This window comes from Malaclemys terrapin, chromosome 4 (assembly GCF_027887155.1).
Source record: "Malaclemys terrapin pileata isolate rMalTer1 chromosome 4, rMalTer1.hap1, whole genome shotgun sequence".
Taxonomy (NCBI): domain Eukaryota; kingdom Metazoa; phylum Chordata; order Testudines; family Emydidae; genus Malaclemys; species Malaclemys terrapin.
Genome location: NC_071508.1, coordinates 31,901,612 through 31,972,143, shown reverse-complemented (window position 1 = coordinate 31,972,143; position 70,532 = coordinate 31,901,612). Strand labels below are relative to the sequence as shown.

At 56.4% G+C, this 70,532-nt stretch overlaps 1 protein-coding gene and 2 pseudogenes across 1 annotated transcript; all 3 read right to left on the bottom strand.

Annotated features, from left to right (window-relative positions):
- Positions 1-19,172: 19,172 nt before the first annotated feature.
- Positions 19,173-23,920, bottom strand: LOC128836086 (glycine N-acyltransferase-like protein 3; annotated as a pseudogene).
- Positions 23,921-27,765: 3,845 nt separating this feature from the next.
- LOC128836085 (glycine N-acyltransferase-like protein 3) lies at positions 27,766-51,349 on the bottom strand (annotated as a pseudogene).
- Positions 51,350-52,111: 762 nt separating this feature from the next.
- Positions 52,112-53,784, bottom strand: LOC128836084 (glycine N-acyltransferase-like protein Keg1). The gene is given in 5 exon segments (XM_054026109.1): positions 52,112-52,507; positions 52,509-52,569; positions 52,875-53,113; positions 53,450-53,562; positions 53,727-53,784. Coding segments are annotated over 5 exon segments (867 nt in total).
- Between the last annotated feature and the right edge of the window lie 16,748 nt (positions 53,785-70,532).

Genomic DNA, 70,532 nt, shown 5'->3' with positions numbered 1-70,532 from the left:
AGCTCTGCCTAGCCTGCTTGATGGCCCATTAAAGACCATCAGCTATATAATGGACCCATTGAGAGAAGGCAAATATGCGTTGAGACTCAGCAAAGTATGCAGGAACTTGCCCATGTGACTCCAGACTCCATTTTGCTGTAATTTTCCACAGTAAGAACAAAGAGGTGTTCTTACACCTGGAAAAGACTATATAAGGCTGATGCCTCATCTCCATCTGGTCTTCAATCCTGCTTCATACCTCTGGAGGGACTTTGCTACAAGCTGAAGCTTTGAACAAAGGACTGAGGACCCATCCCAGCAGGGGGTGTATTCCAGAGACTTGATTTGAACCTGCAGTTTATTCTATCGCTGCTGCAAGCCTGAACCAAGAACTTTGCCATTACTGTATGTAATTGATTCCATTTAACCAATTCTAACTCTCATCTCTATCTTTTTCCTTTTATGAATAAACCTTTAGATTTTAGATTCTAAAGGATTGGCAACAGCGTGATTTGTGGGTAAGATCTGATTTGTATATTGACCTGGGTCTGGGGCTTGGTCCTTTGGGATCAGGAGAACCTTTTTCTTTTATTTGGGTTTTGGTTTTCATAACCATTTGTCCCCATAACAAGTGGCACTGGTGGGGATACTGGGAAACTGGAGTGTCTAAGGAGATTGCTTGCGAGACTTGCGGTTAGCCAGTGGGGTGAGACCGAAGTCCTCCTAGTGTGGCTGGTTTGGTTTGCCTTAGAGGTGGAAAAAACCCCAGCCTTGGGCTGTAACTGCCCTGTTTGAGCAATTTCTTTTTGTTGCAAGCACACGTGGGTGCACGTAACCCCCCCCTTTTGACTGACCCCCTCCCCCCTGCAACAAGCCCCCAGCTTTGCCCCTCCCCCTTGCCCCAGCCCCTCGCTAGCTCCAGTTTGTTTGTCTGCCCCGCCCTTTTCCTCTGCAGCCTTTGTTTGACCCGCCCCAGCCTCCGAAGCTAGCCCCATGGTTCCTCTGCCCCATTTCCCACCTGGTTGCTCCCTTCCCCCTGCAGTCCCCTTGCCCTGATTAGCCCCTCCCCTCGTGCGCCCATGTCCCCTCCTATGCGTTTGTGCCCCTCCCCGTTTTAGTTTGATTCTATCTCACTGCACCCCCGCAATGCTGTTATATCCTCCCTTCCTTGGTGCAACAAGAGGAGCCGGAAACCTTCCCTGAGTCAGTGACTGACCCCTAGTCCTTGATAGCGCCCCCATCTACCCCCCGCTTTTTTTTTTTTTTTGGCACCCTCCTCCCCTACAGCCTAGCGGGGAGGAGTGGTCGACTTGCTTCCCTCTTCCCTATCCCCCCTCCAGTGTTTGCTCTCCCCCCGTCCTCATTATGGCAGGGGACGAGGAGAGTGAGACCCCTCAGGCAGACCCTGCTGCCCCTCCTCCACCCGCCCCACCATCGTCCCCCCTAGCCTCTACCTCAACCGCCGCTGCTGAGCCACCTACTGTCACCCCTGCTGGAGCGCCGGCAGCGGTGGGTAACGAGGTGACCTCCGCTGCTGCCACGTCCCTCGCCCCCTCTGACTCTGGGGGAGTCCCCCCAGCCAGCAGGAAGGGCCAGGGCACAAAGAAGGGTAAAGGCCCCGCTAAAAAAGCCAGGCCCTCCATGGCAGGGGGTGCCCCCACTGCCGCGGACCCGCAACAAGCCGCAGCGTCCCTCCTGCTGTTCCCTCCACCAGCTCTGTGGGTGTCCCACCCCCAGCTCCCAGGGCATACGCCCAGGTGGCGGCGGCCCCCCCCCGCCTGCCGCTACGTCATCTTCCCCATCCACCACCTCTGCTACCATCTATAGCGGCCGGGGCCCCTTCCCCACCTTGACCAGGAAGCACGGCGTCCGTTGCCTCCTGGTACCCGCCTCGCCCCACGTGGAGACCTACGTGCGGGCGTTGGCGAGGGTGGTGGGGCCCACGGCCATTGTGGCAGCCTCCAAGATGTACGGAAAGGTCGTCTCCTTCCTAGCATCGGAGGCCGCAGCCCAAGGGGCAGTGGAGAAGGGCCTGGTGGTGGGGGGCGTATATGTCCCCTTGGAACCGCTAGAAGACCTGGGCGCCCGATTGGTCCTGACTTCCGTCCCTCCCTTCCTTCCAAATGCCGCCCTGTTACCCGCCCTCTCTACCCTGGGGAGGCCGAGCTCTGTGGTCAGCCCTCTCCCATTGGGCTGCAAAGACCTCGCCCTCCGTCATCTCCTCTCGTTCTGCGGGCAGGTACAGTTACAACTACCGCCGGCGGCATGTGACGGTGAGGCGCTCGAGGGGTCCTTCTTGGTCCCCTACCAGGGAGCCCGCTACCGGGGGCATTATTCAACGGGGGAAGCCCGGAGCTACCTCTGCTGGGCGATAGGACATGTCCGGAGGGACTGCCCTTTGGCCCAGCATGGAGGGACATCAGGGACCCCCGAGCCCCGGCAGGGCACCAGCCCCGTCTTCGCCGGCGCCCCTAGCTGCCCGGCGCCCGAAGCCGCCCCTCCTCCTTTCCGGCCCACCAATTCTCCCGCTCGGGCCCAAGGGGTATCTCCCCCAGTGTGCCTAGACGAGCGAGAGGGCCCCGCCTCTGCCGCCTGCGATCTGGCGGGGCCTGTGGAGGAGGGTGAGGTAGGGATATCGCCGGGCATAGAAGAGGGCTTGCCCCAGGGAGAATCCTCCCTCCTACATGCTGCCCCACCATTGCCTCCCCGAGTCCCTAAGCCTTCGCTTTTGCTCCCTGACCCGACTCCTGTTAGCCAGCCCCCAGATGATGCCATGGAGGGCTGGCCCTTAGTACAGGGGAAGCGCGGCAAGCGGAAGGCTCGAGCTCCGCTCCTTCCATCTGATGCGGTAGCCCCCCGTAAGACCAGGAAGGGGGGAACCGATGCTGAGCCTTCCGCTTTACCCCCGGGTTGGTTTTGTCCACCATTACCGGCTAGGGAAGAGGTGGCAGCATCGGAGGATAGCACTACCCCTCCTCCGGTGTCCCTTCCTATGGAAGCCCCTGATGGAGCCCCTGTCGCCCCCTTACACTCTGAAGCCCCTGCACGCACCAAGGCGAGCGTCACTTTGGGTGCAGGCGGGGAGAACCCTGGGGTGATGGATGGCAATCTCCCCTCCATTTCTGAGGAGATCGAGGCCCTGGGTCTGACCCCGGTTACCCAGGGGGAGGACGACCCTCTGCCAGCGGGCCTCGATCTGAGCGACCTCGCCTCAGCCCCCCTTTCCCCATCTTCCGTCCCCTTACCCACTGCTTCTGCTCCCGCCTCTGGTCCCACTCTTCCACCAACCCGGCTGCAGATGGCACCCTGCTAGTGGCCACCGAGCCTCTTGAGGCGACGGCCACTGCTATGCAACCGGGACCCGAGTCGCCAGGGGACTCCCTCATGGCTGAGGGACAGCCGACCTCCTTTCCGGGTGGGGGCCCCATCGTTGATTCTCTACCTACAGATGCCGTGGCCTTACCATCTGCCTGGGAGCACGAGTCTGGCATCGCCAAGGGCCCATCTCCCTCCCCGCAAATCCCTGAGCCCATTTGCGGGGTGTTACCCCCCCACCCAGTGGCCTGGCTGCTGGGACCCCCGATGCCAATATTGCCCCTTCCCCTGTCCCTATTCCTGATTCCAGCCCTACCCCTGACACCGACCCCGTCCCTGTCCCCTCCACTTCCCGTGATGCCTTTGCCACCCCTGGGACTGTCTCCTTCTATATCCCAGAGGATGACCCCCGAGGAGCGGCCTTTGTTTTTCCCTGTCCCGACCCACCAGGGGCTGCTATTTTCCCTCCGCCGCCCCCCATTAAGCCAGGATCTGAGGCGGGCCACGTGGCGTCGGCCCATCGTACGCCACGTCGAGGGTCTGTCCCCTGCTTGCCCGTCTTGGTGGGCCATGGGGCTGTGACAGGACCCCACTGGGGGAAAGCCATAGATCAGTGACCCCACCCCCCCATACGCTGAGAGAGGAGCTACGGGACTTCCTTGAGGACGTCCATGGCTCCCACAACAAGGTATAGCTTGCACTCCAGCACTGGGGGGGATTTCCATCAGATCCTCCTGGCCGCGAGGGCCCTCATGTGGGAGGGTAAGAGGACCGGGAGGCAGGCCGCTGCGGCCTCCCAACGGGTCCGCCTCTTCCGTGACTCCTTAATCGCTTATGGGGTAGGTCACGGATTGTTGCATGGCCCGACGGAGGCCGTGGGTGTCTCTGCTAGCGAGGATCCCTCCCAGCCCTCCTCATGGCACCGATCATCTTCGCAACATTAAACACCCGAGGTTGTAGGATGGGTCTCCGCAGGAGCCAGGTGCTCTCCTTCCTTCGGGAGGGGGGGTACTCTCTGATTTTCTTGCAGGAAACCCATACGGATCCGGCCGCTGAAGCTAGCTGGCGGCTGGAGTGTGGGGACAGGGTCTATTTTAGCCACCTCACAGTTCGTACGGCTGGAGTGGCGACCCCGTTCTCCCCCGACCTAATGCCAGAGGTGCTGGGGGTCGCCGAGGCTGTGACAGGCCGCCTGCTGCACCTCCGAGTCTGCATGGAAGGGCTTGTGGTTAATCTCGTCAACGTTTACGCCCCGACATTGGGCCCAGAGAGGTTGTTTTTTTTATCAGCAGGCGTCCGCCTTCCTCGGCACCTTGGATCCTCGCGAGTGCCTGGTCCTGGGTGGGGACTTTAATGCCACCCTTCAGGAAGGGGACCACTCGGGGACCGAGCAGCACCCGGCCGCCGCGGATGTCCTCCGGGAGATCGTCGAACATCACTCCCTGGTGGACGTCTGGCGTGACCACCACCCGGATGACGTTTCGACATTCACTTTTGTCCGGGTGGAGGTCCAGCAGTCGTACCACTCCCGGTTGGACCGCATCTATATGTCACGCTTCCATCTTTCCCGGGCCCACTCTTCCAGCGGCCGGACGGCCCCTTTTTCAGATCACCATCTAGCCACCGTGACAGCCTCTCTCTGCGCGGAGAGGCCGGGGCCGGCCTATGGGCACTTTAATAATAGCTTGTTGGAGGATGTGGGCTTTGTGGAGTCCTTCCGGGAGTTCTGGCTGGCCTGGCGAGGGCAGCGGCGTGCCTTTCCCTCGGCGCGGCGGTGGTGGGACCTGGGGAAGGTGCGCGCCCAGCTCTTCTGCCGTGACTACACCCGGGGCGCCAGCCGACGGAGGGATACGGCGATAGGGCAGTTGGAACGGGAGGTCTTAGAGCTGGAGAGGCGTCTGGCCACCAGCCCCGGTGATCCATCCCTCTGCGGAGCGTGCCGGGAGAAGCGGGAAGAGCTGCGGACCCTCGAGGACCATCGGGCCCGAGGTGCCTTTGTTCGATCCCGCATCCGCCTCCTTCGGGAGATGGATCGCGGTTCCCACTTCTTCTACGCCCTGGAGAAAAAGAGGGGGGCTAAGAAGCACGTCACCTGCCTTCTAGCAGAGGACGGCACCCCCCTCACGGATCCGGCGGAAATGTGCGGGAGGGCCAGGGCCTTCTACGCAGGCCTTTTCTCCCCGGATCCGACCGATCCTAACGCTTGCAGAATGCTCTGGGATGAACTCCCGACGGTCAGTGCGGGCGACCGAGACCGGCTGGAGCTGCCTCTCACTCTGGCCGAGTTCTCGGAAGCCCTCCGCCGCATGCCCACCAATAAATCTCCGGGCATGGACAGGCTGACCGTGGAGTTCTACCACGTGTTTTGGGATGTCCTCGGCCCGGACCTTGTCACCATCTGGGCCGAGTCCTTGCAGGGCGGGGTCCTCCCTCTTTCGTGCAGGCGAGCTGTGCTTGCCTTATTGCCGAAGAAGGGGGACCTCCGCGATTTACGGAATTGGCGTCCCATCTCGCTCCTCAGCACGGACTATGAAATCATAGCGAAGGCCATCTCGCTGTGGCTAGGGTCCGTGCTGGTGGACGTGATCCACCCAGACCAGACCTAAACCGTCCCGGGCCGCACCATCTTAGACAACTTGTATCTGGTCCGGGACCTCTTGGAACTCGGGTGTAGGGATGGTCTGTTGTTCACCCTCCTGTCCCTGGATCAGGAGAAGGCGTTCGACAGGGTGGACCACGGGTATCTCCTGGGCACTCCACGAGTGTTTGGCTTCTGGCCCCAGTTTGTGGGTTTTCTCCAGGTGCTGTATGCCTCCGCAGAGTGTTTGGTCAGGCTCACCTGGACCCTGACCGAACCGGTCAGCTTCGGGCGAGGAGTACGTCAAGGGTGCCCCCTCTCGGGCCAGCTGTGTGCTCTGGCGATCGAGCCCTTCCTCTGTCTCCTCCGTAGGAGGTTGGCAGGGTTGGTGCTGCGGGAGCCGGAGCTGCGGCTGGTCCTGTCGGCGTACGCCGACGATGTGCTCCTCGTGGTCCAGGACCCGGGTGACTTGGTGTGGGTGGAGGCTTGCCAGACCATCTATTCGGCAGCCTCCTCCACCTGGGTCAACTGGGTCAAGAGCTCTGGCCTGGTGGTAGGGGACGGGTGGCAGGTGAGCTCCCTCCCACCCACGCTTCAGGCCGTCCGGTGGAGCGCGGTCCGCTGTTCCATCTCAGCGTTTACCTTTCTGCCACGCATCCGTCTCCGCCGGAGAACTGGCTAGGTTTAGAGGGCAGAGTGTCGGAGCAGTTCCGGAAATGGACAGGACTGCTCCGGTGTCTCTCCCTTTGAGGGAGAGCACTAGTGCTCAATCAACTGGTCCTGTTCATGCTCTGGTACCGGCTTAACACCCTGGTCCCGGCCCCGGGTTTCCTGGCCAACCTCCGGATGTCGATTCTGGAGTTCTTTTGGCCAGGACTGCACTGGGTCTCTGCGGGGGTTCTCCATCTACCCCTGGAGGAGGGAGGGCAGGGCCTGAAGTGTTTGCACGCTCAGGTCCACGTCTTCCACCTCCAGGCCCTGCAGAGGCTCCTTTATGGTGCAGGTAGTCCGGCGTGGAGCGTATTGGCGCACGCCTTCCTGCGCCGCTTCCGAGGGCTCAGATATGACCGGCAGCTCTTTTGTCTCCATCCGAGAGGTCTTCCGCGAGACCTCTCCAGGCTGCCAGTCTTCTACCAGGACCTCCTCCAGACCTGGAAACTGTTCTCAGTGACCAGGTCCGTGGCGGCCACCGTGGGGGCAGATCTCCTCGCGGAGCCCCTGCTACACAACCCCCAGCTCCGTGTGCAGGTAGTGGAGTCCCCCATGGTGTGCCAGAGGTTGGTCCTGGCAGAAGTCACCAAAGTCGGAGACCTCCTGGACTACGACCGGGGAGACTGGCTGGATCCCCTGACGCTCGCTCAGCGCATGGGGCTCTCCAGATCTCGTACTCCCCAGCGCGTGCTTCAGGAGGTGAGGGCCGTTTTACCGCCCGCTCCTCGGGACTATCTCGACCGGGTCCTGCGAGAGGGCACATCCTGCGAGAGGGCACGCCCTGCCCACCCTCCACTCCGAGCCCTCCATACCTTTTCAGCGGGCCCCTGCCCCGTAGACCCAATCAGGCCCCTTCCCCCCCCACGTCCCTTCGCCTTGAGCCAGCTACACGATCTGCAGCCGGTTCTGTTCCGGACCGCGCCAAGGAAACGTCTATACACACTCGTGCTCCATGTTCTTCATGTCCTCACCCTCGCGTCCCGCCCCAATACGAAGTGGCGGGACCTCCTGCCACCTCTGGAGGGTGAGGAGCCCCGGTGGGCCAGCCTTTATTCTACTCTGATCCCGAAGCCCACCGGGAACATAAGTTGGCGGCTCCTTCACGGAGCCGTGAGCACGGGCATATACTTGGCGCGGTTTACCCCTATCCCAGACACCTGCCCTTTCTGCGGCGTGAGGGAAACGCTGGCGCATGTTTACCTGGAGTGCGCCAGGCTGCAGCCCCTATTCCGGCTCCTCAAGGATATTTTGTTATGATTTTGGTTGCACTTTTCCCCTCACCTTTTTATTTATGCACTCCCTGTCCATCGCCCCACAAAGCCACGGGACCTCCTGGTCAACCTCCTCCTGGCCCTAGCAAAACTGGCCATCTATAAAACCAGGGAGAGGAGGTTGGCCAATGGAGTCTCCTGTGACTGTGGGGCCTATTTCCGGTCCTCCGTTTGTTTACGTTTCCGGGCAGAGTTCCTCTGGGCGGCGTCCACCGGCTCCCTTGACACCTTAGAGGAGCAGTGGGCACTGTCCAGGGTTCTCTGCTCGGTGTCCCCGTCTGGTTTCCTTCTTTTGACCCTTTGACCTCACTCCTGTTCCTGTTCTTTTATTAGTTGTCCCCCGTAATATTTTGGTCTCCAGGCCTTGTGGACCTCCCCTTAGGCTGGGGGGGATCCTTTAGCAGTGGGCGGGCTTTGCCCACCCACATCCTGGATCCCAATAGGACCAGACTCCTGTACCCCACTGGTCTGGGTCTGTCACACTACACAAGAAGAGCCTAAACCAAAATAACAGGTTACATTATTAAAGGATAATACCTGAGGTAGAAAAGAAAACAGAGAGATAGAGAAGAGAGAGGGATCTCACCCATTCCATGGATCTTGAACTGGTCAGGGTTCCCAGGTGATGGTGGTAGCTCAGGGTCCTGAGTGCTGGAGACAGGCAGAGCCCCCAGCATGATCAGTCAGGAGATAGAGTCCCAGTGGAACTGATGCAGAGATTGGATCCATGCATCAGAACCCTTACTTGAACATAGGTAGGGGTTTTTGTAGAGAAACAACAATGGTTCAAGGGAGAACACTAGATTTGTTTATGAGTAAACTGATGACTCAAGGGTTTTCTTTAGGCTAAACCAGTAGTTCCCAAACTGGGGTTCATGAACCCCTGGGGGTTTGCGAAAGGTTACAGAGGCTTCCCGGGAAAAAATTCCCTAATGGCAGACGGAGCTGTCCCTAGGGATCCCGGGCAGCACAGGGCCAGCAGCCTGGAGCCCCTGGACTTCCAAGAGCTAAGCAGATCAAAGCAAACATATCTATCATACTGAGGAGATTTAAACTTCAAGACTCCTTATAAGAAAGGAAAGGGAGGTGGATATCTTTTGCTGTTTTTAAAATTAAATAGGCAGCTAGTATTGTTTTTAAAAATATTATGAAGAACAAGTTTAAGCTTTGTTGTAACATGCATTGTTTGCCTGGACTGTTCAAGACCTGAATGCTTGTGTAGGAGGAACGCTTTGAGTTGGCTTCTTAAATACCTTCATGCTCTTTCACATCTGATACTCCTTGATGAAACATAGAAGCCTGGTCTTAAAACAGGCTTATTCAAAATGACACAAGCTATGAAAGTGGGATCTTGGAAGACTTTTGCCATTTTCATAATGTAATAAAAATAGTGTAATGATAAATAATAATTAATAATAAATTGTGTGTAATAAGCATGTCATAAAAACAAATTTAATATTTCCAAGATAACTGCTTTTATAATTTATATTCAGGTAAAGGAGAAAATCCTTGGAAATATTCATTTTCAGGAGGGGGTTCGTGAGACTTGACATTTTAGTGAAAGGAGTTCACAGGTTGTTAAAGTTTGGGAACCACCGGGCTAGACAATAGGAGCTGATCACTCTTGGCTAGGGGTGGTGTTTTCTTCCAGGGAGCTCATAATGCAACTAGGCTGCTTCAATATTTTGGATATCAATCAAGGATTCATTACTTGAATTGGTCTGATAACTGCTGAGCTGGGTGTGTGCAGGTTTAGGTTCATTAACATCTGGAGCAGAGTTCCTCCATGATGCAGTGCTTCCCTGCTTTTCTGGTCCCAGAGTTCAGTGCGGTTCTCTGTTCTCCATTCTGTGTGCAAATGAGATGGATCCCTGCCCCATCTTTCATGCAGATCAAAGAATCATAGAATAAAATATCAGGGTTGGAAGGGACCTCAGGAGGAGATCTAGTCCAATACCCTGCTCAAAGCAGGACCAATCCCCAGACAGATTTTTACACCAGATCCCTAAATGGCCCCCTTGAGGATTGAACTTACAACCCTGGGTTTAGCAGGCCAATGCTGAGGCTAGGGGAGTTGTCTTTGTTTTCCATTCTGTATGCTAATGGAGAATTCTTAATCTTGTCACCCTCGTCAGGAGGGGTCTAGATGTGTCTCCCAACGCCCTTCACTGCTCTCTGCAAGACTTTTCTCTGATCGGTTTTGATTCAAGCAGAAACTGGTGCGGGGGGTCTTACATCAGTCAGACAGGCTAGATGTGCCCTGGGTCCCCAAGAACATGGAGCTGACTGGTATCAAGTCCCCGCATTGATGGGGTGCTTGCGCTGAGCGAGTATACCCATCACATCATTTCTCCGTGGAACTGGGTCTGATTTTCTGTCCATTGCAGCTGCCGCATCAGTCATTGTATCCAATAAACCAGCAGAACCAGACAAATTGCTAGTATAATTTGGAAACCAATGATCACCACAATGGGCTAAAGCATGATATTTAAAGACCTGTTGCACTGGGGCTCCACCCAAGCAAAGTCTCCCACCAGGCGTGATGGCCTGTGTTTTTACCTTAATGGGAATGAGACCCATTCCCAGTGAAATGGGGGAAACCTCCTTGTAGAGAGGGCCGGCTCCGGGGTTTTGACCTCCCCAAGCAGCCAAACCAAAAAAAAAAAAAAAAAAAAAAAAGCCGCAATCACAATCTGCAGCGGCAATTTGGTGGGAGTCCTTCGCTCCGAGCGGGAGTGAGGGACTGTCCGCCGAATTGCCGCTGAATACCTGGACGTGCCGCCCCAAGCACCTACTTGGTAATCTGGTGCCTGGAGCCGGCCCTGCTTGAGGAGCTCAGGATAGGTATTTAAATATTGTACAGTCCGTAGAGGCACAGTAAACTTAATATCACAACTAACAATGGTGGTTACATTACAGAAACAGCGATTAACGTAAGGCACCATGGGTTGGACCAAATGTCCATTAATCAATACGATATTGCATCTTGTCCTTACACACACACACACACACACACACACGCTTTACCAACATGGACAATAACATACCTCTCTTCTTGGATAACATTGAAGGAACAGTGAGACTTATTCCCAGGTTGGCCATTCATCCCAATCCTTATGGCTAGTTCCAATCAAGGGAGCACATGCAGGGGCAGTGTGAGAGATATTCATGCCCTCTAAGTAGATTTGATCCTCCTTTAGAGAAGTCTGAGGGTGAAGAATCAAATGTTCTTGTTGATCCAATTTCAACACATGGGGTCCTGAAATTGGGGCTCTTAAACGTCAGAGGGGAGCAAGGTTTGTGATCAGAGGGTCGAAATTTAAAACTGTTTTTTGTTATTGGCCCAATTCCACTCTGTACAAACCGGGCTCATGAAATCCCTCCAAAATGGCAATATACCCATAGAATTTAAACCAAATTGCTGGCATGAGCTTGTCACAATATGTACCCTTTAATGGAACTACCCAGTCTGGGGAACCTTGCTGAATCAGGTCATGCCCAGCTAAAGTCCAGTTCAGCGGTTCCCAGTTTACGAGGAACTGTGTGATAGTCTTGCCTGCTGGCATGATTGCAGACAGCTGCAGTTCATCTCTGGGTAACAGAGGTATCTGAGTTCCAATGACAATGATGACACATAGGGGCATGGTTGTTCCCCAAACATCAGAGGAAACCAGGCCTACCCTGCACCTTCCGCCACCCAGGAGGCTGTCACTGGGTGTGTTTGATGGTGTACATCCCGTTCTAGACCACAACGGTTTACAGAAGAATGGGATGGAGTCTGGGGTGGTTTTAGTTTCATAACAAAACTTGAGTGACTCTCCAGTGGCACTCTGCATGCTATTGGCAATGCTTTCCCAGGGGCAACCTGAGGAGTTGCCAACAGTGTAGAACTGGTAGTGATGCTGCAGGGCCAGGGGGTTGCTCCGATTCCCATAGAATTGATGCATGTGGTACAGCAATTTTACTTCCTGGGCTCCAGCTGGCAAGCACCTCCAGAGGCTCAGAGGGATCACAGGTACAGCATAGAGCCTGGACAACCTCAGACTCCAGCCACTTATGAACAGCAGGGTGCTGGTGCACCAGTGGGATGTCATGGCTCGTGTTCCGGACCTGTGAGGGGGCAGAGAAGAGAGAACACACTCCCACAGTATATACTGGGAGAATCTGGGACCAATAAGTCTTTGCTTCATTGCTAAGATGAGTAACATATTTTCAGCAAAGTTCTTGGCAGATTCCTGAGGCAGCTGGTTTAAGGTCATCAGTGTCCAGCATTATAATCTTCACTTATAGTTCCCTCACCCTCAAAGCTGGAAAATGAGGGATTTGTTTTGCTGCTCCGGTTCCAGTTAGCAAAATGCATGTTAGACTAGTTTGGTTGCAAAGAAGAATTCTATGTATAGTGGGGAGAACACCTGATACCTGTCAGGCTGCAGAACTGGGCTGACATCAGAATCCAAACATCCTCTGGTCAGTGCAAGCAGAGGCATTCTTCTAAAGATTTGGACTTGATGTGATGCAGTATGAATGTCATGGATAATTCAGACCAATGGGAAGAAACAGAATCAAAAACACTGTTTAAACAGTGTCCCTTCCGTCCCACTCCGCCACTCTTGAGGACTCCTGACCAATTTAACAGCACAATACATATTCTAACAACCTTAAACAAAGTGTTTGTTAGCATAGGCATTGTGCTGTTAAAGACATATAAAGAATGAATGCCTCCCTAGTTGTGTTCTGCTCCTTTAAGAAGCAGAGCGCAGCCCCTTCCCTCCCCCCTCCACGAGCAGGAGAGTTAGCCCCAAGTCTTTCCTGTATCCTGTACTCCCTAAAAAAACTCTTGCTGGTACTGCGTACTGGAGAGTACCACCCTACTTGCACTACTGCCCGGGGGACCCTTGTGGCAGGCAGAGCTGTGGCATGGGGCAGGTGGCTAGTGGAGAAAGCGTGGTCAGTGCCTGTCTGTGCTTTGCCTGGGCTGCTTGCCAGGGTGCAGATCTCCAGAGGTGCAAGTCAGGCCTCATTTGCAATGGAGTAAGGGAGCATTTTCCCCCCTGGTCCTTGGTACCCCCCCCCCCCCCCAAAACTTTTCATGGGTCTATCTGCTCCACTTTTTGCCCCACTTTGCATTGCTGGATATTATCACCTGTAATGTTCACTCCTTGCCCCCTGAATTTTTCTGAAATTACACCTCTGGTGTTGGGGTCCCTATGTGGGGGCTGAAGCAGGGAGTCCTCTTTGACGGGGTCCCCAGTGTGCAACCTGGACTATGGGACCACTGCGTACTCCAAACCCACCAGCTTGGGCTGTAGCTCACACTGTGATACTGATGTCAAGCTACAAACCTCTGATAAAAAACAACAGAAGGTCCTGGGGCACCTTTAAGACTAACAGAAGTATTGGAGCATAAGCTTTCGTGGGTGAATGCCCACTTCATCAGAGGCAAGACGAAGTGGGCATTCACCCACGGAAGCTTATGCTCCAATACTTCTGTTAGTCTTAAAGGTGCCACAGGACCCTATGTTGTTTTTTTTCCCCCACAGATTCAGACTAACATGGCTACCCCTCTCATACTTGAAACCTCTGATAGACACTGCAGTTACACAGCCATCCACAGGCAGAGACACACCCAGATGAGTTACATGAATGATCTCCCAGCCACTCACGAACCATCAATACAGAGGCTCCAGCCATTTCCCTACAGCTCCCCAGCCTTGCACCCCAGAACTGCACTGTCTTACATTGCTCAAGGCTCCCATGGGCAGTGCAAGTTCATTAAGTTTGACACGCCTACATAGGAAAATGGACATGCACCAGCCATTGTAATCTGAGCTGAGATTCCCCTAGCACTTCAACCAACCACGTACTGCTTTAGGTAAAATAGAAAAGAGATTTATTAACTACTGTGACAGACCCAGACCAGTGGGGTACAGGAGTCTGGTCCGATTGGGATTCAGGAAGTGGGTGGGCGGAGCCAGAGCCTGCCCACTGCTAAAGGATCCCCCCCAGCCTAAGGGCGGGGGGGTCCACAGGACCTGGAGACCAAACAATTATGGGGGACAACTAATAAAACAACAGGGACAGGAGTGAGGTCAAAGGGTCAAATGAAGGGAACCAGACGGGGACATCAAGCAGAGAATCCCGGACAGCACCCACTGCTCCTCGAATGCATCAAGGGAGCCAGTGGACGCTGCCCAGAGGAACTCTGCCCGGATACGTGAAAGAATGGAGGACCTGAAATATGCCCCACAGTCACAGGAGACTCCATCGGCCAAACTCCTCACTCTGGTTTTATAGATGGCCAGGAGGAGGTTGACCAGAAGGTCCCGCGACTTTGTGGGGAGATGGATAGGGAGTGCATAAATAAAAAGGTGAGGAGAAAAATGCAACCAAAATCTTAAACGATGGAGTTTCCTGTGACAAGCGCCTCACCGTCACGTGCCACCGGCGGCAGTTGTAACTGTACCTGCCGGCGGAACGAGAGGACATGACGGAGGGCGGGGTCTTTGCAGCCCAATGGGAGAGGGCTGACCACAGAGATCGGCCTCCCCAGGGTAGAGAGGGTGGGTAACAGGGCGGCATTTGGAAGGAAGGGAGGGACAGAAGTCAGGACCAATCGGGCACCCAGGTCTTCTAGCGGCTCCAGGGGGACGTACCACCACCACCACCACCAGGCCCTTCTCCACTGCCCCTTGGGCGGCGGCCTCCAATGCTAGGAAGAAGATGACCTTTCCGTACATCTTGGAGGCCGCCACAATGGCCGTGCGCCCCACCACCCTCACCAACGCCCGCACATAGGTCTCCACGTGGGGCGAGGAGGGTACCAGGAGGCAACGGACGCCATGCTTCCTGGTCAAGGTGGGGAAGGGGCCCCGGCTGCTATAGATGGTAGCAGAGGTGGTGGATGGGGGAGATGATGTAGCGGCAGGCGTGGAGGGGTCGTCGCCACCTGGGCGTATGCCCTGGGGGAGGGACACCCACAGAGCTGGTGGAGGGAACAGCAGGGAGGGACGCCGCGGCTTGTTGTGGGGCCGCGGCAGTGGGGGCACCCCCTGCCATGGAGGGCCTGGCTTTTTTAGAGGGGCCTTTACCCTTCTTCGTGCCCTGGCCCTTCCTGCTGGCTGGGGGGACTCTCCCAGAGTTAGAGGGGGCGAGGGACGTGGCAGCAGCGGAGGTCACCTCGTTACCCACCGCTGCCGGCACTGCAGCAGGGGTGGTAGCAAGTGGCTTGGCAGCGGCAGTTGAGGTAGAGGCTAGGGGGGGGATGATGGTGGGGCGGGTGGAGGAGGGGCAGCAGGGTCTGCCCAAGGGGTCTCACTCTCCTCGTCCCCGGCCATAATGAGGACGGGGGGAGAGCAAACATTGGAGGGGGGATAGGGAAGGGGGAAGCAGGTCGACCACTCCTCCCCGCTAGGCTGTAGGCAGGGGAGGAGGGCGCCAAAAAAAGGGGAGGTGGATGGGGGCGTATCAAGGGCTAGGGGTCAGTCACCGACTCAGGGAAGGTTTCCGGCTCCTCTTGTTGCACCAAGGAAGGGAAGTTAGAACAGCATTGGGGGGTGCAGTGAGATAGAACGGGGAGGGGCACAAGCGCATAGGAGGGGACATGGGCACACAAGGGGAGGGGCTAATCAGGGCAAGGGGACCGCAGGGGGAAGGGAGCAACCAGGCAGGAAATGGGGCAGAGGAACCACGGGGCTAGCTTCAGAGGCTGGGGTGGGTCAAACAAAGGCTGCAGAGGGAAAGGGCGGGGCAGGCAAACAAATTGGAGTTAGCGAGGGGCTGGGGAAAGGAAGAGGGGCAAAAGGTTGCAAGGGGCAAAAGGGTAGGTAACAGGGGCAAAGCTGGGGGCTTGCTGCAGGGGGGAAAGGGTTAGTCTAAAAGGGGGGGCACGTGCACCCACGTGCACTTGCAACAAAAAAGAAAGTCCTCGCAAGCTGGCTGCTGCATCAGGCCCAATGGTGGCAACAAGGTGTGGCAAGCCTTGGGGAGCAGCTGAGTCCCAGAGGCAGGAGCCCAAGGCAGATGGTGAATAGCCAGTGGGGGTGGTGGAGGGGGCAACGATGATGGTGGTGGTAGGGACGGGGGGGGGGAAACAGATGGATCAGGGGGCAGGCTCCACGTCACACCCCCTGTGTCTCCACAAACACAGTCTAGATCCCCACCACAAGAGCACAGTTCAAAAGTTACTCAGTCCGGGAGGGCCCCCTCCACTGTGGTCTGTAGAATTCCTACGCGCTCCCCCACTGGCAAATGTTCCTCTTCCTCTCCTCAGGGCTCCAACAGCTCCCCAGCAGCAAATGCAGCAGCTCCAGGCAGCAGTCTGGTGGCCAGCAGGAAGGACCCTTCTTAGGTGGAGATGGTGGTGGCATCCTCAGCAGCAGGAACAATGGTTGGGGTCTCTCCCTCCCCTCCTCTGGGGAGTGGGCCAGCAGGCCCCCCCCCCAAGGGGCTGTAGCTGGAGCAGTAGCACCCAAGGGTGTGGGTGGGTCTAGCAGCCAGCCAGCAAGCAGGTAGCGGAGAAGGAGGAGGAACAACCTTCTCCCTCCCTCCAGGGCAGAGGGCTACAGGAGAGTGATCTATAATTCCCAGGTCAGACAGGGTTTCTGTTCCCTGAGTGATCAGAGCAGGGGCTGCACTAGAGTAATCAGGAACCTGCTAGAACCAGTTAAGGCAGGCAGGCTGGCTAATTAGGACACCTGGAGCCAATTAAGAAGAATCAGCTAGAATCAATTAAGGCAGGCTAATCAGGGCACCTGGGTTTTAAAAGGAGCTCACTTCAGTTTGTGGTGTGAGGAGATGGGAGCAAGAAGCTGAGAGGGTGTGTTGCTGGAGGACTATAAGTGTTATCCTTTACCAGGAGGAAGGTATTTGGAGGAGGCCATGGGGAAGTAGCCCAGGGAGTAGTAGCTGTCATGCAGCTGTTATAGGAGGCACTATAGACAGCTGCAATCCATAGGGCCCTGGGCTGGAAACTGGAGTAGGGGGTGGGCCTGGGTTCCCCCAAACCTTCCAATTGACCTGGACTGTGGGTTCTTCCAGAGGGGAAGGTCTCTGGGCTGTTCCCCAACCCACATGGTGAATCTCTGAGGCAAGAAAATCTGCCAATAAGTGCATGACCCACCAAGATAGAGGAGGAACTTTGTCACACTACAGAAAGATAGGTTTTAAGTGATTATAAGTAGCAGGCATAGAGATCACAGTTGAAACAAAATGAATTTGCAGTCTAAATTCTAATGTAAACAGACACTGCAAGATTTGAATCAAGCAGTGTCTCACCCTAATGCAGTGGTTTTCAACCTGTGGGCCTCATGTGGCCCAGTTAGCACAGAGCTGCAGTGCAGTTATGTGCTAAAAAAAATCTAGTCTTTGTTGTGTGTGGTAGGGTCCATGGTCTGAGTCCTAGCTGCACAGCTAGGTCCAGGTCCTGCCTGTGTGGCTGGGTGAGGATGGCTTTAAACTGGGGCCAAGACTTGTGCATGGCCAGGTTCCTGCAGTTTATATCCATCATGGTGCCATGATCTGCCAGAGGCATGGAGGGAAGGGTGTCAGATTTTGGCAAGTCAGAAAACTCTTCATTGGGAGGCTCCACCAAAGTGGCCCTTTGCCAAAGCGGCAGAGGGTGACATCAGGGCTGAGGGAGCCCTGGGCAGCCTTCCCTTACCCCACGCAAATGAGGCTAAAATCACCTATCTGTACTTATGCCAGCTGGGCCAGCCCCTGGCTCCACCACTTTGCACAACTGCCTGAAGGACCCTTGTGGCTGGTAGAGCTGTGGCATGGGCCAGGTGGCTAGTGGTGGAGCCTGGGGGTTGGCCCAGCTGGCATTTCTCAAAGGATAGGGCACAGGCCTGTCTGATGCCAGGCTCTGGAATGAGGCCAACAGCTGACAGCAAACCATGAGTGGAGCGTAGCGGAGGAGGAAACCACTGCTGAAGGGGCAACTGCTCAGGGGTTGTGGGCGGGAAACTGAATCAGAGGACACAGGAGACATTAAGGGGCAGGACTGGGTGTTTACTTATTGTTCATAAGTGCAGAGAGGTAAGTTGTTGTTGCTGTGCCCTCCCCTGTTGGGTGCTGGTTTCCTCATCCCCTCTAACAAAGCTCTTGTTTCACACACACTCAGTTTGTCTCTTAAAGTCCCCCCAGGGAAGATATTTAGTGATATTAGAAATTTGGTGGGGCTGCTCCAATTCATGCTATTGGTAGTTTTCCAAAGGAAGCTCTAGATATTTGACCTGACCCTTGTTGCTGCAGACACCACGCTGCAGACCAGATTACGCACCCAGAACACTTTGGTTTTCAGGCCCTCAGTGTCTGGACACAAAGCCGACACTGGGAACAAGCAGAACCTTTGAGAAAATTTCATTTGAAAAGCAGGTTGAAAAATGGGAAATGTTGCATGGCCCTAGATGTAATTCTACCTTTCCCCTCGCCTGCGCGGTCCCAGCTGTGCCAGGGAATGCCGCTGTAAAGGGGAAATACTCAAAGGTGTCTTCAACAATAAATTTAATTACAGCTGGGATCAGGAAGCCAGAAACACTTCCTGCTATCGGTCAAAGCCGGTGGGTGGAGATAAGGGGATTTGGTTGTCTTGGCTGTGTGGTGTTGAATTTAACATGTCTTGATTGCTTTTGGGTGTGACCTCAGGCTGGGAGTCCTTGGGGATAGTGAAGTTTGGTTTGAGGATAATCAAGATCCCCGGGAGGTATTTAACCCTTGAGTTACTGAGACAGACTGGCTCTTGAGGGAGTCCTTGGCATGAGAACCCTCTCGAGCTGGTTAGTATCAATGCGGAACAGCCACATCCATCATGGGTTAGAGCATGCTGTGCTCAAGGAGATGTTGCTGAATGGGGACCTATTGCCCAGCCCCTTCCACCCCGCTTAAAGCTGCCCTGGCTCGTATAGCCCAGGAGATGGGAAAAGGAGCAGATGAGAGCAGGGTGCAACAGCATGAGATGTCAAAAGCCCCAGGGAAGCAGGGGAGAGAGAGATCCAGGGAAGATGTGTCTGGTAGGGTCAGGGGAGGGTGACGCACTGGCTGTGGAGCAGTTAGAGATGCAATACGCTGAACAGGATGTCCCAGGGAAAACGGGAGGAGGAGCAGAGCCGAGGCGGGTGAGCATGTAGCTAGATTAGGTGGAAGATCATTGAGCCATTGCTGGAGTGTCTGGAAGAGGAACTCGGATGGGGCAGTGTAGGGAAGTGGGGCGGGGTTGTTGTGTGTATGGGTCTGGGGTGGTAGGGTCCATCAAGGGGGGCAGGTTATGGGCTCAGGAGAGTAGGACAGACCCTTAAAAGGTGGGTATAGGGGCTGTGGAGGAGGGCAAGGCCTGTGGGGATGGGGGTAGCAAGCCTCGTGTGAGGCTGGAGCTGGGAGATGTTACTGATTCCACTTGGCCAAAAATGATCCGCAGACTCCCCTACCCCGCTCCCTTGTCAGGTCCCCTGGGCGGTTGGGCTGGGGACTTACACGGGGGCTGTGCCTGATGCTGGGCTGGGGGTAAACATGGGGGGTTTGCTGGGTTGTGAAGAATGAAGTAGCACAGGGTGGGCTGGGGCTGGAAGCCCTGCCTCTCCTGCAACCTCTGCATGGGGTAGTTCTCCACGGCCACATAGCAGTAGCTGGGATAGCCTAGTGCGTGCAACTGCTTGGCTATCAAATTATTCAGCATCCCCATGTAGCCGTGCCGCCGGTGCTGGGGCAGAGTGTAGCCAACCCCCATGGAACCAAACGGGTCTGAAGCAATCCAGCTGACCGGGTGGCCAGCAGCATCCAGCAGGCAGACACTGGGGAAGTGGCGGATCAGGCTGGCCAGGTACTTCCTGCTTTTCTCATTCCCCCCAAAGGCCCATGTCTCATTCAGCAGGTTGGTGTGGGAGACATCCAGGGACGAGAGCCTCACAGCCGGGTCCAGCCTAGGGAGGCAGAGAGCAACAGGGCCAAGCCCCAAAGGTCAGTGATCTGAGTGACACCTCAGAATCATGAGATGGCCAAAAGATCATGAGGTTTGTTAAAACTATGAAACTGTGATTGCTGGTCTCCCTTGACAGCTGAACTCCCCTGGCCCCAAACCCTGGATGTGACATAATCAGTATTGCCAACACTCCCAGATTTATTAGGATGAGATGGGCCTCACTGCAGAAGCTCCTATCCCCATATCTGCCCATCTGCTGCTCAGCAAATCAGTCTGCCCCATCAGTTCTGCCCCCACACAGGCACCCATCAACTTGGTCTCCAGCCCCCCCATTTCCCTCCCAGCTTCCCCTATGCACCTCCTGCTGTTCTCCCACCCCTCTGAGCCCTGTGGGGGCTGCAGCAGGCTCCCTTCTGCCCTTCCCAGGCTGTGTCCCCCAGGGAAGGGGTGAACAGGGACACCATGCTGTCCCATTGCCCACAAGAGGGTGGGGGAGGAGGGAGTGGAACCACGCTGAGATGCTGAGCAAATTCTGCTCCCTCTTCCCCATACCTGTCTCATGAGAAGGTGTCATGTTACTGCAGGGAGAGGGAGGGGCAGGGACTTCTTACTGCAGCAGCTCTGATTGCCTGCTCTTCCCCCAGCGGGGGTGTGGGAGAGGCAATCAATCAGACAGGCCCCCCCCCCCCCCCCCCCCCCCCCCCCCCCGGGGCAGGAAGGGATTCCCATGAAGGTCATTGTAAGATGGGCTCCAGACCTGGCCAAACTTGTGGGACTCAGGAGAGGGGGATGATGAAGCCAAGTGGAGAGGAATCTGCCTTGCTTGGGGGATGGGAAATGGGACACAGAGCCTTTTTTCCCCCCCAGGGGGTGCTAACACTGTTCTGGCCCCAGAACAGGGGATTCCGCTGGCTCAGGGGGTGGGGAATGGGACACGGGGCATTTTCCCTCTTATCCATACGGTGGCGAAGCTGTCTAATATCTTTTCTCACTAGAACTGAGTGTCTGATTCCTTTTCCTGATAGAAACCCCTCCATCCCTAAAGTGCCCCTGGGATATCTGCTCCTCTCTGGGTCCTGGGTGAGAAGCCGAGGTCTGAACAGGCTGTGGACAGGGAAGGTTCTTCTCCATTTTTGGTCAGTTGAGATATGGTGCAGGGATGTGGGGGGAGCATGGTCTCTTGCTGCCCATGCCCTGCCAGGTCTGATGGCTGGTTGAAGGAGTGCCTGGTCCCCAGGGTCCATGGATGGGGCACTATTGGTGGCACAGAATCCATTTGCATCAGGGTTTCCTGGCAGAGGCTGGGGGCCCTGTGCAGGAGCTGAAGAGGGATCTCCCTCCCCATGGCTGACCCCACCCAACGGCTACGCTTCCCAGTCCCTGCAGTGTCCCTGAAGTGGGATTGGCACTGAGCCCAACCTCCTGAGATTCTGCTGGTGGCAACAGGACCCCAATGCCCTTGGCCCTGCATAAGGAATAGCCAGCCAGATCTTGGGCATCCGAGTTAGGGTGACCAGATGTCCTGATTTTATAGGGACAGTTCTGATATTTGGTGCCTATTACCCCCCCACCCCGTCCCAATATTTCATGCTTGCTGTCTAGTCACCCTAATCCCAGTGCCATGGTGGCCAATGCCCCCACCCCTTAGGCTGCCTCCTTCTGTACGATGCCCCCTGTGGGGCCCTGTGACACAGGCAGACACTGACCTGATCTCCGGCATGAATCTGGGTGAAAATAGGTGAAGTAGCGGAGCACCTCCAGCTTGATCCCCTTAGCCTCAGCAATGTCCTTGGAGACTTGGTACACTCCACCCTGGAGCCCTGCAGGGGGCAGCAATGGGCCGTGAGCAGTGGGAAAAGGGATTGAACGGTGGTGACAAAAGGGGAATGTGAGGAGCAGCAAGGAGAGGTGATTGGGGAGCGAGTGGGGGGATGCAGGGAATGCTAGGGGTTGGGGTGAGGGGCAGGGAGGGGGTAGGGATATGGGGACGGGAGTATGAGGGACGAGGGCCGGGGTGGGGCCTGTCTCTAACCACCACCCCGGGTTTACTCTCCTGATTTAGGGGTCTGACTCCTTATTTGTGAGTCCTAGCCTGGTATCACAGGGGAGACCCTGAGCGCAGAGGAGGTCACAAAGGGGCTGGTGACCCTCACACACTTGAGCCATTTGATGGCATGGAATCATGGAGGGAGCCAGAGTTACCCAAGACTTTGATTGGCTGGCACAGAGCCTGCCTGTGGTGTAACTGTTTGATATGGAGCCAATCTGCCCTGTGACTGGCTGGGGAGGTCCCGCTGGCTACAGTGGGTGAGCAGCAGGAATTTGCTGGGTTTGGACATTGGAGGACAGGAGATGTGAGTGGGTGGCTTGGAGAGCAGCCAATACCTGGGGGAAGGGTCTTGCCCCCAGCCAGCCCAATCTCCACCCCATCACCCTGGGGAGAGAGAACTTTCTGCCCTGCTCCCATCCCTGTCCCAGGAAGTGGCATGTGGGGAAAAAAGATGGGTCCTTGTCACCGGCAATGTATTGGGGAAGCACCTCTGTAGTATCCCTTCCAGCAGCTGCAGCTTGGAGGAGCAGCTCAGGATCAGCATCTGTGGTGTGGATGGGCCCTCAGCAAATTCCAGCAGGGATGGCACTGGGGATACCCTGTGGGCGAGAGACCCATCAGTTCCTTGTGATCTTCCCCACTAGCCCCACCTCCCTGGTGGTGACACAAGGCTGTCTGCAACCTTCCAGCCCTGCCAAAATAACAAATGCTGTGGGTAGACCTACAATAACAAACCACTCTGGTTACAACACCTGTACCCACCAGAGACCCTACAATAACTACCCCAATGGTTATATTCTCAGTGCAGCATTTCCTGTGGATTTTCCTCTCCTCCTAAGTATCAGCACTTCCTTGCAGTTAATGTTTCAGCTTTTCAATCTAAAAATCACTTTTGATGAGAATTTGCACAAGTGGCGCTTGGATGTTCCCAGAGCTCAGGGAGTGGCAGATCAGTACCTCAACTGAATCTAATTTCTCTTGTAAGGGGCAACAAACATCTTCACAACATTTTCCCCACAATTTGCTAAGCTGTGTTTGTGAGAGTCAAGACCTTACAATAACATACCAGTCTGGGTGCTTTTCCCTTACTCACCATAGAACCTTCAATAGAATCATAGGGGTTGGAAGGGACCTCAGGAGGTCATCTAATCCAACCCCATGCTCAAAGCATGACCAATCCCCAACTAAATCATCCCAGCCAGGGCTTTGTCAAGCCTGACCTTAAAAACCTCTAAGGAAAGAGATTCCCCCACCTCCCTAGGTGCTTCACCACCCTCCTAGTGAAAAGTTTTTCCTAATATCCAACCTAAACCTCCCCCACTGCAACTTGAGACCATTACTCCTTGTTCTCTCATCTGGTACTACTGAGAACAGTCTAGATCCATCCTCTTTGGAACCCCCCTTCGGGTAGTTAAAAGCAACTATCAAATCCTTCCTCATTCTTCTCTTCTGCAGACTAATCAATCCCAGTTCCCTCAGCCTCCCCTCCTAAATCATGTGCTCCAGCCCCCTAATCATTTTTGTTGCCCTCCGCTGGACTCTTTCCATTTTTTCCACATCCTTCTTGTAGTGTGGGGCCCAAAACTGGGCACACTACTCCAGATAGGCCTCACCAATGCCGACTAGAGGGGAATGATCACGTCCCTTGATCTTCTGGCAATGCTCCTACATATACAGCCAATAATGCTGTTAGACTTCTTGGCAACAAGGGCACACTGTTGACTCATATCCAGCTTCTCATCCACTGTAACCCCTAGGTTCTTTTCTGCAGAACTGCTCCCTAGCCACTAGGTCCCTAATCTGTAGCAGTGCATAGGAGTCTTCTGTCCTAAGTGCAGGACTCTGAACTTGTCCCTGTTGAACCTCATCAGATTTCTTTTGGCCCAATCCTCTAATTTCTCTAGGTCCCTCTGTATCCTATCCCTACCCTCTAGCAAATCTATCACTCCTCCCAGTTTGCCCTGTCTGTGTCTGTGGCCCCAGCCATGCCAGGGCTGGTCTGTGCAGGACTCAGGTGGCCCAGGTAGCTCCCACTTACCTGGACAGTCTCTCTTTGCCAGGGAAAGGGGCAGCGCCTTTGAAGATAGAGACAAGGTGTCCATGAGGCAGTGAGGTCCTTGCCTGGCAGTAGCTGGTCCTGTCCCCGCTGGGTCTTGCTTTTCCTCAGGGGCTGCTCCAGCCTCTTATCCCTGAGTCAATGAACCATTAACAGAGTCTGTGCCTGGCCCGGAGCTGGGGACAGCCACGTCCCTGCAGTCACAAGGCACTCCTTCCATGGGCAGGGAGAGGTGAGATGATTTCCTGGGGCCAGCGGAGTAGAATTCTGAGGAAACATGAGCACAGCCAGGAGTGGGACATGGGCAAACCAGTTTTCTGGTGCCCCTCTATCCTGAGTCCGACCCACAGCTCCTGCTGTCCCAGCCCTGGGCTCCCCCACTGCAGCTCCTTCCTAGCTTACAGTTTCTGTCTGTTGCTTTGATGGAGGGTTGTGTTGGGAGCCTCCAGTCTGGGCCCCTCTTCTTGGGTTCGTCTTTGCCTCGGCTTTGTGTCTCTCCTAACCCTACGTCAGACCTGAAAGAGGCACCCCAAATTTCAAGACTATCCAAGGAAGCATGGGGATTTCAGAGCACTTAGAAAAATTGGTTTTAAACAGAAGCCTTCTCTATTTTAACCATAGCCGACCAGGCACTCAGCTGTAAAATTGTATGAAATTAATCAACAGCAGCTGCTTTGCTATCTCCAGATCCCCAGCATGGGACAATCCTGAAAGTACAGGGGGCTCTGAGCAGTGTGACGGGGCCCATGGATCTCAGTGTGATGGTATCCGCTGAAGGAGAGCACTGTTACCAGATGTGCCCATTTAGGGTTACCATTCGTCCGGATTCCCCTGGACATGTCCGGCTTTTTTCAGTTAAAAATAGCGTCCGGGGGGAATTAGTCAATGTCCGGACCTCCCCCGCCCCCCATTACAGGGCAGCCGGCCAGATGGTGCCACTCGCATGGGGCTCCGTCAGCCTGAGCTCCTCCTCCACTTCCCCCTCCTCTCCCCTGCAACTTGAGACCACTCCCCTCCTCTCCCTCCCTCCCCCCGCCCTGCATTCACATATCGCCGGCCGTTGCCTCGGCCTCCGGAAGTCTGGAGCTCCGACCCTGCTCCCCTCCCCCACTGCCGAGCGCTCTGCTCTGCAGCACAGTAAGGGGGCCAGGGGGTCAGAGAAGCGGGAGGGAGGTTCTGGAGGGGGTAGTCAAGAGACAGGGAGCAGGGTTGGATGGGTCAGGAGTTCGGGGGGGGCTGTCTGGGGGTTGGGGGTGTAAGGTTTTTGGCAGTCAGAGTACAGGTGGGGGGGTCTCAGGAGGGGGCAGTTAGGGGACAAGGCACAGGGAGGCTTAGGTAGGGGGTGGAGTCCTGGGGGGCAGTTAGGGGCAGGGGTCCCAGGAGGGGGCAGTTAGGGGACAAGGCATGGGGGGGAGGGTTGGGGGTTCTGAGGGGGCAGGGAGTGGAAGGGGCAGGGGCGGGGCTAGGGCAGGACAGGGGCGGGACTAGGGCGGGGCTCCTCCCGTCTTTTTTGATTGTTGAAATATGGTAACCCTATGCCCATTACTTTGGGGTACGCTCATTTATTAGGGTTACTCCTGGGGGAGGGTGGTTCTGTAATTCTATTAATGTACTGCTTATATCACTTGTGTGTTCATATGCAGCTCTGCTCCTTCCTTCTGCAAATCCCCTCCCAACGGAGCTATCCTGCAGGACCTAGGTTCTCCAGGACTGGGTTCCTCCAACCCTAGAACCAGATGAACACACACTAACAGAGCAAGTCTGAGCAGACTGGGTGAATCAGCACTTTCAGCTGCCAACCTTATATGCCACAGGTTTAACACGTTCCTATGCCCACATTCACGACACAATTGTTCTAGTAGTAATAGTAATAGTGATAACTAACCCAAAATAACAGTTACATTATTTAAGGTTAATACCTGGGGTAAAAAAGAAAACAGAGAGAGAGAAGAGAGAGAGGGATCTCACCCACTCCATGGAGCTTGAACTGGTTGGGGTTCCCAGGTAATGGTGGTAGCTCAGGGTCCTGAGTGCTGGACACAGGCAGAGCCCCCAGCATGATCAGTCAGGAGATAGAGTCCCAGTGGAACTGATGCAGAGATTGGGTCCATGCATTAGAACCCTTACTTGAACATAAGTAGGGGTTTTTGTAGAGAAACAACAATGGTTCAAGAGAAAACACTAGATTTATTTATGAGTAAACTGATGACTCAAGGGTTTTCTTTAGGCTAGACAATAGGAGCTGATCACTCTTGGCTATGTGTGGTGTTTTCTTCTAGGGAGCTCACAATGCAACTGGGCTGCTTCAGTATTTTGGATATCAATCAAGGATTCATTACTAGAATTGGTCTGATAACTGCTGAACTGGGTGTGTGCTGGTGCTGAGATTCCCCCATGATGCAGTGCTTCCCTGCTTTTATGGTCCCAGAGTTCAGTGCGGTTCTCTATTCTCCATTCTGTGTGCAAATGAGATGAATCCCTGTCCCATCTTTCATGCAGATGAGGCTAGGGGAGTTGCCTCTGTTTTCCATTCTGTGTGCTAATGGAGATATCTTATTCTTGTCACCCTTGTCAGGAGGGGTCTAGGTGTGTCTCCCAACGCCCTTCACTGCTCTCTGCAAGACTTTTCTCTGATTGGTTTTGGTTCAAGCAGAGACTGGTCGGGGGGAACGGTGTCTTTCATGAGTCAGACAGGCTAGATACTGTGCCCTGTTTCCCCAAGAGCACAGAGATGACTGGTATCAAGTCCCCCCAGTTGATGGGGTGCTTGTGCTGAGCGAGTATCCCCTTCACATCCTTACTCTGTGGTACTGCGTCTGATCGTCTGTCCATTGCAGCTGCCACATCAGTCGTTGTGTCCAGCAAACCAGCAGAACTAGACGAATTGCTAGTATAATTTGGAAACCAATGATCATCACAATGGGGTGAAACATGATATTTAAAAGACCTGTTGCACTGGGCCTCTACCCAAGAGTGAGGGCCTGTGTTTTCACCTTAATGGCAATGAGACCCATTCCCAGTGAAATGGGGGAAACCTCCTTGTAGAGCTCAGGATAGGCATTTAAATGTTGTACAGTCCATAGAGGCACAGTAAACGTAATATCACAACTAACAATAGTGGTTACATTACAGAAACAGCGATTAACGTAAGGCACCATGGGTTGGGCCCAATGTCCATTAATCAATACGATATTGCATCTTGTCCTTACACACACACATGCTTTACCAACATGGACAATAACATATCCCTCTTCTTGGATAACATCCAAGGAACAGGTTGCCCATTCATCCCAACTCTTATGGCTAGTTCCAATCAAGGGAGCACATGCAGGGGCAGTGTGAGAGATATTCATGCCCTCTAAGTAGATTTGATCCTCCTTTAGAGAAGTCTGAGGGTGAAGAACCAAATGTTCTTGTTGATCCAATTTCAACACATGGGGTCCTGAAATTGGGGCTCTTAAACGTCAGAGGGGAGCAAGGTTTGTGATCAGAGGGTCGAAATTTAAAACTGTTTTTGGCCCAATTCCACTCTGTAGAAACCAGGCTCATGAAATCCCTCCAAAATGGCAGTATGTCCATAGAATTTAAACCAAATTGCTGGCATGAGCTTGTCACAATGTGTGTCCTCTAATGGAACTACCCAGTCTGGGGAACCTTGCTGAATCAGGTCATGTCCAGCTAAAGTCCAGTTCAGTGGTTCCCAGTTTACGAGGAACTGTGTGATATTCTTGCCTGCTGGCGTGATTGCAGACAGCTGCAGTTCATCTCCAGGTAACGGAGGTGTCTAAGTTCCAATGACAATGATAAAAAGCAACAGAGGGTCCTGTGGCACCTTTAAGACTAACAGAAGTATTGGGAGCATAAGCTTTCATGGGTAAGAACCTCACTTCTTCAGATGCAAGACTTGGCACTCTGCATGCTATTGACAATGCTTTCCCAGGAGCAACCTGAGGAGTTGCCAACAGCGTAGAACTGGTAGCGATGCTGCAGGGCCAGGGGGTTGCTCCCATTCCCATAGAATCGGTGCATGTGGCACAGCAATTTACTTCCTGGGCTCCATCTGGCAAGCATCTCCAAAGGCTCAGAGGGATCACAGGTACAGCATAGAGCCTGGATAGCATCAGACTCCAGACACTTAGGAACAACAGGGTGCTGGTGCACCGGTGGGATGTCAGGGCTCGTGTTCCGGACCTGTGAGGGGACAGAGAAGAGAGAACACACTCCCCCATATATTCTGGGAGAATCTGGGATCAATAAGTCTTTGCTTCGTTGCTAAGATGAGGATCATATTTTCAGCAAAGTTCTTGGCAGATTCCTGAGGCAGCTGGTCATCAGTGTCCAGCATTATAATCTTCACTTATAGTTCCCTCACCCACAAAGCTGGAAAATGAGGGATCTGTTTTCTTTGTTTTGCTGCTCCGGTTCCAGTTAGCAAAATGCATGTTAGACTAGTTTGGCTGCAAAGAAGAATTCTATGTATACGGGGGACAACACCTGATACCTGTCAGGCTGCAGAACTGGGCTGACATCAGAATTCAAACATCCTCTGGTCAGTGCAAGCAGAGGCATTCCTCTAATTATTGGACTTGATGTGATGCAGTATGAATGTCATGGATAATTCAGACCAATGAGGAGAAACAGAATCAAAACCACTGTTTAAACAGTGTCCCTTCCGTCCGCCCTCCCCCCCCCCCCCCCATTCCCCACTGCTCACCTCTTAGGACACCTGACCCATTTAACAGCACAATACATATGTTAACAAACTTAAACAAAGCCTTTGTTTAAGTTTGTTAGCATATGCATAGTGCTGCTAAAGACATATAAAGAATGAATGTCCTTCCTAGTTGTGTTCTGCTGCTTTAAGGAGAGCGCAGCCCCTTCCCACCCACCTCCCTGAGTGGGAGAGTTAGCCCCAAGTCTTTCCAGTATCCCGTACCCCCTAACTCTTGCTGGTACTGCGTACTGGAGAGTACCACCCTACTTGCACTACTGCCGAGGGGACCCTTGTGGGGCAGGTAGCTAGTGGAGAAAGCGTGGTCAGTGCCTGTCTGTGCTTTGCCTGGGCTGCTTGCCAGGATGCAGATCTCCAGAGGTGCATGTCGGGCCTCATTTGCTATGGATTAAGGGGGCGTTTTCCCCCCTGGGCCTTGGTCCCCCCACAACTTTTCATGGGTCTATCTGCTCCACTTTTTGCCCCACTTTGCATTGCAGGATATTATCACCTGAATGTTCAACCCCCAACTGTTGTTGGGCTCCCTATGTGCGGGCTGAAGCAGGGAGTCCCCCTTGATGGGGTCCCCAGTGTGCAACCTGGACTATGGGACCACTGAGTACTCCAAACCCACCAGCTTGGGCTGTGCCTCACACTGTGATGCTGATGTCAAGCTACAAACCTCTGATAGACACTGCAGTTACACAGCAATCCACAGGCAGGGACACACCCAGATGAGTTACATGAACGATCTCCCAGCCACTCACGAACCATCAATACAGAGGCTCCAGCCATTTCCCCACAGCTCCCCAGCCTTGCACCCCAGAACTGCACTGTCTTACATTGCTCAAGGCTCCCATGGTCATTGCAATTTCATTAAGTTTGACACGCCTTCATAGGAAAATGGACATGCACCAGCCATTGTAATCTGAGCTGAGATTTTCCCAGCACTTCAACCAAAAACATACTGCTTTAGGTAAAATAGAAAAGAGATTTATTAACTACAGAAAGATAGATTTTAAGTTATTATAAGTAGCAGGCTTAGAGATCACAGTTGAAACAAAATTAAGAAACAAAATAAATTCGCAGTCTAAATTCTAACTTAAACAGACAAAGCAAGATTTGAATCAAGCAGTGTCTCACCCTAATGCAGTGGTTCTCAACCTGCGGGCCTCACGTGGCCCAATTAGCACAGAGCTGCAGCGCAGTTATGTGCTAAAAAAATCTAGTCCCCGCTGCGTTCGGTAGGGTCCAGGGTCCGAGTCCCAGCTGCCCAGCCCTGCACAGCGAGGTCCAGGTGTCCGGGTTCTGCCTGCGTGGCTGGGTGAGGATGGCTTTAAACTGGGGCCATGACTCGTGCCTGGCCAGGTTCATAGAATCATAGAATATCAGGGTTGGAAGGGACCTCAAGAGGTCATCTAGTCCAACCCCCTGCTCAAAGCAGGACCAATTCCCAACTAAATCATCCCAGCCAGGGCTTTGTCAAGCCGGGCCTTAAAAACCTCCAAGGAAGGAGACTCCACCACCTCCCTAGGTAACGCATTCCAGTGTTTCACCACCCTTCTAGTGAAATAGTGTTTCCTAATATCCAACCTGGACCTCCAGCACTGCAACTTGAGACCATTGCTCCTTGTTCTGTCATCTGCCACCACTGAGAACAGTCGAGCTTCATCCTCTTTGGAACCCCCCTTCAGGTAGTTGAAGGCTGCTATCAAATCCCCCCTCATTCTTCTCTTCTGGAGACTAAACAATCCCAGTTTCCTCAGCCTCTCCTCATAAGTCTCCTCATAAGTTCCTGCAGTTTATGTCCATCATGGTGCCATGATCTGCCAGAGGCATGGGGGGAGGGGTGTCAGATTTTGAGGGAGCCCTGGGCAGCCCTCCCTTACCCCACGCAAATGAGGCTGAAATCACCTATCTGTACTTATGCCAGCTAGGCTAGCCCCCAGGCTCCACCACCTTGCACTACTGCTTAGGGGACCATTGTGGCTGGCAGAGCTGTGGCATGGGGCAGGTGGCTAGTGGTGGAGCCTGGGGGTTGGCCCAGCTGGCGTTTCTCAAAGGATAGGGCACAGGCCTGTCTGATGCCAGGCTCTGGGATGAGGCCAACAACTGACAGCAAACCATGAGTGGATCGAAGCGGAAGGAGGAAACCACTGCTGAAGGGGCATCTGTTCAGTGGTTCTGGGCGGGTAACTGAATCAGAGGACACAGATAGAGACACTAAGGGACAGGACTGGGTGTTTACTTATTATTCATAAGTATAGATAGGTGAGTACAGATAGGTGATTGTTATTGCTGTGCTCTCCCCAGTTGGGTGCTGGTTTCACCATCCCCTCTAACAAAGCTCTTGTTTCACACACACTCAGTTTGACTTTTAAAGGGAAAATATTTAGTGATCCTAGAAATTTGGTGGGGCGGCTATTGGTTAGTTTTCAAAAGAAAGCCCCGGATATTTGACCTGACCCTTGTTGCTGCAGGCACCACCCCGCAGACCAGATTACGCACCCAGAACACTTTGGTTTTCAGGCCCTCAGTGTCTGGACACAAAGCCAACACTGAGAATAAGCAGAACCTTTTTTGGGAAAATTTCATTTGAAAAGCAGGTTGAAAAATGGGAAACTGTTGTATGGCCCTAGCTGTAATTCTACCTTCCCCCTTGCCCGCGTGGTCCCAGCCGTGCCAGGGAGAGCCGCTGCAAAGGGGTAATACTCAAAGGTGTCGTCAACAATCAGTTTAATCGCAGCTGGGATCACAGAGCCCAAAATGCTTCCTGCTATCGGTCGATGTCAGTGGGTGGAGTTAAGGGGATTTGAGTGTCTTGGCTGTGTGGTGCTGAATGTAACACGTCAGGATTGCTTTTGGGTGTGACCTCAGACCAGGAGTCCTTGGGGATAGTGAAGTTTGGTTTGAGGACAATCAATATCCCTGGGTGGTATTTAACCCTTGAGTTACTGAGACAGACTGGCCCTTGAGGGAATCCTTGGCATGGGAACACTCTCAGGCTGGTTCACATCAATGCGGACTAGCCAGATGCATCATAGGTTAGAAACATCATGCCCAACACACCCCTCTCAAGGAGATGTTGCTGAATGGGGACCGATTGCCTAGCCCCTCCCACCCCATTTAAAGCTGCTGCGGTTTGTATTGTCCAGAAGAGGGGAAAAGAGCTGATGAGAGCAGGCTGCAATGGCGAGAGATGTGACAATCCCCAGGGAAATGGGGGAGAGGGAGATCTGGGGGAGATGTCTCTGGCAGGGTCAGGGCCGGATTAACTCTCCTGTGGGCCCAGGGCTATTAGATTTTTTGGGGCCCTTGGGAGTTTGGAGTGGGGGAGTGGGCTCAGGGCTGGGGCAGGGGATTGGGGTGCAGGAGGGAGTGTGGGGTGAAGGCTCCGGCCAGGAGATGCTTACCTTGAGCGACTCCTGGTCAGCGGTGCAGCAGGGCTAAGGCAGGATCCTTGCCTGTCCTGGCTGGGTGCTGCTCTGCTCCCCGAGGTGGCCAACATGTCCGCCCCCTATGCAGAGGCACCAGGCCCCTCTGCGCTGTGCACACTGTCCATGCCAGCAGGTGCTGCAGGCGCCGCCTCCACAGCTCCCTTTGGCTGTAGTACCCACCCAATGGGAGCTGCAGAGCCGGCACTGGGTGCGGGGGCAGTGTGCAGAGATTCCCTGAACGCCCCTCACCTAGGGTCCCCCTTAGCCCGAGGCCCTGGGCTGCAGCCCCGAAAGCCCATGCATTAATCTGGCCCTGGGCAGGGTGGGAGGACGGTGACACACCGACTGTGGAGGAGTTAGAGATGCACTACGCTGAGCAGGCTATCCCAGGGAAAGCAGGGGAGAAAGAGCAGAGCAGATGCAGGAGACTGGTGAGCATGTAACTTGATTGGGTGGAAGATCATTGAGCCGTTGCTGTTGTGTCTGGAAGAGGAATTGGGATGGGGCAGTGTAGGGAAAGTGGGACAGGGGTGCTGTGTGTATGGGTCTGGGGGGATAGGGTCCACCAAGGAGAGCAGGTTATGGGGCTTGGAAGAGTAGGACAGACCCTGTAAAGCTGATACAGGGCTGTGGGGAAGGGCAAGGCCTTTGGAGCTGGGGGTAGCAGATCCCATGTGAGGCTGGAGCTGGGAGATGTTACTGGTTCCACTAGGTATAACACTGATCCCCAGACTCCCGCACCCCCATCCCTTGGCTTCCGTTAGCCCTAGCCTGGGTGTGCCCGGTGCTGGGCTGCGGGTTAATGTGTGGGGGTCTATGCAGTGCTGCATTGTGGAGGATGAAGTGGCACAGGCTGGGCTGGCGGTGGAAGCCCTGCCTCTCCTGCAGCCTCTGCATGGGGTAGTTGTGCGCAGCCACATGGCCATAGCTGGGAGAGCCTAGTGCATGCAACCGCTTGGCAATCAAATTATTCAGCAACCCATTGTAACCGCATCCCCGGTGCTGGGGGAGAGTGAACCTATGCCCCAATGCGCCATATGGTCTGAAACAGTCCAGCTGACAAGGCGGTCAACGGAATTGAGGAGGTAGAAGCTGGGTAAGCAGTGGATCATGCTTTCCAGGAACCTCTTGCTGTACTTGTTCCCCTGATAGGGCCACATCTCGTTCATCAGGTCGAGGTGGGAGACATCCAGGGTTGACAGCCTCACGGCCGGGTCCAGCCTGGGGGGGCAGGGAGCAACAGGGCAAAGCCCAAGGGTTAGCGATCGTGAATTAGACCCCAAAATCATGAGATTGGCCCTAAGATCATGAGGTTTTTTTTTTAAAGATGACTGTGATTGCTGGTCTCCTTTGATAGCTGAACTCCCCCGACAGTGACAGTGACAGTGTTGTCAACAGTCCCAGATTTACTATGGTGATTTGGGATCTCCTGCCCAGCAATTAATTCTGCCCCATCAGTTCTGTTCCCAGCCAGTTGCCCATCAACTCTTCCTAGCCCCCCCCCCCAGCCTCCTTTCTGCACCTCCTGGTGTTCTTCTGCCACCTCCCAGCCCTGTGGGGGCTGCAGCAGGCTCCCCTCTTCCCCTCCCAGGCCAGATGTCCATGGAATGGGGGCAGCACGTGCACAATCCTGTCCCCACTGCTTACAGGCTCAGGGCTGGGGCAGGAGGTTGGGGAGCGGGACAGGGTGCAGGGTACAGGTTCCGGGAGGGAGTTTGGGTGTGGGACAGGATGGGGAGAGGGAGTGAAGCCACCCTGAGATGCTGAGCAATTCCTGTTCCCTCCTGTGAGAAAGGTGTCACATTACTGCAGGGAGTGGGGGGAAGGAGATCTTACTGCAGCAGCTCTGATTGGCTGCTCTTCCCCAGGAGGGCGTATTGGAGAGGCAGCCAATCAGAGGGGATTTCCCCCGCAGGCAGGGAGGAATTCCCATGAAGGTGATTGTAAGATGGGCTCCCCGGTGAACCTCCTGGGACTCAGGAGAGGGGATTGCTAAAGCCAAGTGGAAGAGGGAAATGGCTGGCTCAGAGGGTGGGGAGTGGGACATGAGGCCTTTCCCCACTAACCCTCACTGTGGCAGCTCTGCCTAATGTCCCTTTGGCCAGGCGAGATTTGGTGCAGGGATGGGGGGAGCACAGGCTCTCGTTGCCCAAGCCCTGCCAGGGCTGATGGATGATTAAAGGAGTGCCTGGTCCCCAGGGGCCATGGATGGGGCCCCATTGGTGGTACAGAAGCCATTTGCATCAAGGTTTCCTGGCAGAGGCTGGGGACCTGTGCAGATCTCCCTCCCCATGGTTGTCCCCACTCCATGGCTATGCTCCCCAGTCCCTGCGAGGTCCTTGAAGGAGGTTAGGCTCAGTACCAACCCCACAGGGATTATACTGCTGGCAATAGGGCCCCAGTGCCCCAGGTCCTGCATAGGGAATAGCCAACCACATCTTGGGCATCTCAGCACCATACTGGCCAATTCCCTCACCCTGCAGACTGCCCCCTTCTCTACCAACCCCACCGCTCCTGTGGGGCCCTGTGGCGCAAGCCGACACTGACTGTATTTCAGGCAAGGTGCTGGGATCCGGGTGAAAATAAGTGAAGTAGCGGAACACCTCCAGCTTGACCCCTTTAATGTTGGCGATGTCCCTGGAGGCCTCGTAGAGCCTGTCCCGGAACCCTGCAGGAGGCAGCAACGAGCCATGAGCAGTGGGGACAGGGATTGAATGGTGGTGACAAAAGGGCCCATATGTGTGGGGAGCCCAGCCTGGCACAGGGGGCAGGAGGGGCAGGAGTCTGAGCTTCCAAACCTACCAGCCCCAGGCCTCAGGGTGGAGGATGTGGTCAGGTGAGCTGATCTCAGCCCAGCACTTGTGAGGGGCTACCCCATATGTACCTGCCCTACATAGGGCTCATGGGAGCAGCCTTGCAGCCTGGTGGGAGTGGAGGGCTACAGGGCTGGCACTGTAGGGCAGGATCCTGGGGTTGGGCCCATGCAGGATTTATATGCTCAGTCTTTGTGGGGCTCTCCCTGGTGCTCTGAGACCCACATTACCATGGATAGAGAAGGCCTGGTTCCAGTTGGCGCCCAGGTCCCGTTAGTATGCTACGTATGTGTTGTTGTAGAAATCAGAGTCATCCAATGCCACCTGCCGGGGGAGACACGGAGCTGAGAAGCGGGAACTCCCAATGGAATGACTGGTCTGCCTGCTCCCCCAACCCACCAGCCAGCCTGGCCCCTGCTCAGGGGGCCCCTAGAAGAGAAAGGCCCCAAATCCCAATCCCAGCCCCCTCCAAGCCAGCTGGGGTTCCCCTAGTGCAGGGTTTCTCAACCTGTGGGTCAGGACCCAGAAATATGTTGCCAGAATATCTGAAAGGGTCTCATGGAACCTCCTGTGGCTACTGTCCCATGGCACAGGCTGGACTCGCCTCCAGGCACTGCAACCTCTGGGGTCCCGGTGACATTCAGGTTTGGCCCAACTGCCATGATGATGGGAGGCCAAATTTGAGTGAGTGGCACTGCAGCCCCATGAGCCAGGGCACAACTCCACTCTCACAAATTTGGTCCAGTAAGGGGGGTAGGACCAAACCTGAGCGGCGCTGAAACCCCGGAGGTTGCAATGGCCGGAGCAAAGAGCCAACCCCAGCCAGCCCCACACCACAGGAGCTGCCATTTTGAGATGAGTGCCCCATAGGACACAGAATCTGACAGAAACTACCTCCACCCCAGACTATTTATTGGGTCACAACAGTTATCAATAGGTTCTAAGCCCAAAAAGGTTGAGAACTACTGCTGTCGAGTGGAAAGGTCCTTAATCCCAATCCCTGCCCTCTGAACCAGTTTGGTCCCCGACCTGGGGCCACCTAGAGGGGAACGGACCTGAATCCCAATCCCTGCCCCCTGAGCTAGCCTGGCCCTCACATCATGGCCCACCCAGAGGGGAAAGGCCCAGGTCCCCAGCACCCGAGAGAGCCAGGCCACCCAGGTGCAGCACGGTGGCCATGTGAGGACAGCTTTGAACTCAGGCCATGAATCCACCAGCATCTCCTGCAATTTATGGTCATCACAGCGCCATGGACCTGCCAGCGACATGGATGTGGTGGAGGTTAGAGCTGGGGGTGGGGCTGCAACTCCAGCTCTCATGACTCTATCAGGAGCCTCCCAATGTTTATCAGGGGGTTCCAGCATCTAGTGATCTTCTGCACCTTGGCAGTGTTTTGCCCTTCTTCAAAATAGCCACCTTCTCCCATCCCTGCCAATGGGGCTGACACCACAGGCTGCCCTTAGTCAAGATGGCTACCACCTCACAATGATTTCAGTGGGCCGAGGCCAGGGAAGATGGTGGTCTCCTGCCCCCACCCCTCGGGTTACTCTCCTGATTTTTGATGTCTGATCCCTGATTTGTGGCCGCTGGGATGGTATCATAGGGGAGACCCTGACCGTGGCTGGGTTAGGGTTGCCAGGCGTCTGGTTTTCACGGTCCCTGGTGGCTCCAGTCAGCACCACTGTCAGGTTGCTAAAAGTCCAGTTGGTGGCACAGTCGGGCTAAGGCAGGCTCCCTGCCTCCTCTGGCAATGTGCGGCTCCCGGAAGCGGCGGCATGTTCCTCCTCCGACTCCTAGGCTCAAGGGTAGCCAGGGAGCTCTGCACGCTACCTCTGCCCCGAGTGCCAGCTCTGCAGCTCTCCTTGGTTGGGAATTGGTTGGGAATTGCAGGCAATGTGCAGAGCCCTCTGGCTCCTCCGCCTAGAAGCTGGACATGCCAACCGCTTCCGGGAGCCACCTGAGGTAAGCGCCACCCAGAGCCCACACACTGAACTGCCTCCTGTTCAATATCTTCATTAATGATCTAGAGCATGGCGTGGACGGCACCCTCAGCAAGTTTGCAGATGACACTAAACTGGGAGGAGTGGTAGATACACTGGAGAGTAGGGATAGAATACAGAGGGACCTAGACAAATTAGAGGATTGGGCCAAAAGAAACCTGATGAGGTTCAACAAGGACAAGGGCCGAATCCTGCACTTAGGACGGAAGAATCCCATGTACTGCTACAGACTAGGAACCGAATGGCTAGGCAGCAGTTCTGCAGAAAACCTGGATATGAGTCGACAGTGTGCCCTTGTTGCCAAGAAGACTAATGGCATTTTGGGCTGTATAAGTAGGGGCATTGCCAGCAGATCGAGGGATGTAATCATTCCCCTCTATTTGACATTGGTGAGGCCTCATCTGGAGTACTGTGTCCAGTTTTGGGCCCCACACTACAAGAAGGATGTGGAGAAATTGGAAAGCGTCCAGCAGAGGGCAACAAAAATGTTTGGGGGGCTAGAGCACATGATTTATGAGGAGAGGCTGAGGGAACTGGGATTATTTAGTCTGCAGAAGAGAAGAATGAGGGGGGATTTGATAGCTACTTTAAACTACCTGAAAGGGGGTTTCAAAGAGGATGGATCTAGACTGTTCTCAGTGGTAGCAGATGACAGAACAAGGAGTAATGATCTCAAGTTGCAGTGGGGGAGGTTTAGGTTGGGTGTTAGGAAAAACGTTTTCACTAGGAGAGTGGTGAAGCACTGGAATGGGTTACCTAGGGAGGCGGTGGAATTTCCTTCCTTAGAGGTTTTTAAGGTCAGACTTGACGAAGCCCTGGCTGGGATGATTTAGTTGGGGATTGATCCTGCTTTGAGCATGGGGTTGGACTAGATGACCTCCTGAGGTCCCTTCCAACCCTGATATTCTATGATTCTATGAACCTCCTGCCCCAGCTCGAATCCCCTCCCACACCCAAACGCCCTCCCGGAAACTGTACTCTGCACCCTGTCCAGCTCCCCAACCCCCAGCCCTGGGCCCCCTCCTGCACCCCAAACCCCTCATCCTCAGCCACACACCAGAACCTGCACCCCCAGCCAGAGCCCTCATCCTGTTCTGCACCCCAACCCCCTGCCCCAGTCTGGAGCCCACTCCGAGCCCCTCATTTCTGGCCCCATCCTGGAGCCCACAACCCAGCCAGAGCCCTCACCCCCTCCCACACCCTACCCCCAGCCCGGAGCCCCCTCCCACATGCTTAGCTCCTCGGGCCCAGTCTGTAGCTCCCTACTGCACCCCAAATCCCTCATCCCCAGCCCTCGCCCCCAGCCAGAGCCATCACCCCTCTCCCAAACCCCAACCCCATGTCCCAGCTGAGTGAAAATAAGTAAATGAGCGAAAGTGGGGGAGAGTGAGCGACGGAGGGAAGAGGAATGGAGTGAGAGGGGACGGTGCCTCATGGAAGGGGTGGGGCCTCGGGGCAGTGGTAGGGCAAGGGTGTTTGGTTTTCTGCAATCTGAAAGTTGGCAACCCTAGGGCAGGTGTCGGGGGAGAGGGGGATTGAAGGGGCTGGTGACCCCCCACAGACATTAGAGCCATGTGATGGGCATGCAGCCATGGAGGGAGCCACAGGTACCCAACTCTCTGATTGGCTGGCACGGCGCGTGCCCATGCAGTGACCAGCTGGCACAGAGCCCACCTGTGCTGTAATTGGCTGATATGGAGCCAACCTGCCCTGTGATTCGTTGGGGAAGTCCCGGCAGCTACACTGTATGAGCAGCAGGAATTGGTGCTGGGTTTGGACTTTGGGAGACACAAGAAGCGAGGTAGCAGTGGGTGGCCAGGAGAGCAGCCAGTGCTTGGGCGGAGTCCTGCCCCCCCATGCCACCTCCTACCCTGTGGGGCAGAGGAGCCTGCCCCTCTAGCCTGATCTCTAACCCATCTCCCAGGGGAGTCAGAGGGACCTTCACCTTCTCTCTGCCCCATGGATGGGGGTGGGGAGGGTTGAGTCCCATCCCTGGGGGTGCGGGCAGTGGGACTAGGCACAGCCATGTCACCTGAAATGTCTCAGGCAAGTGCCTCCGTAGTGTCGCCTCCACTGCTCCCCTTGGAAGGCTGTTCCAGAACTTCACTCCTCTGATGGTTAGAAACCATCATCTAATTTCACATCTAAACTTCCTGATGGCCAGTCTATATCCATTTGTTCTTGTGTCCACATTAGTACTGAGCTTAAATAATTCGTCTCCCTCCCTGGTATTTATCCCTCTGATATATTTATAGAGAGCAATCATATCTCCCCTCAGCCTTCTTTTGGTTAGGCTAAACAAGCCAAGCTCTTTGAGTCTCCTTTCATAAGACAAAAAGAAGAACAGGAGTACTTGTGGCACCTTAGAGACTAACAAATTTATTAGAGCATAAGCTTTCGTGGACTACAGCCCACTTCTTCGGATGCATATAGAATGGAACATATATTGAGGAGATATATATACACACATACAGAGAGCATAAACAGGTGGGAGTTGTCTTACCAACTCTGAGAGGCCAATTAATTAAGAGAAAAAAAACTTTTGAAGTGATAATCAAGCTAGCCCAGTACAGACAGTTTGATAAGAAGTGTGAGAATACTTACAAGGGGAGATAGATTCAATGTTTGTAATGGCTCAGCCATTCCCAGTCCTTATTCAAACCGGAGTTGATTGTGTCTAGTTTGCATATCAATTCTAGCTCAGCAGTCTCTCGTTGGAGTCTGTTTTTGAAGTTTTTCTGTTGTAATATAGCCACCCGCAGGTCTGTCACTGAATGACCAGACAGGTTAAAGTGTTCTCCCACTGGTTTTTGAGTATTTTGATTCCTGATGTCAGATTTGTTAATGTTAATGGACACAAATCTGACATCAGGAATCAAAATACTCAAAAACCAGTGGGAGAACACTTTAACCTGTCTGGTCATTCAGTGACAGACCTGCGGGTGGCTATATTACAACAGAAAAACTTCAAAAACAGACTCCAACGAGAGACTGCTGAGCTAGAATTGATATGCAAACTAGACACAATCAACTCCGGTTTGAATAAGGACTGGGAATGGCTGAGCCATTACAAACATTGAATCTATCTCCCCTTGTAAGTATTCTCACACTTCTTATCAAACTGTCTGTACTGGGCTAGCTTGATTATCACTTCAAAAGTTTTTTTTCTCTTAATTAATTGGCCTCTCAGAGTTGGTAAGACAACTCCCACCTGTTTATGCTCTCTGTATGTGTGTATATATATCTCCTCAATATATGTTCCATTCTATATGCATCCGAAGAAGTGGGCTGTAGTCCACGAAAGCTTATGCTCTAATAAATTTGTTAGTCTCTAAGGTGCCACAAGTACTTCTGTTCTTCTTTTTGCGGATACAGACTAACACGGCTGCTACTCTGAAACCTTTCATAAGACAGGTTTTCCATTCCTCGGATTATTCTAGTACCCTTCTCTGTACCTGTTCCAGTTGAATTCATCCTTCTTAAACGTGGGAGACCAGAACTACATACAGTATTCCAGATGAGGTCTCACCAGGGCCGGCGCAATCCATTAGGCGACCTAGGCGGTCGCCTAGGGCACTACAATTTGGGGGGCGGTGACCGCGGTGGTATTTCGGTGGCGGGACCTTCCGCCGCCTCTGTGGGGGGTGGCATTTCGGGGCGGGACCTTCCACCACCTAGGGCGGCAGAAAAGCTGGCGGCGCTCCTGGGTCTCACCAGTGCCTTGTATAATGGTACTAACACCTCCTTATCTCTACTGGAAATACCTCGCCTGATGCATCCCAAGACTTGCCTCACCTGGGCAGTCTCTGTGCTAGGGTATGGAGCAGTCCCGGAGAAGACAGTGCGGTCCCTGCCTGGCAGCACCTGGTCCCGTCTTCACTGGATCTCTCCCTTGAGTACTGCTCCAGCATCTTAACCCTGAGCGAATGAACCATTAGCAGAGTCTGTGTCTGGCCCTGAGCCGGGACCACCTCCCTGAAGTCACAAAGCACAATCAGGCTCCTTCCATGGGCAGCGAGGGGTGAAACGATTTCCTGGGGCCAGTGGAGTAGAATTCTGAGGAAACACGAGCACAGCAGGAGGGGGGAATGGGCAAACCTACTCTGCTGGCGCCCCTCTATCCTGATCCAGAGTCCCTGCTGTCCCAGCCCTGGGCTCCTGCATAGCAGCTCTGCTGTCTCTGTCTCTTGCTTTGATAGAGGGTTCTGCTGGGATGGGAGCCTCCAGTCTGGGCCCCTCTTTTTGGCTGCATCCTTCCCTCTGGCCTGTGTCTCTCCCAGCCCTGCCCCCCGAGGCGTGTGTGCCCTACACTCTGTGCTTGTTTTCAGTGGCGTAGCCAGCTTCTAAGAGGAGGGGGAGCAAACCTAAAAATGGTGCCTCCCTTGGTTCCTCCTCTGGCTATGCCCCCCTTGGCTGGCTCCTCCTCCGGCCACTCCACGCCCCCCCCCCGACTGACTCCTCCAGCCGCACCGCCCCTCCCCACCCACGTGGCTCCTCCGGCCCTGCCGTGCCACCTCCGCGGCCCCCCCTCTTCTGGCTGTGGCTTCTGGCCGCCATGCTGCGCCCCCCTGCTCCTCAGGCCGTGCCCGCTGTCCCCCCATGGCTGCCGGCCGCCAGCCTGTGCCCCCCCTGCTCCTCCGGCCGCAGCAGCCATCCACATGCTGTGCGCCCCCCCTGCTCCTCCAGTCGCACCCCCCCCCGCTCCTCCATGGCTACCGGCCATGCTGCGGCCTGCGGGCGGCCAGCCTGCACCCCTCCTCGCTCCTCCAGCCGCAATTGGAAAGGCGCCGCTTTGGGCAAATTTGCTGAGGGGAAGCGGCTGCTTCCTCTGCACCCTGCTAGCTACGCTACTGCTTGTTTTGCTCATGCAGAGGCTGGGATTTCACATGGGTCCCTATCAGCATTGGGGAGGGGTCATGGGATCCAGTCTGGGCAGGTTTCACCTACAACAAGATGGAAGCCCTCTGGGATGTGGCTGTCATGGTTCATTACCTGCCGGGAGCAATGCAATCAGTATCTGCCACGACCTAGCGTCATATTTATTACTTAGCTGGAATGCAGCATCAAAGAACCCGAGCTGAAGGCAGAGGCCATGTTGGCCGCAGCAACTCTGTGGGATTGATCTTGATTCGCCCTCCTTTTGTTTCTGCATCCCCGTGTGAGTTCCAGGGATGCTGAGTCTCTGGGGTTCTCACAAACACAGTCTTTGCACCCTGTGTCTTTGTTCCAAGCTGCAGCAGAGCTGTGCCCATGTCTCCTGCTCCCTTGCGTGCTAAGTCACTGGCAAACCACGGAGTTAATGTTGCCCAGAGGTTCCACACGCCCTTCCAGAATGTCAAGCTGTGACAGTGCTGCCTGTGGGAGCCAGCTGAGGTCACTCAATCAGGGTGAACTGCAAACAAAACGGGGCGGACAAACCCCAAAAGCTGGTGGTTATTCCAATACTTAGATTTACCAAGCCAGCACAAAACAGCTTCTATAGTACCCTACAGGTTACCAGAAGTCCAAACAATGCAGTTCCCTTAAAGTACCCAGCCTCAGGCCTCCATCCAGACACACGTCAGATATGATGATGATTACTGAAAATCTTATATCATCATATAAAAGAAAAGGTTCTTCCAATCCCAAAGGATCAGCCACATACCCAGGTCCAATTATAACTTAGATCTTACCCAAAATACACGCTATAGTCAATTCTTATTAACTAAGCTAAAATTTATTTTAAAAAAGAGAGAGAGAGTGTTGGTTAAAAGGTCAATATACATACAGACTTGAATTCAATTCTTGAGGTTCAGATACACAGCAGAGGTGATCTTGTAGTTGCCAAAAGTCCTTTTAGATATAGTCCATAGGTTATAGTCCAATGTCCATATTCAGGATGACTACAGTCAATGATTGGGGATCTCAATCCTTATGGCTTAAGGTTTCCCCCTCTTGAAACCCAAAGCAGATCTGAGATGCAGCAGGATTGTGTCCTAGGGTTCTTATACATTTCCATCAGCCTTTTGGCCTGAGAAAACAATAGGCTTAATTCTCCTTCCAAACATCCTGGCAATTAACACAGGGTAATTTATCCATTAAACAGTTCAGATACAGATTACCACAACCTTCAAAGAGACATATAGACAATAATACTATTTCACTCACGTATCATCACAAATGTTAATATTTCTTTTTTGATCTTTGAATTAAAGTTATAGCAATAGACAAGACTTGTTTGCTTACATCACAAGACCTGAGCAAACATCTACCCTTGAGATCTCTAACAATGCAGACTTGCATTTCAAAGCTCTATTCATTTACATATCTTCCTAACCAATTCTTAGGTTCACACATGTGTCAGGTCAGTATGAGTTAATTAACTCTTTCTGGCCCTGTCACCTTCCAATGAAATATTATATTACACTCATAACGTCACACAAGTCCAGCAAAACTCTCACATCTAAAACACAAGCAATGAGGAGTTAAGGTGCCTGCCCATGGTCCTTAACTCTGCCCCTGGAGCTGCCAAGAGCCCCTAGGCCCCAGCTGTCCTCAGTGCGTTACGTGTCACTGTATTGAATGGGGGAGGAGTTAGTTGGAGCAGCTTGGCAGAGCTCTGACTGAGATGAGGTGGTTTGGGGGGGCTGTTCCCGTCAACAGAGGTGAGCCCCTCTTCCTGCTCCTCCCCCGCAGTGTGTGATCAGAGGAAAGGTTCACGGGTACCCTGAGAGATATATTTTGCCTCTTTCCAGTGCTGAGTTGTGCACATTGTGTCACTAATGGGGCACAGGGTCTTCCTGCCTCAGGGACTGTCATCAGTGAGGTGGGTATGCATGAAAGGTAAATGACAGTGTAGTGTTAGATGGCCTCATGTACCTGAAGGGAACAAGATTGAAGGGGTTGTAAAATTGAGCAGATGTGATGTGGAGCAGGATCAAGCTGTGTCTACACTGAAAATGCTGCAGCGACAGTTCTTCCACCTGTAGCCCTGTCTGCACGAGGACTTAGGTCAGTGTGACTACATCATTCCAGAATGGGGATTATCCCTGAGTTGATCTAACTTTGTTGTGTAGATCAGGCCTTAGTGTTTGTGCCGAGCAAGGGTAGGGAGCCCCTGTTCAGTACAATGCAATGACGGTGTGTGAGTAGGTGTGTTATGGGTGTATTAAGGCATTCCTTTCCCCCCCCCCTCACCTTGCACACTTGGTAACAGTGGAATGGAGATAACGGTCATGCTTTGTAACGTTTGCAGTGTGTAGTTGGTCTATTACCCAAAAACTTTTATTTTATTTTATTACATGTGTCAAAAGTCTGGTGTCTCTCTCCTCCCCAACCTCTACCACCCCCTACTACATATAGCCTTCTCCTGGTACATTGCCAGCATTTCCAGCTCACCATCTCTTGCCTATCCCATTAAGCCATCAGCATTTTCGAAGGCAGGGGTGCACAAAAACCGTTGGTAGAAGCTGTGAACTTGAAGAAAAGCTGTTTTCGGGTGGCTGGCTGTATTTCAGGAACCTCCTGTTCAAATGACTTCAAATGCGGGTCACTTAGTAGGGTGACCATATTTTCCAAAGGGAAAATGGGACACCACATGGGACTAGACTGAGCCCCTCCCCATGCAGGGCGGGGACTGGCATTGTTGCTCGCTCGAGCCCTGCCTCCCTCCCCACTATAGCCCTGCCACCCTCCCTGTGTGAGGCTGGCATCACAGCTCACCCCCCTCCCTCACATTCTTCCACATCCCACTTTTTGACAGAAGTGGGCATGTGTCCCGTTTGCTCTTGCCAACTGATCAAGTTGACAAGAGCAAATGGGACAAATGCCCATTTTTGCCAAAAAAAAGTCAGGATGGCAGGGACACTGCTTAAAAAAGGGATTATCCTGGCCAAAATGTTACGTGTGGTCACCATATCACTCCCCCTACTCCATACCCCCAGGAGGCAGACCAAATATCAAGACAATCCAGTAAGCATGGGGATTTCAGAACACTTAGAAGAATTGGTTTTAAACAGAAGCCTACTCAATTTTAACTGTAGCCAACCTGGCACTCAGCTGTAAAATTGTATGAAATTAACCAGCAGCAGTTGCTTTGCTATCTCCAGATCCCCAGTGTCACAATAAAATGCCCTCCCACATGGGGTCCCCTGTGTCAGCACCAGCATTGTATATTGCTAATACCTTTATATGCATTGGAAAGTATCTTGGGAAGGGCTGAAGGTGTGAGTGTGGAGTGGAAGATTCTTTGCACTTTACAAGAGGCCGAAGGGGGAGGAAGGGAGAAAGGAACGGGTTAACTCGATGATCCAATGAGGCCTGAAGATATGGAACGAAACTGCAGCCCAAGGCCAGCACACAAAAACAGGCTCTCTGCTGCGAAATAGCCAGAAGCCTGTATTTCAATCATGGCCAGCTGTGAGAAAGGAGAACTGAGCCAGCCAGAACTGAAGGGGTTGCAAAACTAGTTAGATTGCAAAGGTCAGTGAGTTGAAAAATTACAGTTTTGCGAACCTGAAACCGGTGTGTTTTGGGGAAACTATGGTAGATGGTTCAGACTGGTACCGAGAGCACAGGGGATGAGGTTCCCTGGATGAAAACGGCCCCGGAAAAACCCAGGGCTTAAAACCCTGAGAGCTGAAGCAACTCAGAGATTTACAGTGCACCCTAGACGACCTGTGCAAAGGGCAGAACTCTCATCTACCCTTCCCCCCTCCTCTTCTTTCGTTACACCCAGGCTTGGGTAGCCTTGGGTTGTGCATCTGTAGTATGAAAGTGGGTTAGGGCTCAGGCACTAACGCTTTCTTCCTCCCTCTGAGTGACGAGGGGTGCACCTAGCACTCACCGCTGTTATTTGGTTAATAAAGCTTTAAACTTAGTCACTTGGTGTGCTCCCTCTTCTCCTCCCCTAAAGATCCTACAGCTTCAGCCTGATCACCTGAAGCCCCAAGCAGATTGGTAACATAAATCTGTCGCACCAGCATGGGATAATCCTGAAAGTACAGGTGGTTCTGAGCAATGTGATGCGGCCCATGGATCTTGGTGTGATGGTATCTGCTGAAGGAGAGCACACATTGAGACAATACAGCCTGGGACAATAGCTCCATTCATCTCAGTGGGTGTTCTCAGCCCCCCTCCCCTGGTCAGTGCTTGGGAGCTTGTGCTAGGCACCAAGCCTTCTCGTTCTTAATTCCTCACCCCAATCTAGTGGTGTGGTTTTGGTGCATGCTCCTGGGATGGCTGCACTCAGCTCCCTGCCAGAGGGACAGGGCTTCCCTGGATGCCGGCTCACACGGAGGGCAAGGAAAGGAGGTCAGATAACCTCTAGAGAGGAAGAGTCCCCTAGATCCCAGCACACCTGAGTGGAGGCAAGTAAAGCAGTTAGGCACCTCTATAAAAAGGCAGGACTCCCGATCCTGGCAGATACAGTAGCAAGGAGATGGTCTCAGACACCCCCAGAGCGACAGACTCCCTCAGATCTCAGGGCATATATGGGAGGGAAGAATAGCGGCGTGACTGACACCCGCTCAGCCTCCCTCCCACCACCTTATATACTGTCCCAGTATCCCGCTCCCTCACCAGAAATCCTCTAACTCCTCAGATCTCCCCATAGTCCACCTCCCTTTGCTGCAGCCCCAATCCCCTCTAACCCTATGTTGCCATGCCTCCTAATTACCCCTCACAGCAAATTTTTGCATATGGCATTTATTTATTTGTTCCTAGTTTAAGTTTAAGTATTTGTTACTAGCTGAATCTTCTGCAGTCCTGCAATTACATTTCCCCCACAGCTCCAAATAATAAGATTAAAAACCCCTTTGGCAGAGTCAGGTTGTAGCAGCAAGAATGGTTTGCTCTCAGACTTCTCTCAGGGGTTTGATATGAACTTAAAGCCATTCAACCACATTGATACTGGCCTGTGTGCTGTGGCTGGCATATAGCTTTATTGGATGGGAGATTGTTACAGTTGCTAGGATGTCTACAAGCCAAGGAAGGGGGCAGCGAAGGGGAGCTGGACTGCAGGGTGTTATGTTTATAGGACTCAGGGTAAGTTCCACCCAGGGAGGCTGGTTATGGAGCTGCGGTGGCTGGCCCCATGAGTAGGGCCCTACCAAATTCACAGCTGTGAAAAATGCATTACAGATCATGAAATCTGGTCTACCCCAGGAAAACTGGCTATTGTAGGGGGGTTGCAGGATTTGGTATACCATACCATGAACCCTCAATTCTGGGCTGCTGGGCTGCCTTACAAGCAGGGTGGCTGGAGAGTGGTGGCTGCAAGCTGGGAGCCCAGCTCTGAAGGCAGCCCTGCTGCCAGCAGCAGCCCAGAAGTGAGAGTTCATGGTATGGTATTTCCATCCTCACTTCTGCACCACTGTCAGCAGCAGCTTCCTGCAGCCAGGCGAGGTGCTGAAGGTTGGAGCCTAGAGCCCGGCGCACAGGAGGAGCCCTCGGCTGGGGTGCCCTAGACCTGCCCCATCCCGGGTCCAGACCTAACACTCAGTGGTTAAAAGGGCCTTGGGCTGGCTGTGTGTGCGCCACAGCACCCTGGGGGTTGTCCACCCATAAGGCTGGACCTGTCCCACCCCCTCCCCTAAAGTGACAGCCCCCCCAATACTATGCCACCCTTACCTCTGTGCTTCTGGTGGTAGCAGCACTGCCTTCAGTGCTGGGCTCCCAGTCAGCAGCCCCTGCTCTTGGGCATTCTAGCTCTGAAGGCATCGCCACTGCTGGCAGCACTGCAGAAGCAAGGGTGGCATGGTATGGTATTGCCATTCTTACTTCTGTGCTGCAGGTGGTGGTAGCACAACTGTAAGTGTGGCCACCCTCACTTGAGTGCTGCTGCTAGCTGTGGTGCTCCCTTCAGAGCTGGGTTCCCAGCCATCAGTCACGGTGCTTCCTGAAGGCAGGGGAGGATCCCAGAGGTGGCTCTAACCCAGCCCAGGGAGCAGCCCATGCAGGGGAAGAGGAAGACCCATCTCTCCCCAGCTTGGATGGGATTAGCAGCTGGAGCTCAGTACATGGTAGGAGCCTCCATCCCTGCCCCTCCCTGCTCTGATCCAAGTACTCACAGGTTAAGGGGCTTTGGGATGGATGACCTCTGACCACGAGGGCTGTTGCCCACCTCTAAGACCAGCCCTTCCTCTCCCAAAAAAGTGATGGCCCCTCTCATACTATGCCACCTTCACTTCTGTGCTGCTGCTGGTGGCAACACTGCCTTCAGAACTGGGCTCCAGGGCAGCAGCCACTTCTCTCCAGCTACCTAGCTCTGAAGGCAGTGCCGCTGGCATCAGTGCTAAGACTAAGGGTGGCAATGCTGAGACCTCCTCTAGAATGGCCTTTCAACCTAGCCCCACAGCTGCATTTTGGGTCGGGAACCCCCATGATTTCAACACCGTGAAGTTTATGATTTTTAAAATCCCCTGATATTGACCAAAATAGAGTGTGAATTTGGTAGCGCCCCCCCCCCCCCCCGCCCCCATAAGGCTGGTATGTGCTATGTTACAAAGAGGTGCTGGAGAGACAGCAGATGTTTCTAGTTCCATGGGGCCCAATGTGGAGCCCTGGATTTTCCTGGCCACCCTGTTGGCCCTCAGCCCTGCCCCATGGAGGTTGCTGGGGAGGGGGCCTTAAGTAGGAAGTTGTGGCTGGTGCTGGGTCAGGGGGCTCAGGCAGGAGCTGTCACTGGCTCTGGGGTGTGGATAATGATGGCTCAGGTTGGGCTGGTGCTGGAAGCCCTGGCTCTCCTGCAGTCTCTGTATGGGGAGGTTGTCCAGGGCCACGTGGCCAAAGATGGGGCAGCCTCGTGCATGAGTCCGCTTTGCTGTCGTGGTGCTGAGCACTCGCATGTAGCCACATCTACGGTGCGGGGGCAGGGTATAGCCATGAGCCATGACACCAAAGGGGTTCATGAGGCTCCAGCTAACAGGGTGTCTGGTGGCATCCAACAGCCAGAATGGAGAAGTGGCAAATCAGGTTGGCCTGGTTATGTCTCTCAAGACCTCGTACACCCCATCCTGGAGCCCTGCAGGAGGTGGTGACAGGCCCTGAGCAGTGGCAGCCCTGAATGGGGAACGTGACTGTTGGAGGCCCAGCTTGGAATGTGAGGAGGAGAGGGGACAAAGCTGACCCACTGGCATGCCGGTCTCATGAAAGGGCGCCTGCACCATTGAGCCAATCCTGTCCTGAGACCCTGGGGCACATGGGAGCAGCCTGGTGGGAAATGTGGGGACTTGGAGACTCAGGATCTGGCAGGGTCAGAGTCTGTTGGAGTTTGGCCCCAGATGATGGGGGCGACATGCAGTCAGGGCCAGCTCTAGGCACCAGCACTCCAAGCATGTGCTTGGGGCGGCACTCCCCAAGGGGCGGCACTCCGGCTCCTTTTTTTTTTTTCTTCGGGTGATGGGAGCCGGCCCTGAGCGGAGGTGAGCTGCAGTGGTGGGGGACGTGGGGAGGACCACAGGAAGTAACCCTGGGGGGGGCAGAGGAACCGCTCCCGCCCCCCGCTCACCTCCGCTCCACTGCCACCTGCTCCCCCGAGCACGCCGCCACTCCGCTTCTCCCCCCTCCTTCCCAGGCTTGCCACGTGCATCATCTGTTTTGTGGCAAGCCTGGGAGGGAGGGGGAGAAGCAGAGCGGCGGCAGCATACTCAGGGGACCAGGCAGAGCGGAGGTGAGCTGTGGCGGTGGGGGGCGCAGAGAGGGCCGCAGGAAGTAACCCGGGGGGGCAGAGGAACCGCTCCCCCCTGCTCATCTCCACCTCCTCCCCCGAGCACACTGCCGCTCCGCTTCTCCCCCTCCCTCCCAGAAGGGAGGGGTAGGAGGGGAAATGCGGCGTGCCCTGGGGAGGAGGCGGGGCGGGGGATTTGGGGAGGGGGTTGGAATGGGGCAGGGAAGGGGCGGAGTTGGGGCGGGGCCAGGGGGCGCGGGAACATTTTTTTGCTTGGGGCAGCAAAAAACTTGGAGCCAGCCCTGCATGCAGTGACTGTGGGGCTCAGGAGGAGGCAGCCCCAGCCATTGCTGTGGATGCAGAAGGCCTAACCTCAGTTGATCACGCCCGCACTGCCCAGTAGGGCCTGGTAGAACTGTGCGTACATGTTGATGTAGAAGACAGAGTTGTCTGATGCCACCTGCCGTGAGAGAGACAGAGCCGAAAGGCTAAAGGGGAACTCCCAATGGAATGATTGATTTGGCCGCTCCTCCACCCCACCCCCTCCAAGTCAGCCTGGCCTCTGTCTGGAGGCCCCATAGAGGGAAAAAAGGGCCTGTGTCTGATTCCTCACTCCCTGAACCAGCCTGGCCACCTGAGTGCAGCGTGGTGGCTGAAGGGTGACACTTCTGTCTGTGGCTGGTTGAGAACAGCTTTGAACTAGGGTTGTGAATCCACCAGCACTTTGTGCCCAGCCGGGTTCCTGCAGTTTATGTTCATTGCAGCGCCGTGGATCTGCCGGAGATGGGGATGGGGGGTGGTCAGATTTGCAGTCAGAAAAGTCTTCATTGGGAGGCAGCACCGAGATTGCCCTTTGCCAAAGCGGCAGAGGGTGGCAGCAGGGCTGAGGGAGCCCTGGGCAGCCCTCCCTTACCCCATGCAAACGAGGTTGAAATCACCAGAGCTGGGTGGGGTGGTGGAGCCTGGGGGCTGGCCCAGCTGGCATTTCTCAACGGATAGGGCACAGGCCTGTCTGATGCCAGGCTCTGGAATGAGGTCAACAGCTGACACCAAACCGTGAGTGGAGCGTAGTGGAAGAGGAAACCACAGCTGAAGGGGCATCTGGTTAGTGGTTGTGGGCAGGAAACTGAATCAGAGGACACAGCTGGAGACACTAAGGGGCAGGACTGGGTGTTTACTTATTATTCCTAACTACAGATAGGTGAGCTGTTATTGCTGAGCTCTCCCCAGCTGGGTGCTGGTTTCCCTGTTCCCGCTAACAAAGCTCTTCTTGTTTCACACACACTCAGTTTGTCTCTTAAAGTCCCCCCAAGGAAGATATTTAGTGATCCTAGAAATTTGGTAGGATGGTTCCAGCCGGTGCTATTGGTTACTTTTCAAAAGGAAGCCCTAGATATTTGACCCTGACCTTAGTTGCTGCAGACTCCACCCCTCAGACCAGGCTACGCATCCAGAACACTTTGGTTTTCAGGCCCTCAGTGTCTGGAAACAAAGCCGATACTGAGAACAAGCAGAACCTTTTTTGGGAAAATTTCATTTGACAATCCAGTTGAAAAATGGGAAACTGTTGTGTGGCCCTAGCTGTAATTCTACCTTCCCCCTCGCCTGCAAGGTCCCAGCCATGCCAGGGAACGCCCCTCCAAAGCGGAAATACTCAAAGGTGTCTTCAACAATAAATTTAATTGCAGCTGGGATCAGGAAGCCAGAAACACTTCCTGCTATAGGTCAATGCCGGTGGGTAGAGTTAAGGGGATATGGGTGTCTTGGCTGTGTGGTACTGAATTTAACACATCTGGATTGCTTTTGGGTGTAACCTCAGGCCGGGAGTCCTTGGGGATCGTGAAGTTTGGTTTGAGGATAATCAACATTCCCAGGAGGTATTTAACCCTTGAGTTACTGAGACAGACTGCCCTTGAGGGAGTCCTTGGCATGGGAACACTTTCGGTCTGGTTAGTATCAATGAGGAACAGCCAGATCCATCATGGGTTAGAAGAATCATGCCAGGCACCCTGTGCTCAAGGAGATGTTGCTGAATGGGGACTTATTTTCCAGCCCCTCCCGCCCCGCTTAAAGCTGCCGCAGCTTGTATTGTCCAGGAGATGGGAAAAGAGCTGATGAGATCAGGGTGCAACAGCAGGAGACGTGACAAGCCCCAGGGAAGCGGGGGAGAGAGAGATCCAGGAAGATGTCTCTGGCAGGGTGTGGGGACGGTAACACAATGACTGTGGAGTTAGAGATGTAATACGCTGAGCAGGATGTTCCAAGGAAAGCAGGGGAGGAGGAGCAGAGCAGACACAGGAGACCGGTGAGCATGTAGCTAGATTGTGTGGAAGATCATTGAGCCATTGCTGGAGTATCTGGAAGAGGAACTGGGATGGGGCAGTGTAGGGAAGTGGGACGGGGGTCCTGTGTGTATGTGTCTGGAAGGCATAGGGTCCATCAAGAAGGGCAAGTTATGGGCTCGGGAGAGTAGGACAGACCCTCTAAAGGTGAGTATAGGGCTGTGGGGGAGGGCAAGGCCTGTGGGGCTGGGGGTAGGAGATGTTACTGATTCCACTTGAGCAACAATAATCCCCAGACTCCCCTACCCCGCTCCCTTGTCAGGTCCCCTGGGTGGTTGGGCTGGGGCCTCATGCAGGGGCTGTGCCTGGTGCTGGGCTGGTGGTTAATGTGGGGGCTTTTGCTAGTGCTGGGTTGTGAAGAATGAAGTAGCACAGGGTGGGCTGGCGCTGGAAGCCCTGCCTCTCCTGCAACCTCTGCATGGGGTTGTTCTCCGCGGCCACATAGCTGTAGCTGGGATAGCCTAGTGCGTGCAACCGCTTGGCTATCAAATTATTCAGCATCCCCATGTAGCCACGCCACTGGTGCTGGGGCAGAGTGTAGCCAAGCCCCGTGGCTCCAAACGGGTATGAAGCGATCCAGCTGACCAGGTGGCCAGCAGCATCGAGCAGGCAGACACTGGGGATGTCCTGGATCAGGGTGGCCAGGTACTTCCTGATTTTCTCATTCCCCCCCCAATTGCTACATCTCATTCAGCAGGTCAACATGGGAGACATCCAGGGATGAGAGCCTCACAGCTGGGTCCAGCCTACTTGGGCAGAAAGCAGCAGGGCGATGCCCCAAAGGTCAGCGATCAGAGTGACACTTCAGAAGCATGAGATGGCCTTAAGATCATGAGGTTTTTGACCCACACCGAAGGTGAGCAAGGAGTCACGGAAGCTGCAGACCCGCTGGTAAGCTGCGGCACCCTGCTTCCCGGTCCTTTTACCCTCCCCCATGAGGGTCCTCGCGGCCTGGAGGATCTGATGGAAATCCCCGCATCGCTGGAGAGCGAGCGGCACCTTATTGCGGGAGCCACGGACGTCTTCTAAAAACTCCCGCAGCTCTTCTCACAGCGTATGTGGGGGTGGGGTCACTGGCTTCTGATCATCCCCCGTTGGGGCCCCTGGCACGGCCCCGTGGCCCACTGAGACGGGCAGGCAAGGGGCGGACCCTCGACGTGGAGCCCGATGGACCGGCGCCACATTGTCCGCCTCAGACCCCGGCTCAATGGGGGGCGGCGGAGGAGGGAGGATAGCAGCCCCTATTGGGTCGGGACTGGGGAACACAAAGGCCGCTCCCTGGGGGTCATCCTCCGGGAAAGAGAAGGAGACATCTCCGGGGGCAGCAATAGCATTATGGGAGGTGGAGGGGATAGGAAGCGGGTCAGGAGTAAGGGCAGGGCCAGGGGCAGGAGTAGGGTCAGGAAGAGGGACAGAGGTGGGATCCTGGGCCCCAGGAGCTGGACTGCTGGAAGGTAGCTCCTCTTGGTCGGGCTCAGGGGTCTGAGGGGTATGGAGGGGGTCCCCAGTGATGCCGGGCTCAGGTTCTATGGCAGATGGAACAGCCACGGCAACAGGAGGTGAACAATCTTCAATGGGGCCCCGACCCGGGAAGGAAGTCAGTTGCCCCACGCCAACGAGGGGTACCCTTGGTAACTCGGGTCCCGGCCGCGAGGCACTGGCCGTCGCCTCAACAGGCTCGGCGGCCGTCAGCTGGGTAGCACCCGCAGCTGGGCAGGTCAAAGAGTCCAGGGGTTCCTCTGAGTTAGGAGCAGGAGCAGCAGGTAGGGGAACAGAAGATGGAGAAAGGGGGGCTGGGGTGAGGTCAGCCAGATCGAGGCCCACTGGCAGAGGGTCGTCCTCCCCCTGGGTGACCGGGGTAGACCCAGGGCCTCGATCTCCTCATAGATAGAAGGGAGCTCACCTCCCACCACCCCGGAGTCTTCTCCGCTAGCACCCGAGGAGACACTTTCCTCGGGCATCGCAGGAGGTACAGGTGGCAAGGGGGCAGGAGGGGCTTCAACGGGGGCCTCCGCGAGGAGGGACCGTGGAGGACCGATGGTGGGATCCTCCGGTTCTGTCCAGCCGGCAACGGTTGATGTAATGTACCCGCGGACAAGGCGGAAGGCTCGGCAGCGGTGCCCCCCTTCCTAGTTTTTCGGGGGGCCTCCGCACCAGATGGTAGGAGCGGAGCTCGAGCCTTCCGCTTGCCCCGCTTTCATTGTACTAGTGTCCAGCCCTCCATGGCATTGTCTGCGGGCTGGGTGACAGGGATTGGGTCGGGGGGCAGAGATGATGGCTTGAGGATCCGAGGAGGTAACAATGGGGTAGCAGGAGGGGGGGCGGATTCCCCCTGGGGAGGGCCCTCTCCCGCGCCCAGCAACACCCCCACCGCACCCTCCTCTACGGGCCCCGCTACAGTGCATGTAGCAGAGGCGGGGCTCTCCCACTCGTCTGGGCATGGTGGGGGAGGTACCCCTTGGGCCCGAGCGGGAGCAGTGGTGGTCCGAGAAGGAGGAGGGGCGGCTCCGGGTATTGGGCAACCACAGGCGCCAGCAATGGTGGGGCTGGCACTCTGCCAGGGCCCGGGGGTCCCGGACACCCCTCTGTGCCGGGCCAAGGGGCAGTCCCTCCGGACGTGCCCTATCGCCCGGCAGAGGTAGCATCTGGCCACCCCCGTAGAATAATGCACCCAGTAATGGGCCCCCTGATAGGGGACCAAGAAAGACCCCTCGAGCGCCTCTCCGCCATGTGCCACTGGCGGCAGTTGGAGCTGCACGTGCCGGCGGAACGAGAGGACGTGACGGAGGATGGGGTCTTTGCAGCCCAGCGAGAGAGGGCTGACAATGGAAATTGGTTTCCCCAGGGTAGAAAGGGCGGGCAGCAAGGCGACATTGGGGAGGAAAGGAGGAACGGAGGTGAGGACCACACGGACACCCTGGTCCTCTAGAGGCTCCAGTGGGACGAACACGCCCCCCACCGCCAGGCCCTTCTCCACCGCCTCTTGGGCGGCGGCCTCCGAGGCAAGGAAGAAGACAACCTTGCCATACATTTTGGAGGCCGCCACGATGGCCGTGGGCCCCACCACCCTCGCCAACACCCGCACGTAGGTCTCCACATGCGGCGAGGCGGGCACCTGGAGGCAACGGATGCCATGCCTCCTAGTCAAGGTGGGGAAGGGGCTGCGACAATGCGGTTCTGGCAGAACCCAACTGAGAGTGCCAACTCAGGACAAATTGCTCAAACAGGGCAGTTACAGCCCAAGGCTGGGGTTTTTCCACCTTTAAGGCAAACCAAACCAGCCAGACTAAGAGGACTTCGGTCTCACCCCACTGGCTAACCGCCAGACTCACAAGCAATCTCCTTAGACACTCCAGTTTCCCAGTATCACCACCACTACCACTCGTTATGGGGACAAATGGTTATGAAAACCAATACCCAAATAAAAGAAAAAGGTTCTCCTGATCCCAAAGGACCAAGCCCCAGACCCAGGTCAATATACAAATCAGATCTTACCCACAAATCACGCTGATGCCAATCCTTTAGAATCTAAAATCTAAAGGTTTATTCATAAAAGGAAAAAGATAGAGGAGAGAGTTAGAATTGGTTAAATGGAATCAATTACATACAGTAATGGCAAAGTTCTTGGTTCAGGCTTGCAGCAGCGATGGAATAAACTGCAGGTTCAAATCAAGTCTCTGGAATACATCCCCTGCTGGGATGGGTCCTCAGTCCTTTGTTCAGAGCTTCAGCTTGTAGCAAAGTTCCTCCAGAGGTAAGAAGCAGGATTGAAGACCCAATGGAGATGAGGCATCAGCCTTATATAGTCTTTTCCAGGTGTAAGAACACCTCTTTGTTCTTACTGTGGAAAATTACAGCAAAATGGAGCCTGGAGTCACATGGGCCAGTCCCTGCATACTTTGCTGAGTCTGAAGGCATATTTGCCTTCTCTCAATGAGTCCATTGTATAGCTGATGGTCCTTAATGGGCCATCAAGCAGGCTAAGCAGAGCTAATCTCAGCTTGTCTGGGATGTCACCAAGAAGCATAGCATAAGTTTGCCATACAGACAGTATAGAGCCAATATTCATAACTTCAACTACAAAACTGATACACACTCATAGACAGCATAATCATAACCAGTAAATGATAACCTTGTCTTAGACACCTCATTTGACCCCCTTTATATAAGATTTGGGTGCCACTACAGGACCTTGGTTGCAACAATGATCTATATGGTCCCAGTTTATGTCAATAACGTCACAGGGGCCCAGGCCGCTATAAATGGAAGCAGAGGCGGTGGATGGGCGAGATGACGTAGCTGCAGGCGGAGGGGTCGCCGCCACCTGGGCATATGCCCTGGGGGCCGGGGGAGGGACACCCACAAAGCTGGTGGAGGGAGCAGCGGGAAAGGACGCCGCGGACGCTGGCGGGGCCGTGGCAGTGGGGGCAGCCCCTGCCATGGAGGGCCCAGTCTTCCTAGCGGGGCTCTTTCCCTTTTTCTTGCCCTGGCCTTTCCTGCCGACTGGGGCGGCTCCCCCAGAATCGGAGGGAGTGAGGGACGTGGCAGCAGCGGAAGTCACCCCGTCACCCACCGCTGCCGATACCGCAGCGGGGGCGGTGGCAGGTGGTTCGGCAGCGGAGGTTGAGGAAGAGGCCAAGGGGGCAAGTGGGGAAGGGGTGGCGGGGCCTACTTGGGGGGGCTCGCCCGCCGTGTTCCCCTCCATATTGAGCAGGGAGGGAGGGGAAAACACACCGGAGAAAAAGGGGGCGGCCAAAGGGAAAACAGGTCAACCACTCCTCCCCGCTATGCTGCAGGCAGGGGAGGAGGGCGCCAAAATGGAGGGAGATGGGGGGGGTATCAAGGGCTTGGGGGGGGGACAGTCACTGACACTGGCTCCTCTAGTTGCACTAGGGGAGGGAAGGTCACACTAACATCAAGGGGTGCAGTGATTAACAAAAATGTGATGGGGGGCACAAGCGCACGGGAGGGAGCATGGGCACATGAGGGGAGGGGTCAATCAGGGCAAAGGGGACGCAAAGGAAGGGGAGCAACTAGGCTGGGAATGGGACAGAGAAACCAAGGGGCTAACCGCAGGGCTGGGGTGGGACAACCGAACCAAACCGCAGAGGGAAAAGGGCGGGGCAGGCAAACGAACTAAAGCTGGGGAGGGGCAAAAGGGATAGTCAGCAAGGGGCAAAGCTGGGAGGCCTGTTGCGAGGGGGAAGGGGTCAGTCCAGGGGGGGGTAGGTGCGCTCACGAGCACTTGTGCAAAGTCAATGTGTGGGCTGCCTGCCTGCTGCTGCAGGCCCAAACAATGTCAATAGGGCGTGGCAGGCCAGGAGAGCAGCAGAGTCCCAGAGGCAGGAGCGGAGGCAGATGGTAAATGGGCTGTGGAGGTGCTGGAGGGGGCAATGGGGGGGGTGGGGGTTTGGGGGGGGTGGGACACAGATGGACCAGGAGGCAGGCTCCACGCCACACCCCCTGTGTCCCCACAAACACAGTCTAGACCCCCACCACTAGAGCACAGTTCAAAAATTACTCAGTCCTGAACGGCCCCCTCCACAGTGGTCTCCAGAGTCCTGGGCGCTCCCCCAGCAGCCGATGGTCAACATAGTCCTTTTTCTCCACCTTCAGGCTCCAGCAGCTCCCCAGGACACACGCGGCAGATAGAGCAGCAGACCCGCGCTCCACCGGATGGCCTGAAGCGCGGGTGGGAGGGAGCTCGCCTGCCATCCGGCCCCTACCACCAGGTCAGAGCTCTTGACCCAGTTGACCCGGGCGGAGGAGGCCGCCGAGTACACGGTCTGGCAAGCCTCCACCTGCGCCAAGTCGCCCGGGTCCTGGACCATGAGGAGCACATCGTCAGCGTACGCCGACAGGACCAGCCACAACTCCGGCTCCCGAAGCACCAACCCCGTCAACCTCCTACGGAGGAGACAGAGGAAGGGCTCGATCGCCAGAGCGTACAGCTGGCCCGAGAGGGGGCACCCCTGCCGCACTCCCCGCCCAAAGCTGACCGGCTTGGTCAGGGTCCAGTTGAGCCTGACCAGACACTCTGCGGAGGCGTACAGCACCTGGAGAAAACCCACAAACTGGGGTCCAAAGCCTAATGCTTGCAGAGTGCCCAGGAGATATCCGTGGTCCACCCTGTTGAACGCCTTCTCCTGATCCAGGGACAGGAGGGCGAACGACAGACCATCCCTACACCCAAGTTCCAAAAGATCCCGAACCAGGTAGAGGTTATCAAAGATGCTACGGCCCGGGACGGTGTAGGTCTGGTCTGGGTGGATCACGTCCTCCAGCACGGACCCCAGCCGCAGCGAGATGGCCTTGGCTACGATTTTGTAGTCCGTGCTGAGGAGCGAGACAGGACGCCAATTCCGTAAGTCGCGGAGGTTCCCCTTCTTCGGCAATAAGGCGAGCACGGCTCGCCTGCTTGAAAGAGGGAGGACCCCGCTCCGCAAGGCCTCGGCCCAGACGGTGACTAGGTCCGGGCCGAGGACGTCCCAGAACACGCGGTAGAACTCCATGGTCAGCCCGTCCATGTCCGGAGATTTAGTGGTGGGCATTCGGCGGAGGGCTTCCGAGAACTCAGCCAGAGAGAGAGGCAACTCTAGCCGATCCCGGTCGCCCGCGCTGACCGTCGGGAGTCCGTCCCAGAGCACTCTGCAAGCGGTAGGGTCGGTCGGATCCGGGGAGAAAAGGAGTGTGTAGAAGGCCCTGGCCCTCTCGCAAATCTCCACCGGATCCGTGAGGGGGGTGCCGTCCTCCGCCAGAAGACAGGTGACGTGCTTCTTGGCCCTTCTCCTTTTCTCCAGGGCGTAGAAGAAGCGGGAGCCGTGATCCATCTCCCGGAGGAGGCGGATGCGGGATCGAACAAAAGCACCCCGGGCCTGATGATCGTCGAGGGCCCGGAGCTCCTCCCGCTTCTCCCGGCATGCTCCACAAAGGGATGGATCCTCAGGGCTGGCGGCCGGATGCCTCTCTAGCTCTAAGACCTCCCGTTCCAACTGCTCTATCGCCGCATCCCTCCGTCGGCTGGCACCCCGGGTGTAATCGCGGCAGAAGAGCCGGGCGCGCACCTTTCCTAGGTCCCACCATCGCCGCGCCGAGGGAAAGGCACCCCGCTGCCATCGCCAGACCAGCCAGAACTCCCGGAAGGACGCCACGAAGCCCACATCCTCCAGCAAGCTATTGTTAAAGTGCCAATAGGCCGGCCCCGACCTCTCCGCACATAGAGAGGCCGTCACGGTGACTAAATGGTGATCTGAAAAGGGGGCCGGCCGCACGTTGGAGGAGTGGGCCCATGAAAGATGGAGACGTGACAAGTAAGTGCGGTCCAACCGGGAGTGGCACGACCAATGGGCTTCCACCCAGACATAGGTGAACGTGGAGACACCGTCCGGGTGGTGGTCGCGCCAGACGTCCACCAGGGAGTGATGTTCCACAATCTCCCGGAGGACGTCCGCGGCGGCCGGGCACTGCTCGGTCCCCGAGCGGTCCCGCTCCTCGAGGGTAGCGTTGAAGTCCCCGCCCAGGACCAGGCACTCACGAGGATCCAAGGAGCCGAGGAAGCCGGATGCCTGCTGATAAAAAGGCAGCCGCTCCGGGCCCGATGTCAGGGCATAGACGTTGACAAGATTGACCACAAGCCCCTCCATGCGGACCCGGAGGTGCAGCAGGCGGCCTGGCACAACCTCGGAAACCCCCAGCACCTCGGGCCGTAGGTCGGGAGAGAACAGGGTAGCCACTCCAGCCGTACGAACTGTGAGATGGCTAAAATAGACCCTTTCCCCCCACTCCAGCCGCCAGCTGTCTTCGGCGGCTGGATCCGTGTGGGTCTCCTGCAGGAAAACCACAGAGTACCCCCCTTCCCGAATGAAGGAGAGCACCTGGCACCTGCGGAGACCCACCCTACAGCCCCGGGTGTTCAATGTAACGAAAGTGATAGGTGGCATGAGGAGGGCTGGGGGGGATCCCCCCTGGCAGGGACACTCACGGCCCCCACTGGGCCACGCAGCAAACCGTGACCCACCCCAAAGGCGAACAAGGAGTCACGGAAGCTGCGGACCCGCTGGTAAGCCGCAGCACCCTGCCTCCCGGTCCTTTTACCCTCCCCCATTAGGGCCCTCGCGGCCCAGAGGATCTGGTGGAAATCCCCCCATCGCTGGAGAGTGAGCGGCACCTTATTGTGGGAGCCACGCACATCTTCTAAAAACTCCCGCAGCTCTTCTCGCAGCGTATGGCAGGGTGGGGTCACTGGCTTCTGATCATCCCCCGTTGGGGCCCCTGGCACGGCCCACTGAGATGGGCAGGCAAGGGGCAGACCCTCAACGTGGTGCCCGATGGACCGGCGCCACACGGTCCGCCTCAGACCTCGGCTCAATGGGGGGGGCGGCGGAGGAGGGAGGATAGCAGCCCCTAGTGGGTCGGGACTGGGGAACACAAAGGCCGCTCTCTGGGGGTCACCCTCCGGGAAAGAGAAAGAGACATCCCCAGAGGTGGCAATGGCATCGCGGGAGGTACAGGGGATAGGGCCGGGGGCAGGAGTAGGGTCAGGAAGAGGGACAGAGGTGGGATCCTGGGCCCCAGGAGCTGGACAGCTGGAAGGTAGCTCCTCTCGGTCGGGCCCAGGGGTCTGAGGGTTAGGGAGGGGGTCCCCAGGGATGCTGGGCTCAGGCTCTATGGCAGATGGAATAGCCATGGCAGCAGGAGGTGAACAATCTGCAATGGGACCCCCACCCGGGAAGGAACTTGGTTGCCCCACGCCAACAAGGGATACCCCTGGTAACTTGGGTCCCGGCCGCGAGGCACCGGCCGTCACCTGAACAGGCTCGGCAGCCGTCAGCGAGGTGTCACCCGCAGCCAGGCAGGTCAAAGAGTCCAGGGGGTTCTCTAACGCAGGAGCAGCAGTCAGGGGAACAGGAGACGGAAAAGGGGGGGTTGGGGTGAGGTCGGCAAGATCGAGGCCCGCTGTTAGAGGGTCGTCCTCCCCCTGGGTGACTGGGGTCAGACCCAGGGCCTCGATCTCCTCATAGATAGAGGGCGGCTCACCTCCCACCACCCCGGGGTCATCCCTGCTAGCACCCGAGGCGACGCTTGCCTCAAGCAGCGCAGGGGGTATAGGTGGTAAGGGGGTAGGAGGGGCTGCAACAAGGGGCCTCCGCAAGGAGGTACCACAGAGAATGGATGGCGGCATCCTCCCGTGCTGCCACAGCTTCCCCAGCCAGCAGCAGTAGATGCAATGTACCTGCGGGCATGGCGGAAGGCTCGGCAGCAGTATCCCCCTTCCTGGTTTTCCGGGGGGCCTCCGCACCGGATGGCAGGAGCGGAGCTCAAGCCTTCCACTTGCCCCGCTTTCCCTGTGCTAGGGTCCAGCCCTCCATGGCATTATCTGCGGGCTGGGTGACAGGGGTTGGGTCGGGGGGCAGAGATGACGGCTCGAGGACCTGAGGAGGTAACAATGGGGCAGCAGGAGGGGGGACGGATTCCCGCTGGGGGGGGCCCTCTCCCGTGCCCGGCAATACCCCCTTCGCACCCTCCTCTACAGGCCCCGCCACAATGCACGCAGCAGAGGCGGGGCTCTCCCGCTCGTCTGGGCATGGTGGGGGAGGTACCCCTTGAGTCCAAGCGGGAGCAGTGGTGGTCCGAGAAGCAGGAGGAGCGGCTCCGGGTACCGGGCAACCAGGGGCGCCAGCAATGGTGGGGCTGGCGCCCTGCCGGGGCTCGGGGGTCCCGGACGCTCCTCCGTGCCGGGCCAAGGGGCAGTCCCTCCGGATGTGCCCTATCGCCCGGCAGAGGTAGCACCGGGCCTCCCCCGTGGAATAGTGCACCTGGTAATGGGCCCCCTGATAGGGGACCAAGAAAGACCCCTCGAGCGCCTCTCCGGCACGCGCCGCCGGCGGCAGTTGGAGCTGCACGTGCCGGTGGAACGAGAGGATGTGACAGAGGGCGGGGTCTTTGCAGCCCAGTGAGAGAGGGCTAACGATGGAAATTGGTTTCCCCAGGGTAGAAAGGGCGGGCAGCAAGGCGACATTGGGGAGGAAAGGAGGAACGGAGGTGAGGACCACACGGACACCCTGGTCCTCTAGCGGCTCCAGTGGGACGAACACGCCCCCCCACCGCCAGGCCCTTCTCCACCTCCTCTTGGGCGGCGGCCTCCGAGGCAAGGAAGAAGTCAACCTTGCCATACATTTTGGAGGCCGCCACGATGGCCATGGGCCCCACCACCCTCGCCAACACCCGCACGTAGGTCTCCACGTGCGGCGAGGCGGGCACCTGGAGGCAATGGATGCCATGCCTCCTAGTCAAGGTGGGGAAGGGGCCCAGGCCACCATAGATGGAAGCAGAGGCGGTGGATGGGCGAGATGACGTAGCGGCAGGTGGAGGGGTCGCCGCCACCTGGGCATATGCCCTGGGGGCCGGGGGAGGGGCACCCGCAGAGCTGGTGGAGGGAGCAGCTTGAAGGGACGCCGTGGCCGGTGGCGGGGCTGTGGCAGTGGGGGCAGCCCCTGCCATGGAGGGCCCAGTCTTCCTAGCGGGGCCCTTTCCCTTTTTCTTGCCCTGGCCTTTCGTGCCGGCTGGGGCGGCTCCCTCAGAATCGGAGGGAGCGAGGGACGAGGCAGCAGCGGAGGTCACCCCGTCGCCCGCCGCTGCCAATGCCGCAGTGATGGCAGGTGGTTTGGTAGCGGAGGTTGAGGTAGAGGCTAAGGGGACAGGTGGGGGAGGAGTGGTGGGGCCTACTTGGGGGGGCTCGCCCGCCGTGTTCCCCTCCATATTGAGCAGGGAGGGAGGGGAAAACACACTGGAGAAAAAAAGGGGGGGGCGGCTAAAGGAAAGGCAGGTCAACCACTCCTCCTCGCTAGACTGCAGGCAGAGGAGGAGGGCACCGAAACGCAGGGAGATGCGGGAGTATCAAGGGCTTAGGGGGGACAGTCACCGACACCGGCTCCTCTAGTTACACTAGGGGAGGGAAGGTCACAATAACAGAAGGGGGTGCAGTGATTAACCAAAATGTGATGGGGGGCACAAGCTCACGGGAGGGGGCATGGGCACACGAGGGGAGGGGTCAATCAGGGCAAGGGGGGCGCAAAGGAAGGGGAGCAACGAGGCTGGGAATGGGGCAGAGGAACCAAGAGGCTAACCGCAGGGCTCGGGTGGGACAACGGAACCAAACTGCAGAGGGAAAAGGGCGGGGCAGGCAAACAAACTGAAGCTGGGGAGGGGCAAAAGGCTACAGCGGGCAAAGGGGGTAGGCAGCAAGGGGCAAAGCTGGGGGGCCTGTTGCAAGGGGGAAGGGGTCAGTCCAGGGGGGGTAGGTGCGCCCACGAGCGCTTGCGGAAAGTCAATGTGCGGCTGCTTGCCGCTGCAGGCCCAAACGATGTCAATAGGACGTGGCAGGCCAGGAGAGCAGCAGAGTCCCAGAGGCAGGAGCGGAGGCAGATGGTAAATGGGCTGTGGAGGTAGTGGAGGGGGCAACGGTGGTGGTGGGGGCTTTGGGAGGGGGGACACAAACAGATGGACCAGGGAGCAGGCTCCACGCCACACCCCCTGTGTCCCCACGAACACAGTCTAGACCCCCACCACTAGAGCACAGTTCAAAAATTACTCAGTCCCGAACGGCCCCCTCCACAGTGGTCTCCAGAGTCTTGTGCGCTCCCCCAGCAGCTGATGGACCGCGCAGTCCTCTTCCTCCACCTCCAGACTCCAGCAGCTCCCCAGGACAAACGCGGCAGCAGCAGCTCCGGCAACCCTGGCATCCAGGCAGGAAGGACCCCCCATAGGTGGTAGTGGTGATGGTGAACAGGGCCGGCTTTAGCAAGAGCGGGGCCCGATTCCTGGGGGCGGGGCTTGCTGCAAGCCCCACCCCCAGGAATCGAGTCGGGCTCCGGCCGGGGTTGCCGGGCTTGGGTCCAACTCGGAGCCGCGCCGCGGGGGCCGCGCCGGGGGGGGGACACACACACGACCCGAGCCGCACCGCGGGGGCCGCGCCGCGGGGCGGGGGGGGACACGACCCGAGCCGCGCCGGAGGGGGGCCGAGACATGACCCGGGCCACGCCGGGGGGGGGGGACCCGAGCCGCGCCGCGGGGGCCGCGCCGTAGCCGGGCCGCGCCGCGGGGCCGGGCTGGAGACAAGCCGGGCCGGTGTATCAGCACACAAGGTAAGCTGGGGCCTGCGGGAAAGGGCCGCGCCTCCCTGAGCCCTTCTCGCACCCCCGCCACCCCAGCTTACCTTGTGTGCCGATACAGTGGCCTGCCCCTGCTTCTTTTCAGACTTCCCGCAAATCTCTGATTCGCGGGAAGCAGGGGAGGGGGCGGAGCGTTCAGGGGAGGGGAGAAGGGGGAAGTGAGCTGGGGGCGGGGTGGAGAGCTGTAGCGCGGGGCCCTCTTGGCACGGGGCCCAATTCAGCCGAATCAGCCGAAAGCCGGCCCTGATGGTGAAGGTGGGGTCCTGGCTTCTCCCTCCAGAGATGGTGGGGAGGGGGGTCTGGCCGGCAAGGCCCCCCCACGCTCAGTAGCAGTAGTCCAGGGAAGGAGTTCTAGCCAGCAGCAGCTGCCCAGGGAAGGAAGGGAGAAGGGAGAGCTCCAGCCAGTAAGGCGGGTGGAGAGGAGGAGAAGGAGGGAGAGCTCTAGCCAACAGGGCAGCCAGAGGACACTGAGCACGCTCTGTACATATTGGGTTCCGGGAAGTGGGCGGGCGTAAGCCCGCCCACTGCTAAAGGATCCCCCCCCAGCCTAAGGGGAGGATCCACAGGGCCTGGAACTCAAATAATTACGGGGGACAACTAATGTAAAAACAGGGACAGGAGCGTGGTCAAAGGGTCAAAAGAAGAGAACCAGACGGGGACACCGAGCAGAGAACCCCGGACAGCGCCCACTGCTCCTCAAAGGCGTCAAGGGAGCCAGTGGACGTCGCCCAGAGGAACTCTGCTCGGATACGTGAATGGACAGAGGATCGGAAACAGGCCCCACAGTCACAGGAACCTCCATCGGCCAACCTCCTCTCCCTGGTTTTATAGATGGCCTGTTTAGCCAGTGCCAAGAGGAAGTTGACCAGGAGGTCCCGCGACTTTGTGGGGCCACGGATAGGGAGTGCATAAATGAGAAGGTGAGGGGAAAAGTGTAACCAAAAACGTAACATAATATCGGTGAGGAGCCGGTGTAGGGGCAGCAACCTGGCACACTCTAAGTAAACGTGAGCCAGGGTCTCCCTCACACCGCAGAAAGGACAGGTGTCCGGGACAGGGGTAAACCGCGCCAAGTACATGCCCGTGCTCACGGCCCCATGAAGGAACCGCCAGCTGATATCCCCGGCGGGCCTCGGGACCAGAGTGGAATAGAGGCTGGCCCACCGGGGCTTCTCACCCTCGACAGGTGGCAGGAGGTCCCGCCACTTTGTATCGGGGCGGGACACGAGGGTGAGGAAGTGAAGAGTGTGGAGCACAAGCGTGTATAGATGTTTCCTTGGCGCGGTCAGGAAACGAACCGGCTGCAAGTCGTGCAGCCGGCTCACGGAGAAGGGGCGGGGGGGCCGGTTGGGTCCATGGGGCAGGAGCTCAATGAAAAGGTCCGGAGGGCCAGGGGTGGAGGGTGGGCGGGGCGTGCCCTCGTGCAGGATCCGGTCGAGGCAAACCCGAGCAGCGGGCGGCAAAGCGGCCCTCACCTCCTGAAGTACGCGCTGGGGAGTACAAGGCCTGGAGAGCCCCATGCGCCGAGCGAGCGTCAGGGGATCCAGCCAGTCTCCCTGGTCGTAGTCCAGGAGGTCTCTGACTCTAGTGACTTCTGCCAGGACCAACCTCTGGCGCACCGCGGGGGACTCCGCCACCTGCACACGGAGCTGGGGATTGTGTAGCAGGGGCTCCGCGAGGAGATCTGCCCCCTCGGTGGCCGCCACGGACCTGGTCGCTGAGAACAGTTTCCAGGTCCGGAGGAGGTCCTGGTAGAATACCAGCAGCCCGGAGAGGTCTCGCGGAAGACCTCTCGGATCGAGATAAAAGAGCTGCCGGTCGTATCGGAGCCCTAGGAAGCGGCGCAGGAAGGCGTGCGCCAATACGCTCCACGCCGGACTACCTGCACCATAAAGGAGCCTCTGCAGGGCCTGGAGGCGGAAGACATGGACCTGAGTGTGGAGGCACTTTAGGCCCTGCCCTCCCTCCTCCAGGGGCAGATGGAGGACCCCTGCAGAGACCCAGTGCAGTCCTGGCCAAAAGAACTCCAGAATCACCCTCCGGAGGTCGGGCAGGAAGCCCGGGGCCGGGACCAGGGTGTTGAGACGGTGCCAGAGCATGGACAGGACTAGTTGATTGAGTACCAGTGCCCTCCCGCGAAGGGAGAGGCACCGGAGTAGTCCTGTCCATTTCCGGAGCCGCTCCGTCATCCTGCCCTGTAAATCTTGCCAGTTCTCCGGCGGAGACGGATGCGTGGCAGAAAGGTAAACGCCGAGATAGAGCAGCGGACCAGCGCTCCACCGGATGGCCTGAAGCGCGGGTGGGAGGGAGCTCGCCTGCCACCCGGCCCCTACCATCAGGCCAGAGCTCTTGACCCAGTTGACCCGGGCGGAGGAGGCCGCCGAGTACACGGTCTGGCAAGCCTCCACCCATGCCAAGTTGCCCGGGTCCTGGACCACAAGGAGCACATCGTCGGCGTACGCCGACAGGACCAGCCGCAGCTCCGGCTCCTGAAGCACCAACCCCGTCAACCTCTTGCGGAGGAGACAGAGGAAGGGCTCGATCGCCAGAGCGTACAGCTGGCCCGAGAGGGGGCACCCCTGCCGCACTCCCTGCCCGAAGCTGACCGGCTTGGTCAGGGTCCAGTTGAGCCTGACCAGACACTCTGCGGAGGCGTACAGCACCTGGAGAAAACCCACAAACTGGGGTCCGAAGCCTAACGCCTGCAGAGTGCCCAGGAGATACCCGTGGTCCACCCTGTCGAACGCCTTCTCCTGATCCAGGGACAGGAGGGCGAACGACAGACCATCCCTACACCCAAGTTCCAAAAGATCCCGGACCAGGTAGAGGTTATCAAAGATACTACGGCCCGGGACGGTGTAGGTCTGGTCTGGGTGGATCACGTCCTCCAGCATGGACCCCAGCCGCAGCGAGATGTCCTTGGCCACGATTTTGTAGTCAGTGCTGAGGAGCGAGACGGGACGCCAATTCCGTAAGTCACGGAGGTCCCCCTTCTTCGGCAATAAGGCGAGCACGGCTCGCCTGCACGAAAGAGGGAGGACCCCGCTCCGCAAGGCCTCGGCCCAGACGGTGACTAGGTCCGGGCCGAGGACGTCCCAGAACACGCGGTAGAACTCCACGGTCAGCCCGTCCATGTCCGGAGATTTATTGGTGGGCATGCGGCGGAGGGCTTCCGAGAACTCGGCCAGAGAGAGAGGCAACTCCAGCCGGTCCCGGTCACCCGCGCTGACCATCGGGAGTCCGTCCCAGAGCACTCTGCAAGCGGTAGGGTAGGTTGGATCCGGGGAAAAAAGGTGTGCGTAGAAGGCCCTGGCCCTCTGGCACATTTCCACCGGATCCGTAAGGGGGGGTGCCGTTCTCCGCTAGAAGGCAGGTGACGTGCTTCTTGGCCCCCCTCCTTTTCTCCAGGGCATAGAAGAAGCGGGAGCCGCGGTCCATCTCCCGAAGGAGGCGGATACGGGATCAAACAAAAGCACCCCGGGCCCGATGATCGTCGAGGGCCCGGAGCTCCTCCCGCTTCTCCCGGCACGCTCCGCAAAGGGATGGATCCTCAGGGCTGGCGGCCAGACGCCTCTCTAGCTCTAAGACCTCCCGTTCCAACTGCTCTATCGCCGCATCCCTCCGTCGGCTGGCACCCCGGGTGTAATCGCGGCAGAAGAGCCGGGCGCGCACCTTTCCTAGGTCCCACCATCGCCGCGCCGAGGGAAAGGCACGCCGCTGCCCTCGCCAGACCAGCCAAAACTCCCGGAAGGACGCCACGAAGCCCACATCCTCCAACAAGCTATTGTTAAAATGCCAATAGGCCGGCCCCGGCCTCTCCGCACATAGAGAGGCCGTCACGGTGACTAAATGGTGATCTGAAAAGGGGGCCGGCCGCATGTCGGAGGAGTGGGCCCGTGAAAGATGGAGACGTGACAAGTAAATGCGGTCCAAACGGGAGTGGCATGACCGATGGGCTTCCACCCGGACGTAGGTGAACGTGGAGACATCGTCCGGGTGGTGGTCGCGCCAGACGTCCACCAGGGAGTGACGGTCCACAATCTCCCGGAGGACATCCACGGCGGCCGGGCACTGCTCGGTCCCCGAGCGGTCCCGCTCCTCGAGGGTAGCGTTGAAGTCCCCGCCCAGGACCAGGCACTCACGAGGATCCAAGGAGCCGAGGAAGGCGGATGCCTGCTGATAAAAAGGCAGCCGCTCCTGGCCCGATGTCGGGGCATAGACGTTGACAAGATTGACCACAAGCCCCTCCATACGGACCCGGAGGTGCAGCAGGCGGCCCGGCACAACCTCGGCAACCCCCAGCACCTTGGGCCGTAGGTCGGGAGAGAACAGGGTAGCCACTCCAGCCGTACGAGCTGTGAGATGGCTAAAATAGACCCTGTCCCCCCACTCCAGCCGCCAGCTGTCTTCGGCGGCCGGATCCGTGTGGGTCTCCTGCAGGAAAACCACAGAGTATCCCCCTTCCCGAAGGAAGGAGAGCACCTGGCACCTGCGGAGACCCACCCTACAGCCCCGGGTGTTCAATGTTGCAAAAGTGATAGGTGGCATGAGGAGGGCTGGAGGGGATCCTCGCTGGCAGGGACACTCACGGCCCCCATTGGGCCACGCAGCAAACCATGACCCACCCCGAAGGTGAGCAAGGAGTCACGGAAGCTGCGGACCCGCTGGTAAGCCGCAGCACCCTGCTTCCCGGTCCTTTTACCCTCCCCCATGAGGGCCCTCGCGGCCTGGAGGATCTGGTGGAAATCCCCCCATCGCTGGAGAGCGAGCGGCACCTTATTGCGGGAGCCACGCACATCTTCTAAAAACTCCCGCAACTCTTCTCGCAGCGTATGGGGGGGTGGGGTCACTGGCTGCAGATCATCCCCCGTTGGGGCTCCTGGCTCGGCCCCGTGGCCCACTGAGACGGGCAGGCAAGGGGCGGACCCTCGACGTGGCGCCCGATGGACCGGCGCCACACGGTCCGCCTCAGACCCCGGCTTAATGGGGGGCGGCGGCGGAGGGAGAATAGCAGCCCCTAGTGGGTCGGGACTGGGGAACACAAAGGCCGCTCCCTGGGGGTCACCCTCTGGGAAAGAGAAAGAGACATCCCCAGAGGCGGCAATGGCATCGTGGGAGGTGGAGGGGATAGGGCTGGGGTCAGGAGTCGGGGTAGGGCCGGGGGCAGGAGTAGGGTCAGGAAGAGGGACAGAGGTGGGATCCTGGGCCCCAGGAGCTGGACAGCTGGAAGGTAACTCCTCTCGGTCGGGCTCAGGGGTCTGAGGGTTAGGGAGGGGGTCCCCAGTGATGCCGGGCTCAGGCTCTACGGCAGATGGAACAGCCACGGCAGCAGGTGGTAAACAATCTGCAATGGGGCCCCCACCCGGGAAGGAACTCGGTTGCCCCACGCCAACAAGGGATACCCCTGGTAACTCGAGTCCCGGCCGCAAGGCACCGGCCGTCGCCTGAAGAGGCTCGGCGGCCGTCAGCGATGTGTCACCCGCAGCTGGGCAGGTCAAGGAGTCCAGGGGTTCCTCTAAGGCAGGAGCAGCGGTCAGGGGAACAGGAGACGCAGAAGGGGGGGTTGAGGTGAGAGCGGCCTGATCGAGGCCCGCTGGCAGAGGGTCGTCCTCCCCCTGGGTGACCGGGGTCAGACCCAGGGCCTCAATCTCCTCATAGATAGAGGGCAGCTCACCTCCCACCACCCCGGGATCATCCCCGCTAGCACCCGAGGCGACGCTTGCCTCAAGCAGCGCGGGGGGTATAGGTGGTAAGGGGGTAGGAGGGGCCAGGGCAGGCTCCCTGTGATTGGCTGGGGAGGTCCCACTGGCTACGCTGGGCGAGCAGCAGGAATTTGCTGGGTTTGGACATTGGGAGACAGGAGATGAGTGGGGAGGGGGCGGCTGGGAGAGCAGCCAGCACCTGCGGGGGAGGGTCTTGCTCCCAGCCAGCCCAATCTCTACCCCATCACCCTAGGGAGAGAGAACTTTGTGCCATGCTCCCATCCCTGTCCCAGGAAGTGGCATGTGGAAAAAAAGATGTGTCCTTGTCACTGGCAACATATCAGGCAAGTGCCTCCGTAGTGTCCCCTCCAGCAGCCGCAGCTTGGAGGAGCAGCTCAGGATCAGCATCTGTGGTGTGGATGGGCCCTGGGCAGATTCCAGCAGGGATGGCACAGGGGATGCCTGAGGGGGAGAGACCCATCAGTTCCCTGTTACTTTTCCCCCTCCACCCCACTTCCCTGGTGACACGAGGGGTGTCTGCAACCTTCCAGCCCTGCCAAAATAAGAATGTGGGTAGACCTACAATAACAAACCACTCTGGTTACACCACCTGTACCCACCAGAGACCCTACAATAACCATCCCAATGGTTTCAAGTATCAGGGGGTAGCTGTGATAGTCTCTCTACAAAAACAGCAAGGAGTCTGGTGGCACCTTAAAGACTAAGATTTATTTAGGCATACGCTTTTGTGGGTAAAAACCTCACTTCTTCAGATGTTTTTGTAGATACCCCAATGGTTATTTTCTCCGTGCAGGATTTCCTGTGGATTTTCCTCTC